At 34.6% G+C, this 55108-nt stretch overlaps 1 long non-coding RNA gene and 2 pseudogenes across 1 annotated transcript; 1 reads left to right on the top strand and 2 right to left on the bottom strand.

The window, feature by feature from the left end:
* Positions 1–27407: 27407 nt before the first annotated feature.
* On the top strand, positions 27408–28170 carry LOC111630222 (annotated as a pseudogene).
* Positions 28171–38680: 10510 nt separating this feature from the next.
* On the bottom strand, positions 38681–39144 carry LOC111630223. Its single transcript, XR_002757476.1, has 2 exons — positions 39048–39144; positions 38681–38976 (listed from the first exon to the last, which is right to left on the bottom strand). It is a non-coding gene; the product is annotated as an uncharacterized LOC111630223 (long non-coding RNA).
* A 13244-nt stretch (positions 39145–52388) lies between these two features.
* Positions 52389–55104, bottom strand: LOC111630212 (annotated as a pseudogene).
* Between the last annotated feature and the right edge of the window lie 4 nt (positions 55105–55108).

Raw genomic sequence — 55108 nt, 5'->3', positions numbered from 1 at the left:
GTGAAGAGTGAAGTTTTATAGTTAGACCCCACTTGCGCCTCGTGGTTTATGGAGCCCGGGCCGGACCTCATAAAAGGAGCTGTGCACAAATTGTTTCCGCATTTTCTTCAATTTTTTACTTCCTCTCTTTCATTGTTTAACCCAGTTTGTCCAAGTTTCCGTACCTTTCTTTGAACGTCGAACAAAACTCAAATCTTCGCAAAACTTTTCTCACTGTATAAATAATAATAATAATAATAATAAAATAAAAAAACGCATAAACTGAATAAAATTTAATGAAATAAAATGAACCTCCATTAAAGTTCAAGCCCTTTCTTTTCCGATGTTCGACTTTGTCCGACTTGTAATAACCCCCTCTCTCCGTTCCAGTGTGGACGTTATTTACAGACAGCCCTAAAGCTACCGACAGTCATGTTTAAAGAACCACAATGGTGAGCAAATTACCTCTCTCGGGTAGTGATCGAAGTTTATGGTAATTATAATTCGGCTTTAAAAATGAAACATTTATATGTACTAACTTATTATAAAATGGCAAATAACTTAATTTTGAGAGTAGACTACGTATTATAAAATTTTGGAAATGCTAATTACGAGTAAAATTGTCATTAAGTGTGACCCTACTAAAGATATGACACGATATCAGTTTATCTCTTCACTTCCTGTAACTGACAAAATTTAACAGCTTTAATCCCCGTAATGCACAAACCTCATTGCAAAATTTCAGACATTGTCGACAATAGGCACAAGAGTTATTAAGCTTCAAACAGGGTGAAAAAATTATTTGTATTTCTCGAACTTTTAAAATCCCGAGTCCAAAATTAAAAATCTTGGAAGGGTCATTTCTTGACCGATCGCCATAAGTTTTCCTGTTATATATAACAGCCGGAAAAGTAATTACTAAAAGTACGAGTAAAATACCTTTTCTGTACTATAAAAAGCAATCACTTTGAATGATTATCAAAAAAATAAAACACTATTCTAACATATTCCGTATTCCCATGTTTCTTTATGCAGCGAGAGTGTAGAGAAATGACATCACGAGGAGTGTTGGCCATTTAGAAGCCAGTTTCAGTGTGTTCGCTGTAAAGCGCTTCTCGAGCGCTGCATAAAGAAACGCGGAGTATAGCTCACAGCCTAACACACTTTTTCTATGACGTCATGAAGTCTACATTTAACGATGACCTTAAACTATTAACAAGGTCAGAACTACACGAGGTTGAAATTGAAGAGGCAAACGTCACTAATAGCAGACGACTTTTAGATAACGCTTATACATTGTATATAAAACTAGAGTATATGCTTAAATAATCTAAGCCAAAAAGTAACGTCTAGAAATAAAAGTTATAAATTGAATATGTTTGCAAATGGCGTATTACTTTAAGTTACTTTATTAAATTTAAAATTTAAACTTAAAAAAATAGCCGCATTGTGTCACTTTATTACAAACGTGTGTTTAAAAATGTTTTCTTTGTGACCACGTGAGGTTGTATTATCCAATAGAAAGTAACGATCAAAAGAACCCGTTAGCTTCAACCGTTATCTAATTTAAACTTATTTTTATTTAAATAAATTGATTTAATTTGAACGTTTTCGATAATTTTAAATAAACAATATGTGAGATAGCAGAAATTCCTATATCAGACCAGTCTTTAATATTAACATTTCGCGAATTACGCAACAATTGTTGTTTTTAGCTACCTGAGAAAGTCTCCCTTTACATTTTCTCGAAAGCAAGATGACGCTTTCTCGTGAACTATTAACCTCTGCACGGTCGAAATCGTCCGTGAATATCACTAGAGATGGCCGAAAAGAGTTAGTCGCCGTTTTAGTCCTCGGAGAGGAAAGAAGTTGTCGTCCATCTAATCATCGTCCATTTAATCGTCACCGAATTAATCGCCCATAGGATAACTATTTTGTGTGTGTGTGTGTTAGTGCACGATCGCCTGGATAACTAAAAAGGAACCATAAGAAGATCTTGTTCTCCGATTCAACAAGACCCGACCGGGATATCTATTACCCAAGTTATTTATCACTCCGCTAATCGTATGTGAACTCTCTCTCTCCGCGGCAACACTGTCTCCAATTTATTTTTAAATAAACCATTGTTAATTGTTAAGTGTATCTGAGTAACTTCCACATGTTGTCTCTCGATCTAACATTAAGAATCCGTCTGTCCACGTATGGGACCGCTCGCGCGACGGTGTGACGTCATCGCCGTCTCGGCTTCCGTGTTCCGTTAAAGCACGGTGGTGTCAATCCTGACAGGGCACCAAGGAGGTGCCAACCCGAAAGGTCACAAATATGACCACATCTAATAATAACAACTCTTTCTTGCCCTTACATTATTATTCGACGTATTTTTAATTTATATTTTAGGTCTTACCAAACACAGCAATCGAGTATTTCAAAACAATTTATTACACTTTGCTAATTATAAAATTTATTACAATTGTGAAATCCGGAATTTTTACCGAATTTTCCGATTAATATCCCGCAGTTTCCTAAACCTCCAATTTAATCTTCCTTTAAAACCTAAACGAAAATTAACAAAAAATGGGAAAAATTCCGATCTCCCCTTTCGTTCAAGTAAACATCTGTTCATTTCGAAACTAATCCCACATTCCAACTCCAAAGTTGATAGTTAGCATTAGTGATGTGCCAGATCGTTAAAAATGTATATCCGCAGATACGGATCATTAGAGTCTAGATCCGCGGATACGGATCTCAACTTTCGTACCAGTCGGCGCCGGTGCGTGTGACCTTGGACCGATAGTTGACGCTTTGCGTTAATAACGCGACGTGTTTTGACTTGCACTGCGCGTGTTTTTGTTTATAGTGTGTGCTAAATTTGAATTCACCACAAAGGCAGACAGGATAAAGTAACAAAAGTTGATATAATTTTCCAATTAAGCTATTTCGCGTCTTTATACAGATTCTATTTCGTGGGTTTCCAACTTCACGGTACAAACAGTAGCATGCGAAATTACAGCGATAATAATAGTTCGCTGTATCCAAAGCACGTGTACAATACAGATCCCGAGCGCGACAATATAACTCGGAACCTTAAAACTAACCTTAAACACTAACTTAACACTAATAACAGAAAAAGGGATAGAATTAAGAAGAGAGAAAAAATGGTAGATAAGATAAAAATAGGGATATCTGGGATTTTGTCCCCTTTTTTCGGCTTGTTTCTTTATGCGTACTATTGGTGGGATAACACACGTCCTTCTCCTATAACTTGACAGTTCTCTTCTTCAATAATTAGGATTTTTCCTTCCACAGTCGTCAATACGACCTTAAAACAGGATCTTTTTTCTGAACTATCCGGTCATTGAAAATACGACTCCCAGTATTCTCATTTCGTCCGTACACTCTGCTGTCCGGTTTACGAATGACCTGCTACGTCACTTCTCTTTTTTCTCCGGCTTCTGTTTACACCTTTGTTCCTCAAATATCTAGGAACTGCTCATCCCACCCAAGGGACAGGGAATAGATAAGAAAGTTCTAGAAGAAAATAGAACAATAGAACTAAGGGTAGAAAGTAGAAACGAAACTAAACTAAAATTAATATTTACAAAAATATAGCGTACCGCCACAATAGTTTAGTGCAGTATTTCCCAATCATTTTTGTGCTATGCCCCACCTAAGTCTATCTAAAATTCTTATGTCTCCCTAACATATACAGCGGCTATACGGTTAACTTAAACTCTGTTTAAGTCCATTTTCGAATTGTCCTCCTTAGCAATCCAATTGCCCCCTGTGGGCCGTGGGCCCCACGTTGGGAAACATTGGTTTGTGGCTAGTGTGACACGGGATAGCATAGATTACGTTTGTGTTTTTGGATAGTGTTGAGTAAAATTAAAATAAAAACAATGTCGACAAAAAAGTTTAGTAGTGTAATATGGAAATATTTTACGATAGTAAATGACGAATGTGCTATTGCTACCTATCTTTAAAATTTCATATAAGTAATAAAATTCATTAAGATAAAAGATCCGTTAAAGATCCGCTAAAAAGTAACGGATACGGATTTTTTTCCCCTCGGATATCCGCGGATACGGATACGGATACGAATACGGATATCCGGCACATCACTAGTTAGCATGGGCCCGGGGACAACTTTAACCCATCCGTGTACCTTTTACCTCAACAATAGGTCACATGACCATTCTCCCACGACGAAACTATAAAAGCCATTTGCTTCCCCCTCTCGGGGGAGTCGTTCATCCGACGCCACTTTAATACTGTGTCCTACTAATATTATGTCCGACTGATATACTGTGTCCTATCGATATTGTGTCCTGCAAAATTATTATCCTTATCCTACCAATCCGTTGGATATCATAATCTTTTTCCTCAAGAAGATTTAAAGACATAAAGAGGTATGGAACACATTTTTGTGAACTCTCTCTCGACCCTTCGCTTTTTAGGGACTCAGATTTTTCCCTTTGTAATTAGTTATTGTAATAACTATGTAGTTAATAAATCGTTGTTATCTTGTTAAATTGGTGTCCTCTTTTACTCTTATATCGCCCGTCTTCTTACCGACGGCACTCCTCCCTCCGCCACTCGACCCGAAACATTAAATCCCGTTGCAGCGGGAAAGGGATAAACTTTCATCCATCCTGACAGTGAGAAGGTTTAACAACCTGTTGCCAGATCGGGGAGACCTACACCCTCCCGGCGGTTCACATATTGGTTTGCTGGAGTGGGGTTTCGACTTCCTCGGAACTTTGGTAAGGTGAAGGAGAAAGGCCATATACGAGTAACACGGTCGATTCGAATTGAGTTAGATATTCCTTTTCTACAGTAGAGACGTTAAGTAGAAATTAGAAGATAAAATGGAGCGCGATCCGCAAACTCAACCTGCGGCCGGGCCAGGCAACCCAAATCCAAACCCAACGCCGAATCCCAACACATTGGGAGGTCTAGGCGGGATTATACCACTGTTACCCGTTTTTTCTGGAGAGGCAGGAGGCACCAGAGTAACAGACTTTTTCGATTCGTTGGCGGACGTAACCAAAGTAGCCGCCTGGTCCAAGTCTCAGATGCTAGCGGTAGCTAAGTTGAAGCTTACGGGAATAGCCCGAGAATTTGTCCGGAAGGATCATAGAATTAAAACTGTAGAAGAATTTGAGGAATTCAAACGTATAATGATAGAGCGCTTTGAACGCGAACCTTTTCCAGTCCAACTAAATAAAGTCTATACTTGCGTACAGAAACGAGACGAAGATGTGCAAGCGTATGCCGCTCGTCTACAGTCTCTAGCAATGGAGATAGTAATCACGCCAGAGCCGGGTGCAAATGACGAGGAAGCCGCTATCATACAACGGGTCCAAACAAAAGAGCTTGATGAACGATTAAAGGCGCAGTTTTTAAATGGAATTGATTTGAGCTCCCGTATGTAGCAGGCTCCCGACACATCGTCCGCTGCCGCAGCGGACGATGTGTCGGGAGCCTGCTACATTTGACGATGCGTTAAAGGCCGCTATTAGCGAGGAGATGATAGAAAACCTCACCGCACATCCGCAGGGGATCATGCGCACTGTTCGGGAAGGCGACCGACCAACAAACTCAGTAGATGACTTGCAGAAGTTAACAGCAGCGATGAACGAGCTGAAAACGCGTATGGATGGTTTAACTAGAGTCTCCTCTCGAAATAATTATAGGAATTCCGCCTCAAGTCAAAATCAGCGAGGGAATTATAATAATAGAGCCTATCCTAATCCAGCTTTTAGGAGCAACGAATATCGGTCGTATAATCGTCGATCTGAGCTCCAGAATAACCGACCTAACCAAAATCGGACACAGACTATTCCTGATCGCCGAGAGAATCGTGATAACGATCGAGGCTCACGCCCACGAAACGACTCCCCACAGCGAAGTGACGCAAGACCCGACCAAAACAGGGTCCGATTCCGAGCGCAACCTTCGGAACCAACGCAAACCCGTTGGAAAGACAATGTGCAAAGCATGAAAGGTCGACGACCTTAATTTGAGCATAGAAGCGATACTACTTTACCATATCCTATAAATAAGCCGAAGCGAAGATCTCCTATATATCACCATCGGCGGATCTATAAACAGGAACGAAATCGAAACTCTTTTCCTATATTTAACACTAAATATACAACGTCTCCAAGTGAGGCTATGTTTGATTATCCTACCGATGAGAACGAGACAAGGTGGAAAGGCAGAATAGGATTAACGACAACCTTAGCCAGAACTAACCCTATTATATTGGTCTATCTTAATAATATCCCTGTGAAAATGCAAATTGACCCTAGAGTAGATTGTACGCTCATATCAAAGGACCTAGCAAACAGATTGAAGGTTAAAGCTCATGTCAAATTTGGACTTACACAAAAATTGGGACCCATCTTAGGGAAACAAACTACCGCTATAGGAACAGCGATGCCTACGTTTAAATTTCGGGGACGGAAACTTCGCATGCAATGTGCTATCGTACGAGATGAGATCACATCCCAGTGTGAAGGGATCATAGGACGCGACGTCATTGAAGAGGCGCAGCTAACATTTGACTTTGCTAAGGCACGAGTGTTACTACCCAACCGGAAGCCTATACATTTTTGTACTAATCAACGAGCGCACAAGCGAAGGGAGAAAACCTCTATGAATATTCTCCAAAGTCTATTCTCCGGAGGGCTACGCAATGATCGAACCTATCAAGCCAGATACGTTGTTTAAATATTATCAATGGATAACTACCATTGCTGTAGCTTTACCTAGGAAACTACGAATTTTCGCCAAAATTCCCTTAATCAATCCTAGTGGATATTTTGATATGTACGAAATTGTCAAATTTCCAACATACATCCCTGCATTAAAAACCTTTTTCCAATTTAAACCAGAATATCCTATTATTGCTCTGTCTATGAATAGACATTCGTGTATGTTGCACCAACGATTCGAACTCACTACGTGCAAGATAGATCATTTTCCTATTTGCTCATTAAATGTTCCTATTCAACGATTTCCTCAACAAAGTTGTGAGTATGCCCTATTTAATGGAATCGGAACCCAAGTTAAAGACCTCTGTACTCGACAAATCGTCGCAAGATATGCTTCTATCTTTAAGAGAATAGATGAACAAGGAACCTGGATTTATTCCACACCTGAATTTCTCACCTTAACTATCCGATGCCCTACTAGACCTCAGAAATCACCTTATACATCTACAACTCACAAATTGAATTATACCGGGATGATTAATCTCCCAAATGCATGTACTGGTTACCCACTCGGAATCATTCTCACCTCACACTTTCAGAAACAATCAACTTTACAACTTGAGATAGCACAACACCTAGTAGTTCCCCAAATTGAACAACTTTTAAATCAAACGGAACTTCAAATGATTCAAAAATGTCTCCTAGAATCACAAACGCAAGGAAAGAAAAATTTACACTTTGACTACGATATCAAGTTAGCAGACCGATCCTTATCAGACGTCACCTATGACCTCAATCACCTGTTACAAATCACAACTAAATCAACACCTCCATCCTACCTCTCAACGGTAATGACGATAATTACAAGTTGCCTTGGTACTGTCGTTATGGGATGCTGCCTTTATTATATCATTCGACCCAGAACACATCTCCCTCAGTGAAAGAGAAAATCAACAGCAACCCGACACCCAACCAAGCGCTCCCCGAGGCGACTCTACCCAAATAGCACACAAACTTATTGTTCAAAGCTATTAAGGCCTCGCGCTACACTCAACAACCACCATTTTATTATTTTTTTAAAATGTTTCCAGTTATTCGGCGTTCCGAATTTATATTTGCCGGCGTTCGAATTTATAAACGGAACCTTTCGCATATTTTTAAAAATGTTCCTAGATTTATATATATATATATATATCTATATCCTAAATTTAGAATTTTAAATCCGAGAGAGAGTAAAAATAAATATATGTAACCTCCATATACCTCTAGAAGAAACCCCGTGACAATTTTACCATTATTATTAACTTTTATTAATGTTTTAATCAAAGAAAAGTGCTACTTTTACCTCTTAAGCCGAAGACGTCCAACGCACGTGACTCCTCACGCATTCTAACACTTTGAAGTGCCAATCAACCCACCGCACAAGAAGTTCTAACCTGATCGCCACTACAAAATAACAACAATCTACTTCCTTCTAGTCCAGAATCAGCTTGAAAACGTTATTTCGCCGACAAAACCACCTTGTGCACATCAGAATCCAATCGACGAAACCAAGAACTTTAAGACAAAGGACAATCTCGACCCTACCGAACTTTGACCCGTACCCTCGTACCCATGTCAACGGGAACTTCAACTGACCAATCAACCATTTCAGCCCGAAGACACCAGTCCTCTCACCCCAAGTAATAAATATTGTCGCGAATGACACGTGCCGGGATTTATTTGTATAATCAAAGTATTACATTTCACCTCAGATTCTTTTATCGTTTTTTTTTTCAACGCGACCTTTTTATGTAACCGAACGAATTTTTTGTGGTGAAAAAAAAAGGAGAGAGAGAAAAAAAAAAGAGAGCAAAGGGTCATTTGAACCATTCTCTATGTAAACATACCTCTACCCAGACAAAACAATCCAAAGGTTTAAAATCACACTACTAAGTGCGATTTTAAAGAAAACAGGGAGTGAATGTGAAATCCGGAAGTTTTGTCGGCTATTTGTCGCTCAATTGTCCTGTATTTGATTAAAATCTAATTAAATAAGTGGAACCTAACGAAAAAAAACTTTTCGTTTATGTTCGACATAAACATCCGTTCAATTCGAAACTAATCCCACATTCCAACGCTAAAGTTTATAGTTAACATGGGCCCGGGAACAACTCTGACCCATCTGCATACCTTTTACCTCACAACAATTGGTCACATGACCATTCTCCCACGCCGAACTTATAAAAACCCCTTCCTTCCCCTTCTCGGGGGAGTCGTTCATTAGCCGTCACTATTACAACTGTGTCCTATTATAAACTATTATATTGTGTCCTCTTGGAAAAGGATTATCCTCATCATACCACATCGTGGGATATCAGAACCTTTTTCCTAAACGAAAAATTATTCAGAGACATAAAGAGGTATGGGCCTTATTTTTGTGAACTCTCTCTCGGTCCGTCGCGGTTCAGGGACTCAGATTTTCCCTTTTGAAATTGGTTATTGTAATCTCTATATATCTAATAAATCGTTGTTATCCTGTTAAAGTGGTGTCATCTTTACTCGTATATCGCCGGTCATCTTACCGACGCACTCCTCCCTCCTCCACTCGACCCGAAACATTTAATCCCGTTACTGCGGGAACGGTAAATTTTTAATCCTGACCAGTGAGAAGGGTTTAACGACCTGTTGCCGGTTAGGAGACCTACACCCTCCCCGGCGGTTCACATATTGGTTTGCAGGAGTGGGGTTCCGACTTCTTCGGAACTTTTGGTAAGGTGACGGAGAACGGCCATATACGAGTAACACGGTCGATTCGAATTGCGTTAGTTATTACTTTCCTACAGTAGGGACGTTAAGTAGAAATTAGAAGATAAAATGGAGCGCGATCCGCAACCTCAACCCGCGGCTGGGCCAGGCAACCCAAACCCAAATCCAACGCCGAATCCCATCACATTGGGAGGTCTAAGCGGAATTATACCACTGTTACCTGTTTTTTCTGGAGAGGCAGGAGGCACCAGGGTAACAGACTTTTTCGATTCGTTGGCGGACGTAACTAAAGTAGCCGCCTGGTCCAAGTCTCAGATGCTAGCGGTAGCTAAGTTGAAGCTCACGGGAATAGCCCGGGAATTTGTACGAAAGGACCATAGAATTAAAACGGTCGACGAATTCGACGAATTTAAACGTCTAATGATCGAGCGATTCGATCGAGAACCTTTCCCTTTTAGACTAAATAAATTTTACACATGTGTTCAGAAACGGGAGGAAGATGTACAGGCGTATGCCGCTCGTCTGCAGTCTTTGGCTATGGAAATAGTAATTACGCCAGAGCCGGGTGCAAATGAAGAAGAAACCGCGATTATCCAACGGGTTCAAGCTAAAGAGCTTGATGAGCGACTGAAGGCTCAATTTTTGAACGGGATCGACATAAGCATACGACAACGGACGATGTCCCGGGAGCCTGCCACATTTGACGAGGCGCTAAAGGCAGCGATTAGCGAGGAGTTAATAGAAAACATCACGGCACGTCCGCGGGGAATCATGCGAACTGTGCGAGAAGGAGACCGGTCAGCAACTTTCTCTCCTTCATTCAATAATCTAGAACAACTAACGGCAGCGATGAACGAGCTGAAAACGCGTGTGGACGGTTTAACCAGAGCCTCCCCTCGGATCACTTCTAGAAATGCGCAGGACAATCAAAATCAACGCGGGAATTTTTCCAATCGGTCCTACAACACTTCCCCTTTTCGACGTAGCGAATATCGTCCGGTGAATCGCCGAGCTGAGCTCCCGAATAACCGATTTCATCAAAATCGAATACAAAATTTTCCTGATCGACGAGCGAATAATAATAATAATAATAATCGAGGCGTACGCCCACGCAACGACTCCCCACAGCGAAGTGACGCAAGACCTGACCAAAATCGGGTCCGCTTCCGAGCGCAACCTTCGGAACCAACGGAAACCCGTTGGAAAGGCAACGTTCAAAGCATCAAAGGTCGACGACCTCAATTTGAGCTTAGAAGCGATACTACCTTATCGTATCCTATACATAAGCCGAAGCGAAAATCTCCTATATATCACCATCGGCGGATCTATAAACAGGAACGAAATCGAAACTCTTTTCCTATATTTAACACTAAATATACAACGTCTCCAAGTGAGGCTATGTTTGATTATCCTACCGATGAGAACGAGACAAGGTGGAAAGGCAGAATAGGGTCCACCCGAACCGTTGAACCCCAAAATCCTATCATACAAATTTATATTAACAATATCCCAGTGAAGGTACGAGTCGATCCTAGAATGGATATTACACTCCTATCAAAGAATTTGGCAAACAGATTGAGAAACAAGGCTTACGTTAAGTTTGGACCGAGACAAAAATTGGGACCCATCCTGGGGAAACCCGTTACCTCGATCGGCACAGCAATACCCACCATGAAATTAAGGGGGAGGAAATTTCGAATGCGATGTGCTGTCGTGGGAGATGAGGTTACGGCCCCATGTGACGGAATTGTAGGAAATGACTTTATTCATGAGGCGCACCTAACATTCGATTTTGCGAATAGACAGATGCTATTATCCGATGGTAAAGTTATCCATTTTTGCACACCCTTACGGCCGCGCCGAAGGAAGAGAGGGCAGAACCCCCTAAATAAATGGGAGAAATTTCGGGACGATTCGAACATCTGTTCTGATCGAAGTGAAATAAAAACCGGAGAGACCCGGACGAGGACACGGAAGAAAAGACCGAAACGGAGATTACGAGAGAGAAAAATCAAACGACTTAGAACTCAGCAAGATAGCACGGACTTTACCCTCGAATCACCTATCGAAACTTCGGAAGAAGAACCACCATTGATTAGCGATCCTTGGGATGAATCTATTTTGTCATCCATCCTTCCTCCATTACCGGAAGAACATATGGAAAGTAAAATGGAGAGTGATAAACTTAATCTAGAAAGCGCAGAATCGGAACCGGAAGGAAAACTAGAAATAACTCCTCCATATATATTCCGACGCCAAGGAACAAGTCCAACTCCATCGATGTCTCGACCTACCCGTGATCACTTTACACGATTTACTTCACCTACTTCTAGTCGATCATTCTCACCGTAGGTCTAGAAATTGAGTTGTAGCATATTAGTAGGGCATTAATTATATGAAAAAATAGAGGTCATATAAAATATAGCAGAGGTGTTTCAATTAAATCCATTCCCTTATTTTTGGCATTAATAATGATATTACCCTATTTCAGTGGGAAAGAACCTTAAATAGCGTAACGAAGGAATTCTTCATTTATTGCGTTCTCAAACGACTTTATTAAATGATACCCTAAATATAAGCAAACATAATAGACACCGGATCTATATATTATTTAAACGACAAGAATATTTTGGAGAAATCCTGAATTTATACCAATATAACCTAGCCTTTGAGATAATCCTACGAACGATCGAATTCTCCGTTCAAGAATTACATTTCCAACTAGTGGAACTACGAGAAGCCATTGATATTTTGGAACAAGGTCGATTAAGCACCTACTTTATCTCACGAGAAATCATGTTACGAACTCTACGGGACATTCAGCTCCAACTTCCGGAAGGCTACGCAATGATCGAACCCATCAAGTCCGATACATTGTTTAAATATTACCAATGGATAACTACCATTGCTGTAGCTTTACCTGGGAAACTACGAATTTTCACCAAAATTCCCTTAATCACCTCTAGTGGATATTTTGATATGTACGAAATTGTCAAATTTCCAACATACATCCCTACATTAAAAACCTTTTTCCAATTTAAGCCAGAATATCCTATTATTGCTCTGTCTATGGATAGACAATCGTATATGTTGCTCCAACGATTCGAACTCACTATGTGCAAGATAGACCACTTTCCTATTTGTTCATTAAACGTTCCCATACAACGATTCCCTCAACGAAGTTGTGAGTATGCTCTGTTTAATGGAATCGAAACCCAAGTTAAAGACCTCTGTACTCGACAAATCGTCGCAAGATATGCTCCTATCTTTAAGAGAATAGATGAACAAGGAACCTGGATTTATTCCACATCTGAATCTCTCACCTTAACTATCAGATGTCCTACTAGACCTCAGAAATCCCCTTTTATATCTACAACTCACAAATTGAATTATACCGGGATAATTAATTTACCAAATGCATGTACAGGGTACCTACCCGGAATCGTTCTCACCTCACACTTTCAAAGACAATCAACCTTACAACTTGAGATAGCACAACACTTAGTAGTTCCTCAAATTGAACAACTTTTAAATCAAACTGAACTTCAAATACTTCAAAAACGTCTCCTAGAATCACAAACCCAAGAAAAGAGAAATCTAAACTCCGACTACGATATCAAGTTAGCAGACCGATCCTTATCAGACGTCACCTATGACCTCAATCACCTGTTACAAATGACAACTAAATCAACACCTCCATCCTACCTCTCAACGGTAATGACAATAATTACAAGTTGCCTTGGTACTGTCGTTATGGGATGCTGCCTTTATTATATCATTCGACCCAGAACACATCTCCCTCAGTGAAAGAGAAAATCAACAGCAACCCGACACCCAACCAAGCGCTCCCCGAGGCGACTCTACCCAAATAGCACACAAACTTATTGTTCAAAGCTATTAAGGCCTCGCGCTACACTCAACAACCACCATTTTATTATTTTTTTTAAATGTTTCCAGTTATTCGGCGTTCCGAATTTATATTTGCCGGCGTTCGAATTTATAAACGGAACCTTTCGCATATTTTTAAAAATGTTCCTAGATTTAAATATATATATATATATCTATATCCTAAATTTAGAATTTTAAATCCGAGAGAGAGTAAAAATAAATATATGTAACCTCCATATACCTCTAGAAGAAACCCCGTGACAATTTTACCATTATTATTAACTTTTATTAATGTTTTAATCAAAGAAAAGTGCTACTTTTACCTCTTAAGCCGAAGACGTCCAACGCACGTGACTCCTCACGCATTCTAACACTTTGAAGTGCCAATCAACCCACCGCACAAGAAGTTCTAACCTGATCGCCACTACAAAATAACAACAATCTACTTCCTTCTAGTCCAGAATCAGCTTGAAAACGTTATTTCGCCGACAAAACCACCTCGTGCACATCAGAATCCAATCGACGAAACCAAGAACTTTAAGACAAAGGACAATCTCGACCCTACCGAACTTTGACCCGTACCCTCGTACCCATGTCAACGGGAACTTCAACTGACCAATCAACCATTTCAGCCCGAAGACACCAGTCCTCTCACCCCAAGTAATAAATATTGTCGCGAATGACACGTGCCGGGATTTATTTGTATAATCAAAGTATTACATTTCACCTCAGATTCTTTTATCGTTTTTTTTTTCAACGCGACCTTTTTATGTAACCGAACGAATTTTTTGTGGTGAAAAAAAAAGGAGAGAGAGAAAAAAAAAAGAGAGCAAAGGGTCATTTGAACCATTCTCTATGTAAACATACCTCTACCCAGACAAAACAATCCAAAGGTTTAAAATCACACTACTAAGTGCGATTTTAAAGAAAACAGGGAGTGAATGTGAAATCCGGAAGTTTTGTCGGCTATTTGTCGCTCAATTGTCCTGTATTTGATTAAAATCTAATTAAATAAGTGGAACCTAACGAAAAAAAACTTTTCGTTTATGTTCGACATAAACATCCGTTCAATTCGAAACTAATCCCACATTCCAACGCTAAAGTTTATAGTTAACATGGGCCCGGGAACAACTCTGACCCATCTGCATACCTTTTACCTCACAACAATTGGTCACATGACCATTCTCCCACGCCGAACTTATAAAAACCCCTTCCTTCCCCTTCTCGGGGGAGTCGTTCATTAGCCGTCACTATTACAACTGTGTCCTATTATAAACTATTATATTGTGTCCTCTTGGAAAAGGATTATCCTCATCATACCACATCGTGGGATATCAGAACCTTTTTCCTAAACGAAAAATTATTCAGAGACATAAAGAGGTATGGGCCTTATTTTTGTGAACTCTCTCTCGGTCCGTCGCGGTTCAGGGACTCAGATTTTCCCTTTTGAAATTGGTTATTGTAATCTCTATATATCTAATAAATCGTTGTTATCCTGTTAAAGTGGTGTCATCTTTACTCGTATATCGCCGGTCATCTTACCGACGCACTCCTCCCTCCTCCACTCGACCCGAAACATTTAATCCCGTTACTGCGGGAACGGTAAATTTTTAATCCTGACCAGTGAGAAGGGTTTAACGACCTGTTGCCGGTTAGGAGACCTACACCCTCCCCGGCGGTTCACATATTGGTTTGCAGGAGTGGGGTTCCGACTTCTTCGGAACTTTTGGTAAGGTGACGGAGAACGGCCATATACGAGTAACACGGTCGATTCGAATTGCGTTAGTTATTACTTTCCTACAGTAGGGACGTTAAGTAGAAATTAGAAGATAAAATGGAGCGCGATCCGCAACCTCAACCCGCGGCTGGGCCAGGCAACCCAAACCCAAATCCAACGCCGAATCCCATCACATTGGGAGGTCTAAGCGGAATTATACCACTGTTACCTGTTTTTTCTGGAGAGGCAGGAGGCACCAGGGTAACAGACTTTTTCGATTCGTTGGCGGACGTAACTAAAGTAGCCGCCTGGTCCAAGTCTCAGATGCTAGCGGTAGCTAAGTTGAAGCTCACGGGAATAGCCCGGGAATTTGTACGAAAGGACCATAGAATTAAAACGGTCGACGAATTCGACGAATTTAAACGTCTAATGATCGAGCGATTCGATCGAGAACCTTTCCCTTTTAGACTAAATAAATTTTACACATGTGTTCAGAAACGGGAGGAAGATGTACAGGCGTATGCCGCTCGTCTGCAGTCTTTGGCTATGGAAATAGTAATTACGCCAGAGCCGGGTGCAAATGAAGAAGAAACCGCGATTATCCAACGGGTTCAAGCTAAAGAGCTTGATGAGCGACTGAAGGCTCAATTTTTGAACGGGATCGACATAAGCATACGACAACGGACGATGTCCCGGGAGCCTGCCACATTTGACGAGGCGCTAAAGGCAGCGATTAGCGAGGAGTTAATAGAAAACATCACGGCACGTCCGCGGGGAATCATGCGAACTGTGCGAGAAGGAGACCGGTCAGCAACTTTCTCTCCTTCATTCAATAATCTAGAACAACTAACGGCAGCGATGAACGAGCTGAAAACGCGTGTGGACGGTTTAACCAGAGCCTCCCCTCGGATCACTTCTAGAAATGCGCAGGACAATCAAAATCAACGCGGGAATTTTTCCAATCGGTCCTACAACACTTCCCCTTTTCGACGTAGCGAATATCGTCCGGTGAATCGCCGAGCTGAGCTCCCGAATAACCGATTTCATCAAAATCGAATACAAAATTTTCCTGATCGACGAGCGAATAATAATAATAATAATAATCGAGGCGTACGCCCACGCAACGACTCCCCACAGCGAAGTGACGCAAGACCTGACCAAAATCGGGTCCGCTTCCGAGCGCAACCTTCGGAACCAACGCAAACCCGTTGGAAAGGCAATGTGCAAAGCATGAAAGGTCGACGACTCAATTTGAGCATAGAAGCGATACTACTTTACCATATCCTATAAATAAGCCGAAGCGAAGATCTCCTATATATCACCATCGGCGGATCTATAAACAGGAACGAAATCGAAACTCTTTTCCTATATTTCATAAATATACAACGTCTCCAAGTGAGGCTATGTTTGATTATCCTACCGATGAGAACGAGACAAGGTGGAAAGGCAGAATAGGATTAACGACAACCTTAGCCAGAACTAACCCTATTATATTGGTCTATCTTAATAATATCCCTGTGAAAATGCAAATTGACCCTAGAGTAGATTGTACGCTCATATCAAAGGACCTAGCAAACAGATTGAAGGTTAAAGCTCATATCAAATTTGGACTTACACAAAAATTGGAACCCATCTTAGGGAAAAAAACTACCGCTATAGGAACAGCGATGCCTACGTTTAAATTTCGGGGACGGAAACTTCGCATGCAATGTGCTATCGTACGAGATGAGATCACATCCCAGTGTGAAGGGATCATAGGACCCGACGTCATTGAAGAGGCGCAGCTAACATTTGACTTTGCTAAGGCACGAGTGTTACTACCAACCGGAAGCCTATACATTTTTGTACTTCTCAACGAGCGCACAGAAGAAAGCGAAGGGAGAAAACCTCTATGAATAACCTCCAAAGTGAACAAATAACTCCCGTCCAAGGAGAAAAGAGAGGAACGCGACCGAAGCAGAGAGCAAGAGGAAAACCGGCAAACCGAAGGAAATTTAGGGGACCTAGAACACCGCCGGATAACATAGACATGACCGGAGAGCCACTCATCCACTCATCACACCCCTGGGCCCTTAGTCTCGAGTTTTTCGTGTTGTACTCGAACTGACGTCATCGAACTCACTCGTATTACTATGACGCACATAATCGGTAGTCTCGAGTTAGACTCTTCGAGCGAGCTCGAAAGGCGAGCAGAAATACGTCATACTCACTTGGTTGTGTGTGTCGTTAAGCATGATGGGATTATTTACAATGCATCTGGGTTTGCGACTGTAATGAATCGACCAATCAACTTAACTGTAACAAATTGTAAACAAATCAACGTGAATTAGTTTACACGTGCTACAGTTTAAAGTTGTCTTATAGTAATATAGTACGCAGAAACAAAATGAAAACGTCCAAAGTTTTATTTTAAAAAATAAGCGAAGAACAAAAAGAAATATTAGTAACATACGTAGAAAATAATAAGAAAATGAACAGTGGAAAATTCGACAATAAATTTACAAGAAAAAGACAGTTCGCTTTGTGGAGAGAATTAGTTGAAAAATTAATTGCATGTGTTGGACCTAAAAAATCCGTTATGTAATGGAAAATGTATTTTAATTTAATCCTTTCTTCATACAGTTTTCTTCCTCGATATATTTCTTAAATTGTTTTGTCTATTAAGATTATTTATTAACCAGAACTTAACACTTCTGATTAATAAATAATCTTAATATAGTATCTATGCTCCTAATAATTTATACATATAATTTACTATCATTTTAATACTCTTTTTCGATGAATTAGATACTTCTTTTTATTTTTGAAAAAATTTGCTATNAACTTCAAATGATTCAAAAATGTCTCCTAGAATCACAAACGCAAGGAAAGAAAAATTTACACTCCGACTACGATATCAAGTTAGCAGACCGATCCTTATCAGACGTCACCTATGACCTCAATCACCTGTTACAAATCACAACTAAATCAACACCTCCATACTTCCTCTCAATGGTAATTACAAGTTGCTTTGGTACTGTTATTATGGGATGCTGCCTTTATTATATCATTCGACGTAACGTTCAGCAGAAAAACCGTCGTCCACCACCTCAACCGCACCCCATAGAAACCGACCCAGAACACATCTCCCTCAGCGAAAGAAAGTCAACAGCAACTCGACACCCAACCAAGCACTTCCCGAGAAATTACACCCCGAGGTGACCCTACCCAATTAGCACACAAACTTATTGTTCAAAGCTATTAAGGCCTCGCTTAACACTGGACAACCACCATTTTTTTTTTTTTTCTAAATTTTTCCCGTTGTTCGGCGTTCCGCATTTATATTTTCCCAATGAACGGAACCTTTTCCATATATTTAAAAAATTTTCCTAAATTTATATATCTATATATCCTAAATTTAGAATTTTAACATCCGAGAGAGAGAAAATATAACCGTATATGTAACCTCCATATACCTCTAAATGACAATAGTGACTATTTTAACATTATTATTAAGTTTTATTAATGTTTTAATCAAAGAATAGTGCTACTTTCTTGGAAGACGTGGAAGACGTCCAACGCACGGGACTCCTCAACTATTCTAATACTTCGAAGTACCAATCAACCCATCGCACAGAAAGTTCTAACCTGATCGCCACAACAAAATCTCATCCACTTACCTACGAATCTTCCAATCATTAAATACTTTCCGGTAGCATTTTGAAAGGTTATATATCATCGATAAAACAACATCGTGCACACACAAGAATCCAACCGACGAAACCAAGAACTCCAAGACAAAGCACAATGTCGACCCTACCGAACTTTGACCAGTACCCTCGTATCCAGGTCAACGAGAACTTCAACTGACCAATCAACTATTCCAGTTAGAAGACTCCAGTCCTCCCACCTCGAGCAATAATATTGTCGCGAGTGACACGTGCCGAAATTTATTTGTATAACCAAAGTGTTACATTTCACATCGGATTTTTTTATCACTTTTATTTTGACGCAGCATTTTAATGTAACCGAAAAAACTTTTTTTCTAGTGCCAAGAGAAAGAGAAAAAAAAAGAGAGCAAAGGGTCGTATGGATCATTCTCTATGTAAACATACCTTTACCCAGACAGGACAATAAAAAAAAAAAATTTAAATCACACTACTAAGTGCGATTTTAAAGAAAACAGGGAGTGAATGTGAAATCCGGAAATTTTACCGAATTTTCCGATTAATATCCCGCAGTTTCCTAAACCTCCAATTTAATTTTCCTTTAAAATTTAAACGAAAATCTAACAAAAAAAAGGAAAAAATTCCGATCTCCCCTTTCGTTCAAGTAAACATTCGTCCATTTCGAATCTAATCCCACATTCCAACTCCAAAGTTGATAGTTAGCATGGGCCCGGGGACAACTTTGACCCATCTGCGTACCTTTTACCTCACAACAATTGGTCACATGACCATTCGCCCATGACGAAACTATAAAAGCAATTTGCTTTCCTCTCTCGGGGGAGTCGTTCATCCGCCGTCACTTTAACTTAAAACCGCATAAAAAAGTTTGCAAAAATTAAAAAAAATAAGCTGCTTATTACTGCAACTTGAAATCAGCAAAATTTAAACTCGCTACTTATTTTAAAAATAAACAAAACACCGCTAAAATAAAATTTAATTTCAAAACAATTACAGTTTATACCTTTCAATGGGAAACTCAGAATGATGTAATAGCGACTTGTCGATTGTAAGTATCATGTACTGTACAAAAGGAATCCCCGAATTGCAAAAGCTCACTCTAAAAACAAATCACTGACATCTGGATGCGAAGAGTTAATTAAAATTTAATTTAATTTAATTAATTTAATTTTTTCGTTTTTTTCAGTTTTAAGTATTTTTTATGTTTAATTACATTTATATCAAAAATTGCTAGGAACTAAAGCGATTAAGGTAGATCTAGCTGTCCTTTACATCCATAAACGTTATATGTCAGTGGAACAAATGGAGTGAGCTTTGAGCGTTCCACGATTTTTGGAGACTGTCTATACGCGTGCTTCGTAAACAAGCCTATATGTATGTTTGTCCAAGAAATTTTTGGATGAAATACAAACCGCACAACTTCAAAATCGCATAAAAATAATCCGCATAAAAAGAGACCTTACAGTATTCAGATTATTATAGAACCTTTAAGGACAAATGTAGCAACATTTCATGGGGTGGAATTTTGTAGTTCATATGGCATTACCTTTGTTTGGAATGCACGTCAACAAATTCGGCTGTTGTTGCAGCCTGCGGGTATTTCAAAAAGGCAGGCATTGATTGGTCAAACCATATACGTTTAGTGATGCTTATAGCTATGAATAACATGACCTCATTTAAAATCGGAGGTCCTAATAAAACCGTGGAAGTAGATGAAACAGTAATATGCAAACGCAAATATGAAATAGGGCGTATACTGAAACCTACAAAATGGGTCGTAGGAGACAATAGTTGCTTCATTTGTCATGTCAACGACAGATCTGAAACCACGCTAAATTGGGTTGTGTTTAAATTTATAAATTCTGGTAGTCGAGCTATAACCGATAAATGGAAGGGATATAATCATATAGACGACATTGAAGGAATAGATATTAAACATAGAACAGTTAATCATTCAAAAAACTTCGTAAACCCCAAAACGGGTGATCATACTCAAAACATTGAAAGGTTTGGTTATTTAAAAAATAAAAAACAATTTACTAAAGCATTACACGGATGATCTCTCCAATTCATACATGTATTCCTTTATTTATAAAAAGTTCATGAAATAGCCAGCTAGAAACCCCGGAGAAAGATTTCAAATATTCGTAAAACACTTGAGTATGACATATCCAGGTACCGAAAAAACACCTTAATGGATAGAACCAGAGTGTGTTCCCGCCGCACCAGTTTCTAATATATAAAAAAAAGAAAAAGAGGGCAACACAACAAAGAAAATGACTAATAAGACAAAAAAAAAGAACGTCCACAGATGTTGAGGAATCGACTTCGTCAGGGAAGAAACGTAGGAAAGGAAAAAAAAGGATCACAAACATTGAGTAATAATTTCAATACAGTAATACCCCGATTTACGCGATTTTCAAATCTCGTCGATTCGTCTTTTGTTTGAGCGCCACGCATTCTTGATTACTCACTCCACCCACACTATTGTTCAGCTTACTTGTTCAGACGTATCATGCGGAATCGACGGTATTACTGTAATCTACTAGGATAAGTTATGTTAGTTTAGGACACGTGACCGCTTCGTTCGAACCATCGGTTATCGCGCAGTCTCGAGAAGAGTTCGAAATGGCGACCGGAAATTCCGCCATTTTGACACCATAGGTAAAAATAACCCGTTTTGTTCAGGAATTTATTCCTGGAAAAGATTTAGATCATGTGTATGATAGAGGAAGACAATACAGTGGAGCATCGATTATCCGACTTAATTGGTACTCGGATTGGTCGAATAACTGAAAAATAAAATAATCTAAAAGAATGAAAAAAATATATTATTAGTATAGAATATTAGTATATCCCATGTAATTAGTAGGCCTATATTAGTATATGGCTCTTAACCTACTTCGCATTGAATTTTCATCGATGTTAAGCATAACATATTTGTTTTAAAAATAATAATCGTCACTATCGTTAAAAATTATTTTAAAATTATTTTATTGCTCACAAAACAAACAACCACTCATAACTAGAAAATTAAGTCTCGTTTAAATACTGGCCTCCCTTTCATGGTCGAGCCAGTGTTGCCAGCTAAAACACACAAAATTTTCACAAAAATAATATTAAAGTAGCCAAGACATACCCAAATATTGTAGCGCCACATCACTAGCGGACATTTGAAATTTGCCGACTAGAACGGTCGGTTAACCGATATGACGGTTAATCGGGAGTCGGATAATCGATGCTCTACTGTATTTAACTTGCTTTGTACTTCCTATTTGTTTTTGGATACATTAAAGCATTTTTTGAANAATAAAGAAAAATAGAATTTATCTTTTTGAATAAATGAAGATGAAGAAAAAAGAAGGAACTTCGGAATAAACTGAGCTAAAATTACAGCGAAAGAGTCTTTACAAGCAAGGAAAAAGGCACCAACTCGAAATTCTTTTGTGAGTATTAGCGATTTTCTTATTTTTTATATCCATAATTTTAATCCTTAGCGCTAACGGTTAGACACAGTCATGAAAAGAAAGTTTACTTATACATTTGAAATGTATAAATAAACGTTTTATTTCAATAATTGATATTTTATAGATTTAATATTCACTTAACAATAAGAATATCGGCCCATAATTCCGTTAGATATTTACATTTCATTCAGACTTAATCGAATTCATTTATTTTTTATAATGTGATTAATCAATTTACATAGAATTAGATGTAATGTTATTCAACGTAATTGAAGTTATTATTAACGGAGACCGTTGTAATTTATATTTTAGGGCTTATCACAGCAATCGAGTATACAATTATTTACAATTATAATAAATTAATCTAAAAGTCCTCTGTTGTTACTGACGCTCGCCTCTTCAATTTCAACCTCTTGTAGTTCTGATCTTGTTAATAGTTCGGAGTCGTCGTTAAATGTAGACTTCATGACGTCATAGAAAGGGCGTGTGTTAGGCTGTGAGCTATACGGAATATGATAGAATAGTGTTTTATAGTTTAGAAAAGGTATTATACTCGTACTTTTAGTAATTACTTTTCCGGCTGTTATATATAACAGAGGAAAACTTATGGCGATCGGTCAAGAAATGACCCTTCCAAGATTTTTACTTTTTGGACTGGGGATTTGAAAACTTCGAAAAATACAAATAATTTTTTCACCCTGTTTGAAGCTTAATAACTCTTGTGCCTATTGTCGAAAATTCCTGAAATTTTGCAATGAGGTTTGTGCATTACGGGGATTAAAGCTACTGAATTTTGACGGTTACAGGAAGTGAAGAGATAAACGGATATCTTGTCATATCTCGAGTAGGGTCACACTTAATGACGATTTTACTCGTAATTAGCATTTCCAATATTTTATAATACGTAGACTACTCTCAAAATTAAGTTATTTGAATGTTTCATATAAACGTTTCATTCTTAAAGCCGAATTACAATTACCATAAATTTCGATCAGTACCCAAGAGAGGTAATTTGCACACCATTGTGGTTTTTTAATTAAACATGACTGTCAGTAGCTTTAGGTCCACACTGGAACGGAGGGAGGGGGTTATTACAAGTCGGACAAAGTCGAACATCGGAAAACAAAGCGGTTGAACTTTAATGGAGGTTCGTTTTATTTCATTAAATTTTATTCAGTTTATATTCTTCTTTATTTCGTTTTTATTCTTCTTTATTATTATTCATACAGTGAGAAAAGTTTTGCGAATATTTCAGTTTTGTCCACATTCAAAGTGGGGTACGGAAACTTGGACAAACTGGGACAATGATGGAGAGGAAGTAAAAATGTGAAGAAAATGCAGACGTAATTTTTGCACAGCTCCTTTTATGAGGTCCGGCCCGGGCTCCATAAACCACGAGGCGCAAGTGGGGTCTAACTATAAAACTTCACCCTTCATAAACAGCTACATAAAAACGGCCAAGTTATGATTGCAAATGGAAGTACAGTAAAACCTGTCTATGGAGACCACCCACGGTTCCTTCAAACAGTGGTCTTTTAGACAGGTGGTCGTCCAATACAGGTGTTGCGGTAATACCGTATTTCCGTACGTATTTTTCGCAGATTTTAGTTATTTCTACTAAGCAAAACTCGAGGTGAGCAAAAATAAGCGAATTTTTTCAACGATAGGGCAATATTGGTATTGTATTTTATTCTTATCGGATAACTCGATTTACGGAAGTCGTTGTGATTTTGTAAGACAGATTTAATACTAATATTTTAAATATTAATACAATAGTCGCATTTTCTTGATTATAATGCACACTTTCTTTTTCTCCGACTTAATTAATTCAACTTGATTCTCTTCGTTCGCTCCTCAGTAACGTGTATTACGTCATCGATATACGAGCGCGTCATATCTCTACATCACTTTGGTTTTGGTTTTCGTTAGTTTAACCTTAAAGATATTGTATTTTTTTAATATTTAATATTTTCTTAATTCATTAAGTACAATAAGAAAAATTATTAATTAATAATAAAACGATTTTATTATTTTTTCTCATAATACGATTTCATTACATTCGAAAAAGGAAGGTTGCCTGTAAAACTGATTTTTGCATTAATGCGTTTATTGTTTTTTGAATATTTTGCGTGCGAAATTTACTTGGATATTATTTTTCTAAAAATATCGTGGAAATAAGGTAGGTTGGTACAGAAACTATTTATCGCACACGTACTGTATATAAGCTTCAAAATAAATAAATAAAAATAAATTTTATCAAACGATGAGATCAGCCGATTAATTGAATCGTGTACAATATTTTATACTCCAAGGAAAATACTGTAGGTCTACGGTAAAATCGATTTCGTTTTCCCACGGTTAAACTTCGCCGCTAATTGCTGTTGTGATAACTTTAATACGATCTTCTAACGACAGCACTTTGCATTTCTTTCGTTTTTCGGACAATTTCGAATAAACTGAAATGAATTTCTTTTGTTGCTAGATTAATTCATTAATACCTGCACCTAATTTCGAAAGTGGGAGCAGTGTCCGAGGTGGGTACGAACGACAGTTTAGACTAATTCATTATATTAGGAGGGGGGAAACGTTGTTGAACAATAGTTTATACCAGATATATTAGCGGAAGTGGTCGCTTATTACAGTTGTTGTATGTTGCTTCGGACCAAAAATCGATGCCCGCGGACGCGTTACGCAGGTGGTCGTTTAATACAGGTAACTTATACGAAAACTCTATGGATAAACTATTCGGTGCCAGAAATTTTTGCCCGTTTTGACAGGTGCCCGTCGAATGCAGGTGGTCGCCTAAGCAGTTTTCACTGTACTTATTTTTAAATACTAAATCTATGATTTAAAAATTAGAGGCCCTGAAAAATTTGTACTGTGTTCTGAAGTCTCGCAAATAGGGTTATTAGTTATACTTCATTCAAATACTGATATTCGCTTCACTGATTACGTCCCTAGGGGATTGCGCCTCTAATAACAATTTTAGGCAATTCTACGTAACAATGGCAATGGAACAGATCACATTTATTTCAGTTTAAAATTTAGTTACACCAAAAGATTGAATATTTCAATATCTTGTTGGATTGTCTTTGATTTTTCCAGCACAGTGTTCAATCCGTTAGGCAGAGATCGTCTATTAATAGTTTTTCTGTGGTGTTCACCAATTTTTTGATGATTGTTGTTCAAACGTGCTTTTCACTTCATTTCTGTTACTAATCTTATGTCTGAATTTTTCAATTTCATTTATTCTGAAAATATTCGATTCGATTTAGGATTAAACTCTGTCTGTGACTCAATCTATTTTTGGCAAGTGTACAGCAGCGACATTATAATTCTCCACGCATATGTTATCATTAAACATACTCTTTTCATCCCCATTGACTATCATTTATGCCCAAACCATAACACTTCTTCCTCCATGTTTAAGGAAAAGAGTATAGAATAACAATTGTGCCAATTGTTATTCTATTCACAGTTCGATGAACAGAGCCAAAAATGTTAAATTTGCAGTCGACTGAAAATATTACATGCTTGAACGAGTCATAATCTTTTATTCTCTGTTTCATATTCTAGGTAGTTAGTCCATGTAGACGTCTGCAATAACAATTCCAATTTAGACTTGTTTTTTACTTACCATTCTGTATAGATTATTTTTTACATTGCATTCTGTATAGATATTTGTCGTGCAGACATCCTTTTAAAAGAATTTTTATAAAATTCACGAACTACACTTCATCATATAAATTTATTGGTATTTTAGTAAATGTTTATCTGTAAATATCCTGTACAGTCGACCCCCTATAACACGGTAGATACGTTTCTGTTTTTATGAATTCATTTCTTACGAGTCCAGCCAATCATAGCCCGGCACGTATGCAGTTTACGGACTACGGCTGTTTGAAAGGTTTCTTCCATAAAATTTATCGATTCTAGACTAATTCGACTCAACATTTCCAAAATACGTATATTTTTTCGGAAATAATCCGTATAAACTATGCTATAAACAAAAAATTGTAGGATTACTTACCGAGTGTGCACCGTTCGACTACGTCGTTGCTTAAGCTTGTTTTTGTCACGGAGATTGCCGTCGAATGGCGCTCGCGTGCTTTCTGATAAATTATTTTTTTGCGAAAAATTCGCTGAACTTTGGAAACATCGTAAATATAAATATAATTTTTATGGAAGTTAAATAATAAATTGTTTATAGTAGGTCCGCTGCACGTTTAAACTCAACGGTTTGTGCAATCCTGTCGTGACACGAGTCGGCGATGATGTTTTAACGAATTATAGGAGTTTTTTAGCATGTTTGTACGAATACTGACTTAATTTTTTCGCCATGATATAGCAATTCGACCTATAGGAACCCGCGTTATAGGGGGTCGACTGTAATTTAAATATAGAATTTATATAAATTTTAAATGATTTTGCGCAGACAATAGATATTTTAATCACTGTACAATATACACATTGAATATGAATTTGTCTGATATTTAATTAAAATCGTGTTATTTTCCCATTTAGCTAATCTTCACCTGCAAATGCAAAAACAAACTAAAAACGAGAAGAACGAAGTTCAATCTTGCAAGAATGAAATCCACGATTCACTCTTAAGAAATTGTATTTTACACGTTTGAAAATTATCAGTTTCTCTTATCGAGAAGTTATGAGGAAACTATACTTTAAATAACTCTTTAAAACACAATTTTTCGTTTAATAATAGGAATGATTAAGAATATTTATAATACATTCTAATATTAAATTTATTATCAATTATTATTAAAATATTAAAAGTAATGTAAAATTAAATTTTATGCAATTTATTTCATGTATTGTTATTACTTTCAGTTGTCCTTTGAACGAAACACAGAGTTTTGAAGAAAATATTTTCCAAGTTTATAAGAAAAATTGATTGTTAAATGCACTGCTTTACTTACATCAGTGATCTTCGTTTCAAAAGAAGAAAAAAGTGTACTGCAAAGATAGAAAAAGAAAACTCATGAAGACATAAAGACATTTAAAAAATATTTTACAGAAATTGTTTAGGCTACTTTAATATGTCATCCCTGATTAGCTGTTGTTGAAAATATTAATACCATAATATATTTATAAACGAATATTATCATCTCTAAAATTATTTTTGTGTGTGTTTTGATACAGAAATGTTCTTTTTAATATAACAATGATTATTGAATTAAATATTATTAACGATTTAATTATTGTTTTTATTAAGGAAACTTTTTATTATATCGATAAAATATTTATAAAAAATATTTTAATTGCAGGAAAAAGGAACCAAAAGAAATTTTCATGTAAACACTGTAAGAAGAACTTTACAGCTAAACAAAGTTTGCAAATTCATGAAAGAATTCATACAGGAGAAAAGCCTTTCACTTGTGATGAGTGTAAACAGAAGTTTACACAAAAGGCACACTTAATTAGACACCTGCGAAAACACACTGGAGAAAAGCCTCACTGTTGTGACGAGTGTAAACAGAAGTTCACAACTAAACAAAATATGGAAAGTCATAAAAGAACCCATACAGGAGAAAAGCCTTACACTTGTGATGAGTGTAAACAGAAGTTTACACGAAAGGCACACTTAATTACACATTTCCGAAAACACACTGGAGAACAGCCTTACTGTTGTGAAGAGTGTAAACAGAAGTTCACAACTAAACAAAGATTACAAACTCATCAAAGAATCCATACAGGAGAAAATCCTTTCACTTGTGACTAGTGTAAAAAGAAATTTTCACAAAGGGGAGACTTAATTAAACATTTTCGCACCGGAGACCTATAGTTGTGACGAGTCTCTATTTCAATATTTTTAAACAAAATATAATATTTACTGAAATTTTGAAATTGCAATTTTCTGTTTGAACATAGAAAACAGAGTTTATGTAGAAGTTTGTTCAAAACAGATTTCGTCATTTTTTAATCACATTATTACAACTTCATATTAACACTTGAATTGTTAATATAATTAACATGTCTTTATGTAAAAGTTTTTTGAATAAAAAGTTGTTGCATCGATACTTGCTTGTATTAATTATAGTTAAAGTTAATTTATTCGATCAGTAATTAGGAGAGTGCATATTTTGCTGTAATTCATAATACAGGAAATTCTCGTATATTCGAACATTATGAGCAAGTCCAAAATTTGCCTCATTTTTTGACAGATAAACATTTTCGTGTTTTAGTAAGTGTTTTTTCTTCGTAAGCCATTTTTTACATCTGAAACGAAAACATTTTGTTCAATAAATCAATTTAAATTCTTCGTATTAAAATTTGAAAACATCGTAGACTAATAAATTCTTACTGTTGTGTGTCCTTTAAACTCGAAAACGGTGTCAGATACCATAGATGCAAGTCAAGACCGGACATGAGAGGCTTAGTGGCAGGGGGATTCGATAAACCAGTGTTTTTCAACCTGTGGGTCGCGACCCCCAGGGGGGTCGCGAAGCCTTATACGGGGGGTCGCGGGTAAAAGAAAAAGACAAGTGTTTGTAGGTGCTACACTACATTAAAAAAACTACAATTTCAGCGAGAATTACGGCCCACACCAGAAAATGATAGCCGAAAAAAGTGTTGAGCTGATTTGCGAAATGAAATAAAAGGTGTAAAAGTAGAAGCTGAAAATTCTGATCCCTAAAAATAAAACAAAGATCAACAGCTCCCCGTGCCCAACGTTATAATTAAAGGAAATCCCATACTTTATGTGTGTTAAATTATTGTCGATTCTTCTGAAACTTTCATTTTAATCAACAATAATTTGTCTGAACAGAAAGAAAATTAAATACATAGTTTTTAAAAGCACTGATATAGTTTTAATATGGCCCTAGGGGGGTCGCCAAAATTTTTTAACTTGTAAAGGGGTCGCGTATTCAAGAAGGTTGAAAAACACTGCGCTAAACTATAATCGACCTTTGCTTTCACGTCATTTCAATCGAAAAATTTTATCCACAACAGAGTCAGTCAGATGACCCGCAGAACTCGATTGTTATCTGTAAAAATATGCACAGCAGCAATACGCCACTAAAATCGAGAGCATATATTTTAAATTAAATTGATTAAAAATTGCAATTCGACATTGTGACAATAATTTTTGCTCGTCTATATTAATTAATATATGGTGGGTGATCGGTTAACGAACAGATCGGATATGGAACAAAGCTGATAACGAACACTTTCGAGAAAGAATTTTATGTTTGGACAACGAACACATGATTGGATAACGAACACCCCACAGAACAAACACAAGAAGAAGCGATGTAAAATAATAAATACCGATTGGTCTTCCCTTGTCCTCGGGCAACAATTCTAAACTTTTCGAAGTGCGGAAGACATCGACATCGACGCTCAACCCGGTATATACCGATCGGATAGTATCCATTCGAACTTTAAAACTTTTTTTGTAATTCCAGCCTTTTATTTTTCTGACAAAACAATTCTTTTATGTATTCGCGAGACTGTCGGATAAGCACGCGTTAAATTTTGCGTCTGTTTTTCTTTTCGAAAGGTAAGAGTATAATAGCAAAGGTAGAGAGGGCAGAAGACGCCCAATGTTGCTGGGCAGTATGGCTTGAACAGGTCTACAGTAGGCCGCAGTTAAATCTTATTTAAGAAAGATACTGTATTATCAAGAAGAATCAAGCAGCTAAAGGAGTAACAAAGATCATATCTGAGAAATAAAGAAGATCGAAGAGCTCATAATGGAACCTGAGACGGATCTGACGACAGAAGAACGCCAAGAACTCTTGAATGAACAACACCAAGAAACTCGGTGAGATATGTTTTCTTCTGAAAAAGAGGATTAATGAAAATATCTGTTATTAACCGATCACCCACTGTACTAGCAAATGAGCCCGGCGTTGATCGGGCAAAAAGTAATGATAGCAAAAGTTAAGAATACCGATCTTATCCGTTTTCATGCTTATGGAGAAAGAGTTATGATGGAAATATACTTAACACACGTCTTTTAAAAATACAATATTCTTTTTATCTAAATGTAACATATTATACTTACCAAAATATCGTATAACTTTTCCAATGATTCTATCCAGGACTCGTTCTGTGCTGTTAACCATATGCGTGCTAGACATTTGGTAGCATTTGCTCCATTAGATGAATCGCGAGTAGATTTATAACTTATAGGAATTTACTGCTATGTTTTTATGATAGTTCTGTATACTTGATAGGAGTTTAGAAAAAGTCCATTAAAATATTTGATATATTCATTGTGCTATTATTCCGCTCTCCCATCTTGTATTACTTACAGATTTCAATGTTAACGGTATTCTGTATTTGCCTTAGAGTTTCAGAGAATAAGTATAAAATGTTTGGTACAGATCGGGTAAAAGGCTTAGACGTTAATAAGGATATGGACAACCTGCATCTTCCCCGATTTCATCTCCTTATTAACACTTAAACTTTTACCCGATCTGTACCAAACTTTTTATACTTATTCTCTGGCACTCGGGGGGATATTATAGACTTTCATGAAATCTCAAAACCTCAATCTCCTTTCGATTTGACCTCCTCGACACTTAGTGACAACCGTAACAACAATAAGCTACAATAGCCAGACTTATAAAATAGAGAGATTGAGGCGCACGTATTTAGCCCAAAACGTGTACGGGTAACGGGTGAGCGCCGCCATCTGGCAGTTCTGGATAATGGCGTTTGCTACGTGTAGCAAATGCCGTTTATAATGGTAGTGCCGTTTATAAGCGTAGCAAAACGTTTATAAATAGCAAATGCCGTTTATACGCGTAGCAAACGCCGTCGATAATGGCGTTTGCTACGTGTAGCTTGGAGAGTACACGATCGGCTTAAACGTCTTCATTTCTTTGTGTTTGGGGTTAAAATTATGATTTATTTTGCTACCGAAATTTTTTTCAACTTATTTCCCGTGAGTCAATGCGCGATATTCACTGAGTCACGTGATGTTATGTACGTGTGCCTCAACGATTTTTACTTGGACTTGAAACGTGTAACGTGTACTTCTGCTACCCGTACACGTTTAACGTTTGAACTTGTGCCTCAACCTCTCTAATAGGTTTCATTTTAACGTCCATCCTTTTTACTTTTTTACCGGGCAATGCTGAACATATCTGCTAGTTTACTAATAAAAACATATAATTAAGAACTCTTAACTACTAAAATTTGAGAGCATGAATTCTTCTCATAAACAAACTTATTCGCAGAATTTCAGAAACTCTCTACAAAATTCAAAGGACTTATTAAATAGAACACGGAAATATATTTTAAACTTCAGTTTTCGGTGGAAAATGATCATTATCTTTCGTTTCCTCAAAACCACGTGACTACGGGTACTATCGACTCATGAAATCACGGGTAAAGTTTAGCTAACCTCCACGTACAAAGTAGATACGCGTTTATGCTTACAATCCGACCTAATAAAATTATTTTAAAAATGGCTAGGAACATTTAAAACTTCCGTGAATTAACAAGCCGCTACTAAGAGGATTCTAAAATTTTATATTTAATATTATCTTATTTTCCGTTCTTTGTTCCACCGTTACCTGTTTCCTGTCTAATGTCTCGTTTGGAAATGGCTCTCAGGAGACCTGGCAGAGTGATGAGAAATTCGGATTTCGTTTCCTTTTAGCTTCTACAAAAAAATTTTACAGATTGCCCGATATTTCTCTGCGAAGGAAAAATTCGGTAGATTTTTTTCTAATTTCTATAACTGAAGAAAATAACAACTGCTGAAGTGAGCGGATCTGCAGTCGACTGTTCAACAAGGAAAAAGCCAGACGTTAAACTTTCCGATTGGAACGAAAATTACGAGCAAGTAGCCATAAACACAAATAGTTCATCTTCCAAATAAACACGCTTCTAAAGCGTTTCCGAAAAACGTGTCTCTGAAAATCGAGTGTTTAGCTTATAACACTGGAAGTTATACCTGTTTTCAGTACTACGATAGCCGTATGAATAAGATGCCAGGCGTTGAAGTTATGGAATGATCAATGCAATCTTTGTTTTTTTTTCATAATTTTTAAGTATAACATAATTAATTTATTTTGTCATATCATTAAAATAGAAAAAAAGGTAAAGAAAGAAAGAAATTATCTTGACATAACGATAAAAAGTAAAGAAAAGAACATGAAATTTATACCATATAAAGAATTTAAGTGAAATAAGGAAAGATTAAAATTATAATTCGAATACCCCGCAGTATATAAAATAAAATATATTTAGTATGGAATATAAAAAAAATCATAAACAGAACAAGTACACTGCAACATAAGAAAAAATGTATCACTGAAGTAAAAAGAAAATTTCAATTAAACAGATGCCCGGAAAAGAATACTCAACATATGGGAAAGTAAATTCAATAGTAAAAGACAGCAAAATAAACAGAATAGTAAGAATATAGATATAAAGTATAAAGCTTTTCCTTATATTCCAAACTTTTTTGAACAAATAAACAAGGACTTTAATAAAATAAACATAAAACTTGTCCTAACTTGTGAAAAATTGCAAAAAAAATACACAAAATTAAGCCTGAAATAAGCAACAAAATAGAAGATAAATATAACACAATGAACGTAGTATATGCAATAAAACGTACAGTACACGTGAATATTCAAAAAATTATACAGGCGAAACGAAAAGGACAGAAGAAACAAGATTAAAAGAACACATTGCAGAATTAAAGTATAAAAGAATTAATTCAGCTTTTTATGAACATTTCACAATGCATAATTGTAATATAGATAAAAACAGTGTAAAAATTTTATACAGAGAAAGTAATTCATATAAGAGAAAATTTAAAGAAAGCTATAAAATAATTAAAACCCAGAAAAATAATATCAATAAAAATGTAAGTACAAAAATTTATAATAATTGGTTAAAATTATTATAATAATAAAATAAAAATAATAAATTAATAATTCCAGGGTACCTTATGCAAATGAGATTAAACATCGCTTTATCATAGCGATGTACGGAGTATGCTCTAACTGATATCCAACGTAAGGATTTTAATGTAAAGAAAATCTTAAAATGTAACTTTTTAACAGTGAAAAAGCAATTGCAACTTACAAAATAACCAGAAAATGAATGGTGAATTAATTTCTGGGGTAAGGAAAATTTATATTTACGATTTGTTGCATTATAAATCGATGTGTAGGTTTAATTTTAAAAATTGTTTGGTGTAAGGATAGGGATTTAGATGTAAAAATAATTTTACTTATAAGTGTTTTAATAATGAAATGTATCGTAATAATAATGTAATGTAAGAAAACAGAAGGAACTTCTGAACGGATAAAATTACAGCGAAAGAATCGCCACAAGCAAGGTAAAAAGACACGAACTCGGAGTCTCTTTACTTCTGAGTAGTAGCGATTTTGTTATTTTTTACATCCATAATTCTAGTCCTTAGCGCTAACGGTTAGACACAGTCACGAAAGAAAAGTTTACTTAAACATTTGTAATGTAGAAATAAACATTTCATTACAATAATTGATATTCTACAGATTTATATTTAATTTATCAACAATAAAAATTAAAATATCGGCTCGTAATTCTGTTGGATATTTACATTTCGTTAAGACTTAATCGAGGTAATTTATTTTTTTATAGTGTGATTTTAATCAATTTATATTTAACTTTTTAAAAGCTTTGATAATAAGAATTAGATGTCGTGTTGTTCAACGTAATTCTTGCATAAACTGAAATCGTTGTAATTTATATATTAGAGCTTATCACACACAACAATCGAGTATACAATTATTTACAATTGTAATAAATTTTATAATTAGCAAAGTGTGATAAATTGTATTAAATACTCGATTGCCGTGTTTGGTAAGCCCTAAAATATAAAACGAAAATACAGGTACGTCGAATAATAATAATGTAAGGGCAAGAAACAGTTTTAAATGCCATTACGTTTATTTAAAAGTATCGACAACGTTCAAATTAAATGAATTTATTGGAATAAAAATAAGCTTAAATTAGACTTGATGATGTCATAATGGGGTGTGTTAGCTATACCGCATATGATAGAATATTCCAATAGGATTTTATATTTTTGATAATCATTCAAATTGATACCTTTCTCTTGTCTAGAAAATCTATTTTACTGTAGTAATTATTTTCCCGTCTTTTATATATAACAGAAGGAAACTATGGCGATCGGTCAAAAAAATGACCCTTCCAAAATTTTCACGTTTTGGACTCGGGACTTTAAAACTTTGAAAAATACAAAAAGTTTCAGAAATGTTTCTGTATGTTTGTGTGAAGGGCGTGCGATTTTGTTCACTCTATTCGAAGCTTAATAACTCTTATGCTTATTGTCGATAATTTCTGAAATTGTGCAAAGAGGTTTGTGCATTACGGGGATTAAGGCTATTAAATTTTGCTGGTGAAAGGAAGTGGGGAGTTAAACGGTATCGTGTCATACATCGATTAGGGTCACACTTAATGATTATTTTGCTCTTTATTAGCATTTCCAATGTTTTATAATACCTAGCCAACTCAAAATTTAGTTATTTGCTTTATTTTAATAAGTTAGTATTATACATATAAATGTTTCATTCTTAAAGCTGAATTATAGTTGCGAAAAATTTCGATCAGTACGCGAGAGAGGTATTTGTTCACCATTGTGGATCTTTAAACACGACTGTAGGGCTGTCCATAAATGACGATAGAAGGAGGGTTATGACAAGTCGGACAAAGTCGAACACGATGAGGGAGAGGGGTTGATCTTCAATGGAAGTTCGTTTTATTTCATTAAATTTTATACAGTTCACGCAGTTTTTTATTATTCATATAGTGATAAAAGTTTTGCGAGGATTTGAGTTTTGTTAGACGTTCAAACAGCTGTGTTACGGAAATTTGGACAAACTGAAACAATGAGGGAGAGAGAGTAAAAATTTGAAGAAAAATACGGACGAAATTTGTGCACAGCCCGTATTATGAGGTCCGGCCCGGGCTCCATAAACCACGAGGCGCAAGTGGGCCTCACTATAATACTTCACTCTTCACAAACAACTATATACAAACGGTCGAGTTATGATTGCAAATGAAAGTAGGCCTACTTATTTTTAAATACTAAATCTATGATATAAAAAGTAGAGGCCCTGAAAAATTTGTACGGTGTTCTGAAGTCTCGCAGCTAGGGTCAATAGTTATACTGAATTTATATACTGATATTCGCTTTACTGATTATTCCCCTTGGGAATTGCGCCTGCTATAACAATTTTAGGCAATTTTAATTAATAATGGTAATGGAACAGATTACATTTATTGCAATTTAAAATTTAGTTACACCAAAAGATTTGAATATTTCAATATCTTGTTGTATTGTCTTTTCTTTGCAGCACAACGTTTAATCTGTTAGGCAGAGATCGTTTATTAACAGTTTTTCTGTGGCGTTCATCAATTTTCTGATCATGGTTGTTCCAATGTGCTTTTCACTTCATTTTAGTTTTTAATTTTTGTCTCCGAATTTTTCTACTTAATTCTTTCTAAAAAATATTCGATTACAATTAGAATTTTATGCCCAAACCAAAACACTTCCTTCTCTATATTAAAAGAAAAGCTTGTGCAAATTCACAGTTCGACCAACAGAGCCAGAAATGTTCAATTTGCAATCGACTGAATATACAGTATTACATGCTTTAACTAGTTATAATCTTTTATTCTCTGTTTCATATTATAGGTAGTTATTCAATGTAAACGTATACAATAACACTTTTAATTTAGACTTATCTTTTACATACCATTTGCATTCTGTATAGATATTATTCTTGTAGACATCGTTTTAAAAGAATTTTTAACAAAATTCACGAACAACGCTTCCTCATAAAAATTTATTGGTATTTTAGTAAATGTGTACACTGTTTATCTATAAATTTCAAGTAATTTAAACATAAAATTTTTATATTTTAAATGATTTAGCCTAGAGAATAGAAATTTTAATCACTGTAAAGCATACATTGAATATGAATTTGTCTGATATTTAATTAACATCATTTTATTTATTTATTTTTATTTAGCCAATTTTTACCGTGAAAATACAGAAAACAGAAGTTAAAAAGAACAACAACAAAATTTAATGTTGCTGAAATGAAATCCACGATTTACTCTTAAGAAATTGTATTTTACACGTTTCAACGTTATTACTTCCTCTTATCGAGAAGTTATGAGGAAAATATACTTTACAAAAGTGTTTCAAAAATACATTATTATTTTAAATCTGAATCTGACATATTATACAACTTTACATTTAACAATAGAAATGAATAAGAATATGAATAATACATTCTAATATTAAATTTACTATAAATTATTATTAATATTAAAAGTAAAGTAAAATTAAATTTAATGCAATTTATTTCATGTATGTTATTACTTTCAGTTGTTCTTTGGACGAATCAGTTTTGAAGAAAATATTTTCCAAGTTTATAGAAAAAAATTGAATGTTAAATGCAATGCTTTCCTCACACCAGCACTCTTTATTTAAAATATATAAAAGAAGCAAAAGGTCTACTGCAAGGACAGAAGAAAGAAATTTATGAAGACATAAATACACTTGAAAAATATCTATAAATATCTATAACATATTTATACACGAACATCATTATCTCTAAAATTACTTTTTGTGTGTTTTGATACAAAAATGTTCTTTTAATTAAATATAAAAATTATTATTTTATTAAATATTATTATGGATTTAATTATTGTTCTTATGTAAGAAACTTTTTATTATATCGATAAAATATTATTTATGACAATTTTTTTAATTGCAGACAAAAGGAACAAAAAGAAATTTTCATGTAAACACTGTAAGAAGAATTTCAAAACTAAATATCATTTGCAAAGGCATGAAAGAATCCATACAGGAGAAAAGCCTTACAGTTGTGACGAGTGTAAAAAGAAGTTTGCGGACAAGTCGAACTTAATTAGACACCTTCGGTCTTACAACATACAAAAGGCATATAAATGTTATGTCTAGAGATATTCATTTCAAACTACGATTCAAAAATACGTTAGAATATTGACACTTGGAACTTTTGAACGAATATTATTTTTAATTTCTACTGATGTATAATGATCGAAAGATGTAAGCAAAACTGGTTTTAAATTAGTGATGCTTTTTCATTTTTTTAAAAGTTGCAAATTTAAAAGCATTATAGTATTTAATATATATATGTAAAACTTTTTTAAATAAAGAATTATTCCATAGATAGTTTCTTGTATTAATTACGGTTAATCTTAATTTATTCGATTATTAATTAGAACAGTACGTATTTTGTTATAATTCATAATTCAGGAAATCCTCGCACATTCGAACAGTACTATTTGTTCCCGCCGCAGATATACAAAGTTACATATTAAGGAATTCTGTTAGTTCGAAATTGGAAGTGAAAATTTTGTTCTAATTGCAACGTCGTTTGTTTAGATGGAAGTGACTCCAAATCACATTAAATTATAAAGTATATTGTTAACCTTCGAGCAATAGTAAAAACTGTTGAAAAATAATCTTTATGCATATCACGTGTTTCATATATCTATATGTAGGAATAGTGATAGAACTAGAAATGACAGTAATCTTCCAGCGTTCGTAACCATCTTCAAATTGTGGATAGAACGATAATAATGTGGCATCCGTAAGGTGTTTAGTTTAGTTCGCGTTGTCACCAACTGTTGTCTCCTTTGCAACCTCTCATTTATTTTCTTTACAGTTTAAGAATGATAACTCGTCCAACCTCCGCATTCGGCTGACATCGTCCCAGTTAATTAAATTAATAACTAGTGTACGTCGTAGGATGAGTTCGAACAATATGCTATAGATTTTAACAAAAATAATCTTTAGATATCGGTAATAAAAAATGGTTCAGCTCTCCGAGGTCGATGAGTGAAGTTTTCTCACGCGAAAACGTACGTCCTCACGACCTAATGTAGTTAATAGAGAGGTTGATGCGCACGTATTTAGCCCAAAACGTGTACGGCGAACGGTTGAGCGCCGCCATCTGGCAGTTGTGGACCGTCGATAATGGCGTTCGCTACATGTAGTAAGGTGAGTAGACTATCGGCTTAAACGTCTTAATTTTTTTTGTGTTTTGGGTTAAAATTATGATTTATTTTATTAAAATGACGATTATTTAAGCATTTGTGAATAACATTGTAAAGAAACAGACGATTTTAATCCAAAAATTATTTAATTCTTTAATTAACGTAAGAATCAGAATTTTGAAAATCATTCCATAATTTTCTACGAATTTTTAAACTTTGTGCGAAATCTTTAATGAATTAAACAACATTCTGATGAATAAATAAAACAAAAAAAGAGTTTGGTTCTCTGCTACCTTTTTGAGAATTTTTGGAATAGTATTTTCTCATAAAAAAGCGTTACTATTTAACGTCAAATTTAATATTTGAGATTTTAAGATTTAACCAAATATTTGAAGCTTAAACTTATAAAATTGAAAAGTGTATTTTTTTTAATAAATACAGTTAAATTCAAAACAGATTGAAAATTATTTATTCTCACTAAATAATCAAATCACTAAAATTACAGCTCAAATTTTATTTAACTAATACTTTTCAAAAAATAATAATAATAAATGAAAACGATGAGTTTATTAAAAATAATCATGTCTGAACATTTGAATTAATATTCAATGTGATAGAATTGTCATCCAGTTCACCTATCCATAAGTAATGGTTTTCTGGTCAACCATCATATTTCTACACAATGAGATTTAAATCAAATGCATTAGTCCTGATTAAAAATATTTCTGAAGATCTGGTTCAATGGCCTTTAAAAAAATGTACATAAAATAAGGCAGTTATAATACATTTATAAAAATTACAAGTAATTATATCTTACCAGAGGTTCGTGGTTTGGTGCATAACGAGCAACTGGTTGCCCGTCTTTATCGACAAGAAACTTAGTGAAATTCCATTTAATAAAACTGAAAAGATATTTNAATAGAATAAGTGCCTAATCCTCGTTAATCGATTCAGAACGATTTTTAAATGTTTATTTTTTTTTTTTTTTGATAAAATAAATAATATTTCCGTATGGAACTAAAGAGCCGCAGCTTCACATCCAAAGAGGCGCATGTGGCTCGCGAGCCGCAGGTTGCCGACCCCTGCCCTAGGCAGATCGCCCAAGTGTTGCGTTGCCATAACTTAACAAACAAACAAACTCTTTCCGTAAGGAAAAAGAAATTGAAAAGAAATTGAATTTTAAACGCGAAAATGTGTACGGCGGACGTTTAGTGCCGCTTTCCTGTAAGCCTGGAAGTTTGACAATGTCGTTTGAAAAGTGAGTGAAATCATGCTCGACATTATAAACGCCATTGCCAAACTTCTAGGCTTACAGGAAAATGGCGCTGAACGTCCGCCGTATACGTTTTCGCGTTTAAAACTTCGGCCTCAACCTCGCTATTATACTGTATATATACTGTACCTCGTATTTTGACTAAATACGCTACGTATACTGCTTCTGATAGAACAATATGTATTGATATTGCGGAGATCAATTTTAAAAACACTGTTTTTTTTTAGATACGTAGGTAAACCCGGACTTAAATACTTTAATTTTTTGTCACTACTGTTGTCGTCCTTTATGTGTTGCTTGCTTTAATACTCCTATTTAAACTTTTTCTAATGATGACATTTTAAACCAGACTCACTAAATTCCATTTTGTATAACGTATAACGAGTTTTTCGACGTTGACAGTACCATAAACAACGATAAACGCGCAAGCTTTAGTGGGGAACAGTACTTTGTTCACTCGCTTTGATGCTTAATAACACCTATACTTTCTGTAGAAAATTTTTGAAATTTTCAGGAAGGTTTGTGTATTATGGCATTGATGCTATTCAATTTCGGTAGTTAAAGGTCGACCGAATAAAGAGATAAAAAGTGGTCTTGTGCCATATCTCCAGTAGCGTCGAACTTGGATCAGGATTTCACTCGTTATTAGCATTTACAATTTTCTATATAAAACTCATCCCTACCCTAAAAATGAAGCTTTCTGCCATTTTATAATGTATAAAAAATATAAAACGATTTGAATAATAAAACATAACACCCCACCCTTACTAAACTTAGGTGTCCAAAGGGTGGCGTGACTCAACTATTGTAAAAGATACTCAACTTGATCTCTTGCTTTGGGCCGTCCATAAATTATATAAGGGCGATTTTGGCCATTCTAGATCCCACCCACCCCTGTGTAAGAAACTATAATATTTTCTTTGATTCCCCCTCCCCTCTCTTCTCTCCTATTTTACGTAATATTTAGGTATGATTTTACAGAAAAATTTTATACGAAATTCTAAAAACCTTAGGTCTAAAATATATAATTATTAATTAGTTAATTAATATGTACTATTATTTATAAAAGACTTTATGTGCACAAATTTAAAAATATGAAAATTTAATGAATTCGAATGAACAATTTATTTTAGGAACTTTATTTTTTAATTATTAACAATATTATTATTATTATCATCATTATCATTAATCAACGTCATAATATTTATTTTTATATTAATTTTAATGTTCGCAAAAAACGCAAAAAACATTGCCTGATCGACTAGAAAGTGCACGTGTAAACAGAAACGTCATACAAAATAAAACAAGAGAGAATAAAAACCACATTCCGTTGCCATATTAATTACATCTTAGATAAAGTCAATAAAATACATAAACTACCTGCTTCTAAAATGTGCTAGGTGCACTTGGGGAATAAATCATAAAGCTTGTAAACTCTATATAATAAAGCAATACAACCAATTCTACTTTACGCGGCCTCTAGCTGGGGTCATGTAACTAGTAAAAATTTACTAGCAAGTAAATTAAGCTTTCTTCAAAGCATTTGGTGCCATCAGAATTTCGAAGTGCTGCAGAACTGTTTCTATTAATGCCTCTGATTCTAGCAGAGCTCCTTCTTTTGCACTATGAATTGCAAGAAAAGGTTCTAAACTACTCCATCAGGACTACAAACGTCAAGGCTCAACCATGGTCTCTACTCCTATCTACGGCTGTTCATATGCTACCAAATTGCAATTACCCTACTAAATGTGATCATCACCCTGTAAACAAGCTGGTGATCACATTTAGTGTACACAGAATACATTTGTTGTCATCTGCTTCCTTCGTGGCTAACCATGCAGACATTAATATCTACACAGATGCTTCCAAAAGCTTCCTTCTTGTTGGCTCAAAAGTCTGTTTTTTCCTCCAAACTGACATATTTTGACAAAAATATTTTAGAAGGTACAGATACTTCCCACATACCTCCATCTATCAAGCTGAAGATGCTGACTACCAAGCTGTTCACTGGGCCACTTCACTACCAAACAAAACTCTATCTATCAACATTTACAGTGATTCTCAGTCTGTCCTAAAAGCTCTATTAAATCCCAATTGCAATAGCAATAAAATCGCATATATGCAGCACCATATTAAAAATCTTGTAAATAAGATAACTTTTATATAATTCCTTGGCCATTCTGTCATACTTAGAAATGAAAAAGTCGACTTTGAGGCTGTCAGCTGCAAAGGACACTGATTTGGAATACACTCGCATCCCTCTCTCACGTAGCAGCCTTAAAAATTATCTTCATGACAACACTACGCAAAAGTGGAATCAACAATGGTTGAGTAATAAAACTGGTAGAATAACAAGACTTTATTTTCCTAGTGTTGTATGCTGGATCTCATCACCACTTAGAGATTTAACATTTGCCATATGATCTATCATTGTCCAATTTACGATCAACATACACTTATTCTGAAATTAGAAATCTTTACGCTTGGTTTCAGGTAACCACATTTAGTCGATAAGCTTGTTCAGAAGCCACAGTTTCATGATTTTTACAATTATGTTCAAAAAACATGGAAGAAAAGTCTATTTATAATTTCTAATATCTACTTTTACATTTGTTTTCACTAAAAGCCGAATAATAATTTTATGTTTACTTTGTATCATGTATTTTGGTTTATGTATTCTTACTTGTTAGTGTTATACACTCATAGGAGTGGTGCACTTATTCTAATAAAAAGGGAGAGAGAGAGAGAGAGAGAAACCACCACACGACCAGTCTCCCATGAAAAAAAACGCGTAGAGCGTGAGTCTGCTAGCGTTATTATTTTATCACTAGATGGCTTCAGTACAACGAGCGTTCTTAATAGAAACCGCCAAATTGAAGCCAAATTCAAAACTCCACTACTCAACCAGATCAAAAAATTAAAATAAGAATATTAGGTAAGACGAGAACTATTACCCCCTACCCGAGTAAGAAATCGTAAGAAATCCTTGTCCCCCACCCACCCGAAAATACCTTACGTAATTTATGGACGGCCCCTTTCGGATAGTTAAAGACGTAAAATAAATTTCTTGTTAATGGCTACGTTTCTATATTGAACGATTTGCTCCTGCACTATTTTAAATGCGTTTTTGCAGGAAATCGAACATATTTTTAGATTCATCTAAAAATTCTCCAGTCACTCTGGAAGGAGGAAGAACCTAATTCTCGCATTTGGTGAAAACGGATAAGATCGGCTATAATCTAATATTCTTAACTTTTGCTATCATTATTTTTTGCCCGATCAACGCCGGGCTCATATGCTAATACAGTGGGTGATCGGTTAACGAACATAATCCGTTCTAAAAGTTTATTCGCTATCCGAATTGTTCGTTAACTGATTATCGATTTACCATAAGTTTTTATGGGAATTTAATTAATTCGTTCTGGAGACCCCAAAATAGAAAATATATACTTTCTTACTACATTTATTTATATGTAATAATAAAAATACAGTACATATATACATAGTCTTGCGTTTGTATTAATGTTTTATCCATTTGAAAGGGTTAAAGAATCTGTCTAATGTCGGTTGCTTTTCTCTCTTCAGGATTTTTCGCAGGTAATCAGTAGCATTGCAATTGTGGAAATCCCCAAGCCTCAACCTGATTTGGATGCCATTCTATGACCGTTGTTCTGACATCCTTCCATTTCTTCCAGTCCCGTTAACTCGGGCAAATTTAAATAATCATACGTAACTTCTCGTTGCTCGAAATAATGCAAATAAAGCTTATTTACATTCTATTGGATGTTGTTGATGACCTCAGCAAGTTTCGTAACTATACACCCAATAGAAGTTTATTTTTTGACCATTTTTTCGGTCCCTATCTATAGAGATAGTATATCGAATAGAAAAATTTGTGATGTATTTGAGTATTTACGGTAACTGATGCACATCTGTTTAGAAACCTGTCTTCCCCTGAGGGTTGTATGAGAATATCCCGCGAATGGCTATCAACAGCTGTTGTCAAGGGCATTAAGCTTTGTACACCGAAACGCGGCGCGTGTCACGTGATCCGTTGCGATTTTTTCTTATCTGAAAGATAATTCGTTTCTAAATAATAAGTAATAAAAGAAATTTAGTTTTATGCTAAAATATTTTAGAAATGTATTTCATAATTTGCTGTATTAAAAGTTTTTTTAATTTTTTGTGGGAGTTTTTCCTTTAAAGCACAAAAAAACAATATTAGGTTAATGAGGTTTAGCGTATAATATAAATAATAACAAGAAAATAAAAAAAATTATCAGAAAATAACGTAATACAATCGAGTATTCGCAGTAACTAGTTCAGACGTGTGTAGAAAACCTACTTCCCCTCAGGCTGTTGTTGGGAGCAACCCGCGAAACTTTACAATCAGCTGTTCTCAAGGTCATCCAGCTGTGTGTCTTCTGAAGCTTGTATCAAGTATCTGTTTGCCAGTATTGTGTTACATGAAAAATAACAAGTTTCTAAATAATACATTATAAAATAAATAAAGATTTATACTAAAATTATTTATAAATTTATTTTATGAAATGGTGTATTATAAATTATTTTGATTTTTTGTGCGAGTTTTTTGTAAATCTTTTTATGTCAGCATATAAAGCTAGAAACTATTATAGAATAAATATTATTGTGATATAAAACATTTTTAGTATTTGTGTAAAAATGCACATATAAAAGCTTTTATGATAAAAGTTCTTTCGAACATCTGCTTGCAATTATAAAGTCTTAGAGGGAAATATAAAATAACACGATTGTCTGGCATAATTTTTTCTTATATTTCTATATCGATTTTTCTGTACAGATTGTTGAATATTTTGATGATTTAGTTTTTTTTTCTATTTTATTTTTATGTAATTTTATCTAAAAAACACAAATTTACAATAATATTTACATGTTTCCTTTTCGAAAAAAACCGTAAAATAAAAATAAATCAATCGGTTTTATTTGCAGATTTTATAATATAATGTAATATGTTTTCATCTGTACTAAACGAACTGCATCCCTCTATAGCCTTAGGGTGTGAAATGTCTTTGTTTACAATATACTATTTCTCTTTTCATGAAGAAATCCAGGGAGTATTAATGTTCAAGCAATGTAAAACAGATAAAACATTTTTCAGGTAATAAGCTAATGAAAAATATTCATACACAGAATATTTCTAAAAACTCTGTGTTCTTCTATAAAAAAACCACTATGTTTTGCAGGAAAATCACTTTTACAGATGCAAGTATCGTTTCAATTGTGGTATCTTGCTTCAAATTCGCGCTATATTCAGTCTATTTTTTTATAGCAAAGTCATATTACAGTTTGTTGTAGTTTTGCTTTTTGTGTATCACGAATTTAAAATTATAATAAAATTTTAAATCTCTGAACAAAACAAAAATTAATTAATTTATTTATTTATATAAATTCGCTAAAATATCGTAAATTTATTAGTTACATACACCTTTTATTTGAAGACAAAACAAACCACAGCCTTCTAGCTACAGCGAGTGAGAAGTTATTGCCATTATTCTCACTACTTCTCTAATTACTCTCCTAGGAGGGGTCATGTGAGGGTCAAAGTCAACACAACTTTTCTTTGCGATAATGTATAAAAAACATTATTTTTACATTATTTCGATGATTTTTACAATAATCGACTATACTACGTAACTTCACATTCGATTCTTTACATATTTTCTCAGATTATGTAACAGGGAGGAAAAAGGTTCACTTTCCCAAATAATTTATAACTTCACAGTTCTAAAATAATGTTTACTCATCTAAATACTGTCTAAGAATAATAAATTACCTAATTAGAGCTAAAAAAATAATAGAAACAAGCAATTTTATAGCGATTGTTTACATATTTCAAAGATTGTAGCCTGAGAAGGATGGTACTCAGCAGAAATTTGAGCTCCACTGTTTCCACAGGTGGCTGATTCGTTGATCTAATATAACCAGACAAAAAGTACAAGCGAATATAAAAATGATTAGAAAATAACATGATATATTTTAGTATTTAGTGGGTGACTAATATACATGTCTAGAAACCTACTTTCCTCAGTTATTGTTAGGAATTACCTGCAAACATCCACCATCAGCTGTTTTCAAGATCAAGTAACTATTTATAGTGTACTGCAGTGTGTAGTATCTGGTTGCAAGTTTGTGTTATATGAATAATCAAATGTATCTAAATAATATATAATAAAAGAAAACAGCGATATAAGATATTTTATTTACATTTACATAAAAAATGTGTGCACAGAAGTTGTGACCATCAGTTTCAAATATCAAGCAATACACAAAAATCGTGTAATAAAATTATTATACAAATATATATATATATATATATATAGGGGAGACTGGGGCAACTTCGGCATGCGGGGCAAGTTTGTCAAGCGCTTTTTTTTAAAAACAAATTAAAAGGTGACTTTGCTTATAGGTTAGGCAGTTGAGTTTTATTGGTGGCTCGTTGAGTGTAGTGTTTTTATTGTTCTCCAACAAGCGTAGTTGAATTATCAAGCAAATTTTCATTTTCGTTTAATTCCATATAATATTTTTTTTCCATTTATATTGAATTGGCAGGTTTTGTTATAATTCCATGATAACGAAAGTTACTTTTCCTGTTAGAAGGATGTAACTTCAACTTATTCACGTGGCCAGATCGTGGCTTGGCATTCTGTTCTCAGGGTTGTACTTAATGTTTCGAAATCATGACTAGCGGGGTAAGATCGGCAACATAAAGCCACATTAGAAGCAAAGGATAAAAATCAAACAGATGATAAATGAAAACATGTTTGCATTTGTTATTCATGTATATATGTCTTTGAACTTGCATTTCGTTGTAATAATATTAAATGGGTGTTGGATTTGTATTTCTTTGTTTTAATAGTGAATTCCAACTTATACATTGTTAATAACATAATTTTATATACGTGCCTATCTTGCCCCATTACTGTTGCCCCTATACCAGGGGCAACTTTAATAAAAATAATTAAAATAATTACAACTTTACAAAAAGAGAGAAGTTGCCGATCTTGCCCCTATACCCGGGGCAACTTCGTCAATTTCTCTCTTCTTGTAAAGTTGTAATTATTTTAATTATTTTTATTTCCAAACTGATTTTAACCAGTTCTATAGTAAGAAAACATTCCAATAGACAATATGCAAAACTTTTTTTTCAGTTTACAGCAGTATTTATTACACAAAATTTAAGTAAAGCTTAACATGCCGATCTTGCCCCGGTCTCCTCTATATAAAAGCATTACAAAGTATTGATATGAATTCTAAAACGTAGAAAATGTCAAATATTTCTACACAAAGAACAATAAACTATTATTCTACTCTTGGGATCTCCACTTTAGCTTTCCTCTCTGTACTGTGTCCCTAATACTCTCACCGTTCCTTTTTCCCGCCTTTTTCTCCCTCGGTGTTATGACCCTTTGTCTACGTTTTTATAACCCTTTATTGCCGATTTGCACCCGGACCGACAAAACCGCAACTGAGGGAAGACGAAGAGGTCAGATATCACTGCAGTTTTTAGGTTTTGCGTTACTAGAATATATCTACTTTTGTGCATCGTAAAAAGTGTTTTCTACTCTTTTCCTAGTAAGTTTATAAGCATATTTCATTTGGAGAATATTCTTCTCTCGCGTAATAAAAAAAACTGATATTAGATAAAATTTTTTTCTTTTAGATATAGTACAATATCTCTGCTTTTGTGTGCATTGTGAAAAGTGTTTTCTACTCTTTTCCAAGTAAGTTTATAGGCATATTTTATCCTGAGAATGTTCTCGCACGTAATATAAAAAGAATGATTTTAGATACAATCTTTTATTGACAGAATGACTAGTTCTGAATATGAAGATGATAGTTTTTCCGAAAGTGGATCGGAATATAATTTGAGCGACGTCAGCAACTCGGAATCAAGCTCAGATTTGGACCAAAGCATCGCTACTGCCAGAGATTGGGTCGATGTGGATATACACAATCCTCCTCCGCCTCCTCCACGGGTTGTCTCACGCCTCCCCCTCGGGTTGTCGCTTTCCTGTCAATAATATCGATCCACTCGCTTTTTAAAATTATTTTTTGATTTAAATTTGATGAATCTAATTGTTAGCGAGACGAATCGTTACGCACTGCAACAGCGGCAATCATCTAGGCATCAGTGGGAGCCTGTTACAGTGGCCGACATATATACATTTCTGGCTGTCTGTATCTTGCAGGAAATTTTAAAAAGAGCGAATGAGAGGATGTATTGGTCCACCAAAGATTTATTTAGCACACCAATTTTTCGTAAACTTATGTCTAAAAATAGATTTGAAGAGATAAAGCAAAATTTGCACTTCGCGGATAATACATCATTTGATCCGTCCACCCATCCATCTCCTAAATTGAACAAAATTTTGGCCATAGTAAAAGATCTAAATTCTAAATTTTCGCGTTTATACGAACCAGAGAGAGACATAACGGTGGGTGAACCAGAGAGAGACATCAGGTTATTTATACAAATTTATAGTTTACACCGGAAAAGATACTCTCCTAGATCCTAAATACAATCATGTGCAATTTACTTCCCAAATAGTATTATCATTAGTGGACCCATTGTTGAACAAGGACCACTGCCTCACAACTGATAATTACTATACCTCTCCTCAGTTAGCCGATTATTTGATATCCCATCAAACAGATATATATGGAACACTCCGTCTGAACAGAAGAGGGATTCCAGATATGATAAAAAGAAAAAAATTTGAAAAAAAGGAGAAATACTGGCACAACAGAGGGGAAAAGTTATGATTTTAAAATGGGAAGACAAGAAAACCGTTACATTACTATCTACAGTGCACAATGCCAAACTTGTCAGTAAACCAACGCGTGTTGGTACCGTTCAAATGAAGCCACATGTTGTGATCGATTACAACGATACAATGGGAGGAGTTGATCTTTTACATCAACAGCTTCATGATTACCCGGTGGCAAGGAAAAGAAAAAAAAATATCATAAGAAAATATTTTTTTTTCATTTACTTGATATCTGCTTATATAATTCTTTTGTCCTCTATAAAAAAATGGCGGGAACAAAAAGCATTTAGCGTTCAGAGTAGAACTTATTGAACAGCTCATCAAAGAATTTCACGCCGAAGCTACGTTATATAGAGGTTGGCCTAGAACACCAAATCCAGCTCTACTGAGACTCACAGAAAGGCATTTTCCAGCCTTCGTTCCGCCAACAGAAAAAAAGCAGCTCCTACAAGATGTTGTGTTGTCTGTTGTAGCAAGCGTGATGCGAAAATGAAAAAAATTAGAAAAGAAACACGATATTGGTGCAGACAGTGCGAAATTGCACTATGCCCTGCACCATGTTTTGAAATATATCACACCAGGAAAATTTCTAAGGTAAAATTCAAATCAATACTTTGTAATGCTTTCATGTGCATATAGAGATATATACTCGTATATATCTCTATATGCACATGAAAGCATTAAAAAGTATATATTACAAGCTCGTATACATTTGTACAATAATTTTATTACAAGACTTCTGTGTAATATTTTATATTTGCAACTGATGTTTATAACTTCTTTATACCTACTTGTATATGCATCATACTTTTTATATAAATATTTGATATTTTCTACATAATAAAATTTATATCAATAGTGTGTAACCTTTCAATTTACAGTACACTAAACATTTTACATTACTCTATACTGTAATAAAGTCATTAGACTTTATTACAGTTCAGCTGTCTAAGCCTGCAGGCATTAGACTTTATTACACTATACTGTAATAAAGTCATTAGACTTTATTACAGTTCAGCTGTCTAAGCCTGCAGGCTACTTGCAAAGCAGATGTTCATAAGTTCTATAGAAATGAATTTATATGTATGATAATATTATAGAATTATGAATAACATATCAGCATTTATGGTTGTTGACTAAAATATTATGTATTTACAAAAATTTATACAATTGAAGATTTTAAAATAATCAAAAAAACTTTTTTTTTTATAAACATCCGATTATTCTGTTATATATGTTACATAGATAGATCTATATTCTCACAAATAAAAAAATTGCAGCTTTCTAATCCAATGTAGAAAGATAATATGGCGTGAAAGGGGGTGGTGGGTTTTGTAAATCTAGGTCAATACACTTTGCAGTATCGATGCTGCATATTTGATCCTATGTATATGTTATTTACACCATTATAATAACAGTAGACTATAATAATCGATTATTACCCTATTATATGAACGATTATATACCTATTTTTTACGAATGTACTGCAAAAACCAGAAATAATAAGTTTCCCGATACATTCTCTGACTAGAAGCTTCTGATAAGACATCTTCTAGTCTAAGTACATTCAAATAACATGAAACCTAGCGAAATTACAGGTAAAAGTGGTGAAAATAACCTTTTTCAACGTTTATTTACATTCTTACTCTTATCATGTGACTTTGAAAGCCATTGGTTCTTCGCGGGAAAATCCTGAACGAACAGTTCTACAAAAACACACATTGGTTGATATCCGTTCAGTCATAATAAAAATGACCAACTAGACCGTAAAAGGCGTACAAACAAGAACGTGAAAGCCAATTGACATCAAGAAAAGTTTCCTTAGACTTACTATAGTAAGGTGGAGTTTTCCGGGAATATTTATAGGTAAACGGTTTTGTAAACATTTTTACTTGTCTAAATACTGTTAAAACTTTTCTTCAGCAAATCGTAGATAAAAAAAACAAACGAAACAAGCCATTTTATAACGATGTTTACATATTTACACAATCGTAGCTCGATAAGCGTGGCATTTAGCGGCAATTTTAGTTTGTGTTTTCAAAGGTTGATGATTCGTTAAAATAATATCTCAACAGATACAGAAATAAACCAATTACAGTTTTAAAAAGTTTACTATTGATTTTATCAGCTAATAATCTGTCTTCTTGCCGCTAATTGCTTTACTATAATAGGGGACGGTCTTTCCCGGCATATTTATGGCCTAGGGTGGTGACAAAACATTTATTGGTTGAGACGAATACAAGAAAGCAAATCAAAGCTTAGATCGCTACAGACTTCATTTCATTTTTTACATTACTATCATTATATATTTTGAGTTTAACCTTTTTGAATTACTTTTTTATCGCTATTCCACGAATGGCAGCTTTTCAGCAAAACTAATAATAATACAGAAAAGCCGAATCGCAGGGGGCCCCTGTAAAGTTGGCTGTCCAGAGAAAAACACCATTTAGGAACAACTTTTGGCAAATTGAAAAAAATCGAATAACACTTTTTTCCAATAAAATAGATGTTTTCTTTTAAATAAAAATAAAATATTTTTTTAAGCCATTTTTTCAAATTACCTGTACTGCAAGTGGTTAATAACAGATATCAGCATTAAACCTCTTTTTCAGAAGAAAACATATCTCACTGAGTTTATTGGTGTTCTTCATTCAAGAGTTCATAACGTTCTTCTGTCCTCAGATTCGTTTCAGGTTCCATTATGAGCTTTTCGATGTTTTTTATTTTTCATATGTGATTTTTGTTACTCCTTTAGCTGCTCGAGTCTTCTTGATAATACAGTATCTTTCTTAGATAAGATTTAACTACGGCCTACTGTAGACCTGTTCAAGCCATACTGCCCAGAAACATGAGGCATCTTCTTCCCACTCTCTACCTTTGCTTTTATACTCTCACCTTTCGAAAAGAAAAACAGACGCAAAACTTAACGCTTGCCTACCCGAGTCTCGCGAATACACAAAAGAATTGTTTTGTCAGAAAAATAAAGGCTGGAATTACAAGGGAGAGTTTCAAAGTTCGGAAAAATACCATCGGATCGGTATATACCGAGTTGAGCGTCGATGCCAATGTCTTCCGCACTTCGAAAAGTTTTGAATTATTGCCCGAAGACCAAGGGAAGACCAATCGGTATTCATTGTTTGACATCGCTTCTTCTTGTGTTTGTTCTGTGGGGTGTTCGTTGTCTGAACATAAAAATCTTTCGCGAAAGTGTTCGTTATCCGATCTGTTCGTTAACCGATCACCCATTGTATATTAATTAATAAAGATGAACAAAAATTATTGACACAATGTCGAATTGCAATTTTATTAAATTTTTAATTTATTTAAAATATATGCTCTCGATTTTAGTAGCGTCTTGCTGCTGTGCATTATATTTTTCCAGATAACAATCGAGTCCTGTGGGTCGTCTGACTGACTCTGTCGTGGATAAAATTTTTCAATTAAAATGACATGAAAGCGAAAATCGATTATAGTTTATCGGACTCTCCTGCCACTAAGCTTCTCATATCTGGTCTTGACTTGCATCTATATTATCAGACACCGTTTTCGAGTTTAAAAAACAAACAACAGTAAGAATTTATTGGTTTACGATGTTTTCAAATTGCAATCCAAAAAATTTAAATTTATTTATTGCACAAAATGTTTTCGTATCAGATATAAAAAATGAGTTATAAAGAAAAAAAATTACTAAAACACGACGATGTTTATCTGTCAAAAAATGAGGCAAATTTTGAACTTGCTCATTATGTTCGAATATACGAGGATTTCCTGTATTATGAATTACAGCAAAATATGCACTCTGCGAATTACTGATCGAATAAATTAACTTTAACTATAATTAATACAAGCAAGTATCGATGAGACAACTTTTTATTCAAAAAAGTTTTACATAAAGATATTTTAATTATATATTAACAATTTGAATATTAATATGAAGTCATAATATTTTGTGATTAAAAATAACGAAATCTGTTTTGAACAAACTTCTACATAAACTCTGTTTTGTATGTTCAAACAGAAAATTAAAATTTCAAAATTTCAGAAAATATTAAATTTTGTTTAAAAATATCGAGATACAAAACTGTGACAGTTTGAAATATAATTATAAAATTCGAAAAGAGCTACATTTGAATATGAATAATGAAATGTTTAGTTGAAACTTCTTAGAAATTAAAAAAACAAATTTTCATATAAAACCAGTTTTGCTTACGTCTTTCGATCATTCTACATCAATAGAAATTAAAAATAATATTTCTTCTAAATTTCTAAGTAAGAATATTATAATGTATTTTTGGATCGTGGTTTCAAACGAATTTCGCTGATCATAATTAACGTTCAATGTTACTTTTGTTTATTGTGGATCGAAAGATGTCTAATTAAATTTGCCTTTTGTGTGAACTTCTGTTTACACACATCACAAGAGTAAGGCTTTTCTCCTGTATGAATTCGAAGGTGTGTAATTAAACTGGACCTTTGTGTAAATTTCTGTTTACACTCGTCACAAGTGTAAGGCTTTTCTCCTGTATGAATTTTTTTTATGATTTTCCATATTTTGTTTAGTTGTGAACTTCTGTTCACACTCATCACAACTGTAAGGCTTTTCTCCTATATGAATTCGGAGGTGTGTAATAAAGTTTGACTTGTCTGCAAACTTCTTTTTACACTCGTCACAAGTATAAGGCTTTTCTCCAGTGTGTTTTCGGAGATGTGTTATTAAGGTTGACTTTTGTGTAAACTTCTGTTTACACTCATCACAAGTGTAAGGCTTTTCTCCTGTATGGATTCTTTCATGATTTTGCAAACTTTGTTTAGTTGTAAAGTTCTTCTTACAGCGTTTACACGAAAATTTCTTTTGGTTCCTTTTTCCTGCAATTAAAATATTTTTTATAAATAATATTTTATCGATATAATAAAAAGTTTCTTACATAAAAACAATAATTAAATCATTAATAATATTTAATTCAATAATCATTTTTATATTTAAAATAACATTTCTGTATCAAAACACACACAAAAATAATTTTAGAGATGATAATATTAGTTTATAAATATATTATGCTATTAATATTTTCAACAACAGCTAATCAGGGATGACATATTAAAGTAGACTAAACAATTTCTGTAAAATATTTTTTAAATGTATTTATGTCTTCATGAATTTTCTTTTTCTATCCTTGCAGTAGACCTTTTTCTTCTTTTGAAACGAAGATCACTGATGTAAGTAAAGCAGTGCATCAACATTCAATTTTTCTTATAAACTTGGAAAATATTTTCTTCAAAACTGTGTTTTGTGCAAAGAATAGCTGAAAGTAATAACAACATACATGAAATAAATTGTATAAAATTTTAATTTTACATGATTTTTAATATTAATAATAATTAATAATAAATTTAATATTAGAATGTATTATAGATAGTCTTAATCATTGCTATTATTTAATGAAAAATTGTGTTTTAAAGACTTATTTAAAGTATACTTTCCTCATAACTTCTCGATAAGATGAACTGATAACATTGGAACGTGTAAAATACAATTTCTTAAGAGTGAATCGTGGATTTCATTCTTGCAAGATTGAACTTAGTTCAATATAAACCACAATAAAAAAATATGTAACCAACACCTTATTACTCGCTTAGAGATTTTTATTAAAACAAATGTTTTCGATCAATTCAATAGATTATCATCAGGCTAAATGAAATACTTCATAAATGGAACAACAAGTTCAAAATTCAAAAATACTAAAAACCGATATACTACTAGAAACCTACGTGTAAGGATCAGAGAACACAGGTATGATATTAGAAAAGGATCCAGTACAACAGTATTGGCCCAGATGGCGCAAGCAGAAGGTACCTTGGTTCGATGGGATGAAGCGGTAATCCTAAAACAGCTACACTTTCAACTTTGGCAAGAACGGCTGAAAACTTACAAGAGGCGCATGAACTCTAGTATGATGTAAACGAAACTCTATTTAGTTAGGATAGACAGTATTAATACAGTAGAGCGTCGTTTATCCAAAACGTCAATTATCTGAAAGAATTCCAGTCGGCAAATTTAAATTTTCGCCAGTGCTGTGGCGCTGCAATCTTTGGCTATATCCTGGGCTACTCAAATATCTTACGTTTTTGATACTAAATTAACTTCTGAAGTATAATTTTTTATTGTTTTTATATTTTTCAATATATTTATTTTGTTTGTACAAAATANTAAATTTTGTTTAAAAATATCGAGATACAAAACTGTGACAGTTTGAAATATAATTATAAAATTCGAAAAGAGCTACATTTGAATATGAATAATGAAATGTTTAGTTGAAACTTCTTAGAAATTAAAAAAACAAATTTTCATATAAAACCAGTTTTGCTTACGTCTTTCGATCATTCTACATCAATAGAAATTAAAAATAATATTTCTTCTAAATTTCTAAGTAAGAATATTATAATGTATTTTTGGATCGTGGTTTCAAACGAATTTCGCTGATCATAATTAACGTTCAATGTTACTTTTGTTTATTGTGGATCGAAAGATGTCTAATTAAATTTGCCTTTGGTGTGAACTTCTGTTTACACACATCACAAGAGTAAGGCTTTTCTCCTGTATGAATTCGGAGGTGTGTAATTAAATTAGACCTTTGTGTAAATTTCTGTTTACACACGTCACAAGTGTAAGGCTTTTCGCTTGTATGGACTCGAAGGTGTTTAATTAAGTTTGACTTGTCTGCAAACTTCTTTTTACACTCGTCACAACTGTAGGGCTTTTCTCCTGTATGAATTTTTTTATGATTTTCCATATTT

Source organism: Centruroides sculpturatus, unplaced genomic scaffold (assembly GCF_000671375.1).
Source record: "Centruroides sculpturatus isolate CEXI.00-Female unplaced genomic scaffold, Cexi_2.0 scaffold623, whole genome shotgun sequence".
In the NCBI taxonomy this organism is placed as follows: Eukaryota; Metazoa; Arthropoda; class Arachnida; order Scorpiones; family Buthidae; genus Centruroides; species Centruroides sculpturatus.
Note: the sequence above shows the minus strand (reverse complement) of the source record. Positions and strands in the feature narration are given on the sequence as shown.